This window comes from Prionailurus viverrinus, chromosome A1, assembly GCF_022837055.1.
Source record: "Prionailurus viverrinus isolate Anna chromosome A1, UM_Priviv_1.0, whole genome shotgun sequence".
NCBI classification, from domain to species: Eukaryota; Metazoa; Chordata; class Mammalia; order Carnivora; family Felidae; genus Prionailurus; species Prionailurus viverrinus.
Genome location: NC_062561.1, coordinates 7,046,696 through 7,107,643, shown reverse-complemented (window position 1 = coordinate 7,107,643; position 60,948 = coordinate 7,046,696). Strand labels below are relative to the sequence as shown.

Genomic DNA, 60,948 nt, shown 5'->3' with positions numbered 1-60,948 from the left:
TCAGGGACCACCACACGTGGCTGCGCCCCCCTCCCGGCCCCAGCCACTGCCACCTCGGCTGCCGTCCTGCTTCAGGCTCCCTTCTCGGGCGGACATCTAATACTTATGCAACGTTGCAGCTACGCGTTAAACTTCTTTATGTCCACCGGGCAGAGGAGCGAGCAGAGACAGACGAGTTCAACACGCTGGCCAACGTGACAGCTGACAGCTGGCCAGGCTTGAAGCCCAGGCTCTTTTCCGCTTTGGTGGGGACACACCGAGCCAGGAGAACTGCTCGGGGCTCCCCCTTCTAAGAAAGCGGGAATCGGAGCCTCTCATCTGAGCTTGTCCGTGTCCCGGGGTGGGCAGGCAGTAGCAAGCACTGCAAAGTAGGTGGGCCACTTCGGCTCAGGTCATGATCTCACAGTCCGTGGGTTCGAGCCCCACGTCGGGCTCTGTGCTGACAGCTCAGAGCCTGGAGCCTGCTTCGGATTCTGTGTCTCCCTCTCTCTCTGACCCTCCCCCGTTCATGCTCTGTCTCTCCCTGTCTCAAAAATAAATAAAACGTTAAAAAAAAAAGAAAAAAGAAAAATAATCTCTCTTTAAGGATGGTGATTGTGGCTTATCCTCCCAAGATGGCGACTGATCCTTTCTCGAGATATTCCCTACGTATTTGAATGAACAAATGAATGAATGAATGAGTGAAGGAAGGAAAAACTGTCCACATTGGTGCTTCTCAAACTTCCGCGCATGCCAAAATCACCCGGAGAACTTGTTTCGTCAAGTCAAGGCTGTTGGTCCCCAGGCCCACAGTTTCTGAATCCGTAGATTAAGAAGGGGCCCTGAAATCCCATTCCTAACATTCCAGAGGCTGCTGGTCCACAGGCCGTACTTTGAGTAGGACTGGTTTACACAGTGGCTCTCCTCTTGCTGTCACACCCAGAAGCGAGAAAAGACTCAGAGAGAAGCATTTCCAGGGAACAAACACCTGGATCAGGAGATTAATAATATCTCACCTTTGTGGATTGCTTTCTCGTTTCAAACATATCTTGGTAGGTCTTGTTGGATCCTTGCGAGTCTGTGACATCATGAGCCCATTTGACAGATGAAGAAGCAAGGGTCCAAAGGATCACAATCAACTGCTCCAGGAAGCACAGCAGATAAAATACGGAGTTAGGAAACACATCCAGGCCCCCTGACCCTCGCTGGAAGTCCTCCACACTGAACACGGGGAATTTTCAGCATCAAGTAAGTAGTGATATAAAGATCACCTCGTGCTGACTGCTTTGCGGTATGGCCTTCCCAGCAGTGTTTGTGAGAGGGGAAGGAAGTCCTGAGATTATAATTCACTTTAAGCAAAAGATTTAGTCGTAAAATCAGTTCAATACTAGTAATAAATTGCCATTAAAGCATTATTAATAAATAGCATCCCACAATTTGATTTTAGCTGCAGATGTGAGTACATATGTGTGCGTTTTGGTACATATTATGCCATTATTGCTGACACGTGACCTGAAGGCATTCAGCCCTCAGGCGGGGGCCAAGTGGGAGCTGTGGGGAGCCTTCATTCAAGCTAGGACTCCTGGGTGTTGAGGCTCAGTTTTCTGACCCAGAATTGTCCTTCTCAAAACCAAGGTAGAATCCCTCCGTCCGTAAGACCAGAGAGGAGTCATTCTTGAAAAGGATGATTAAGGGAGAATTTGCAAAGCATCTCTGACCCAGCCCTTGTCGTGGAGGCAGGTCAAGAGCCCAAGGGTCCCTGGGGAGAGCGCGGCTGGGACAGCCAGAGGAGCAGGACGGGAGACGACAGCCACTTCTTGCTGGCTGAGCACCTCACTGTCTCTCCCCACCCCCCACCCCCAGCCCCCTACCGTGATACCAGCCCTTGGCCGGTCAGCCAGGTTACTGACTGTTACAGCATCACTCCCAAGAAGGCACCGAGGCTGAAAATTAGGCAGCCCGAGAACTCCACACAGCGCCAGGCTGCCTCCGAGGGCGTGCCCCTGGTCTCAGCCGTCTGTACACCAGCTCCAGGTACCCGGCTCTGGGAAGCCACTTCCCGGGCTCGATTCCAACCTGTCCTGTCCTCACTTGGCCCCGGGACCTTTTTCTCACTGCTAGTGCTTGACTGGCAAATCCTTTCCGCCGCCTTCGGTGCCACAAACTCCGCACAGATTTCTGCTCTGCAGCTTTCCTAATGGTTGTGTGTGCTGCCCCCCTCAGGAAACCCAGGGGTCCCCTGTCACAGAATGAAGGACAGAATGCACCACCCCGTTGGGGTCCTTTCCGCAGGAGCCCGACTCCTGTTGGGTATCGTATCTTCAGGGCGTATAAAAATAATTCGATAGTAACACTATTTTGTGACTGAAACCCTTAAACCGGCAAGACAAGACTTTCCTTAAAGAGTTGAACGACAGAATTGAAATCCTGGACTCTAGAAGCCTATTCTCCACCTCCGGCTTCTACAGGACATCTCAGACACTCAAGCACTTTGGACATGAAGGGTCAGCTCTGACCCGGCCTCCTCTCGTGAGACTATTTCAGACCATTGGTAAAAATAAGAAACCTCTATTCTTATTAGAATAATGGAATAATAAGCTTTCCTGTTTGGAGTAATGGACCGGTAAGCTTTATACCGGTTATATATATACCGGTAAGTTCATACCGGTTAATTTGTAAAAGAAATTCCATTTACACACGGGCTGAAATTACAACATATCAGACACCGAAATCGATTCATAGACAGCCTAACGCGAAATTTAGCTGTGTTTCGGTCTGCATTTAATCTAAGAGTCTATCAGCCGTGGCCAAAACGATACTTTACCGTTATGATTGTATTTTTTTTTTTAATTACTAAGGCCAAGTAAAAATCTGAGCGCCCTCAATCCCACGAGATACTGACACACTGGGGAAAATACATCTCTACCTACCAACCTACACAGAAATTGGAACAAATATAAGCAGTGCTTCTGCACAAGAGTGATTTTAGAAAATAGAAACGCCGTTCATATTGAATTCCGCAGGAAGTATTTCACAGTTGATCGAGACAAAGTAAATGCCATACTGAGAATAGAGATTTGGTAAAATGACAATCTTATTACATAAGATTTTCCTAGAAGTCTTTGTGTTACTTTATTACTAAATCAGTATTTTCTTTTGTTTTTTTTTAAAAAATACCTTTATTGATATATAGTACTGATACATACCATAATACTTACATACCATCCAACTGACCTATTTTAAGTGTACAATTCAATGAGCTTTAGCAAATGTACAGAGTTAGGCAACCGGCACCACAATCTAAGTTTAGACCATTTCCATCACCCTAGAAAAAATCAAAACCGTTTTCTAGCGATAATGATTCCCTATCCTCACTCCCTGCCCTAGGCAACCATTACTCGACTTTTGGTCTCTGAATATTTGCTGTTTGGGGGCAATTCATATAAATAGGAAAATGGTAAGTGTTTTTCTTTGTCTGGCTTCTTTCACTGACCATAACGTGTCTGAGGTTCATCCATGTGGTAGCACAGGCCAGTCCTTTGTTCCTTTTAACGGCTCAATACTATTCCATTGTATGGATATGCCACATTCTGTTTAACCATTCTTTAGTTGATGGGTATTCGGGTTATTTCCACATTTGGACTATCGTGGATAATGCTGCTACGAACACTCACATACAAGTCTTTGTGCGGACGTGTGTTTTAATTTTTCCTGGTTAGACACCTAACCAATGGAATTTTTGGATCCTGTTGTAAGTCTATGTTTAACTTCTAAAGGAACTTTTAAACTGTTTTTCCAAAGTAGTCGCACCCTTTTGCATTCCCAGCGGCAACTTAGAAGGGTACCAGTCTCTCCATATCCTTGCCAACACTTGATATCGTTTTCTTTTTGATTCTAGCCATTCCAGGGGGTAAGAAAAGGGAGCTCATTGTGGTTTTGATTTGTATTTCTCCCTGAATTTTTGAATCCTTAAATTCATCCAAGGTCAACATTTAAGGCTTTATGAATGCTTTTTTTTCGGGGGGGGGGGGGAGTTGGGAATCACACTTCCATTTTGAAGTCATCAACTCTGTTTCCTTGAAATGGTATGAAATACAAAAGGTATACAAATCCATAGACTACTTGTAATCAAGGTTCACTCAATCAGAGAAAGCCTAAAAAAATTACACAATGCTACAGGTATTAAGAAGAATGGATTAAAATGAAGGAAAATAAGGAAGATTGCTTTTATCATCCAGTGTTATATCACATTCTGAGTAAAAAAATAAGAGAGTAAAAATTTTTTTTTTTCATTTTAAAAAACTAAAAAAATTAAAAGGTGATAGAAAAAGATTGGTTTGGGATCGGGGAAAATTCAGCCAACACAATCTCACCGACTGCTGTTCCTAAAAGGCTTGTCTGTGTCTTTTCTGCGAATAACACACTTTTCATAGGTATGTTTTCTGTGTATGACTTTACTAGCTAACATTTGCCAAGCACTCCTAAGTGCCAGGAACCGAGCGTGTTTGCACGCGTGTCGTGGGTATTTTTTGAACGTTAGCAAGCCCACATGGAAAATACTTTTGCTATCCCTATGTGGCCGACGACGAAACACAACTTTACAGGGTACATAACTTGAGCAAAGGCACATGGTGGCCAAACTAGCAGAACGTTAAGTCACTGGTCCGGGTTTGCACTTGTGCTGCTCAGCTTTTTTGGCAACCGATGGGTGGCCGTGTGACTCTTCACACGTCCTTCCACACGTCAGATTCTTCGTTGCCCTGTGTTTCTTTCTCTGGCTTTGTTGCATTAACAACATGAACGTGTTACTTAGCCCGTTAGAGCCGTTCCTTCTGGCCATCACTCTTGCCTGAGGCTCGTGTGTAAGCCTTCTGGCCACACTCGGGGTGTCCAGGAAGCAAGGAGGGCCTGGCCTCCCCAGATTGGGGCTATGATGCAGCTGCTGTCACACCACCTGTAACTCAGCAGCTCTCCCCCATTCAAGAAAGCAAGTGACGGGGTGCCTGGGTGGTTCAGTCGGCTGGGCATCCAACTTCGGCGCAGGTCATGATTTCCCAGTCTGTGAGTTTGAGCCCCGCGTTGGGCTCTGTGCTGATGGCTCAGGGCCTGGAGCCTGCTTCAGAGTCTGTGTCTCCCTCTCTCTGCCCCTCCCCCTGCTGATGCTCTGTCTCAAAACGTAATAAACATTAAAAAAAAATTGAAAAAACTAAAAAAGAAAGCAAGTGAGCTAGAAGCCAATTATAAGAAGAGTAACTTCGAATCCGTGTTAATTTGTAAAAAATATTAAATAAGTGAATTCAGTGCCAACTTCTACGACTTACGCTATTATTAATATAAACTGACATGCACCCAGCAGGACATGATGGTTGAGTGTGAAAGGGATACTATGAATGCCAGAGGCTATCAATTATAGTCACTAAGTGACATATCAGAAATGTGAGGCACACATACCTTTATCTCCATTATCCCACATTATTCTGTTGCATGCCTCATATTTATGATGCATCACTTCTAGACTATAATAAAGTTGCAGTTATAATTACACATGGGTCCATTTTATGATGTCAGGTTTGGTTTTTTTCACCGTGAGCGTTACTACCAAAACCTTTGACCAAGTCAGTCATAAAAGGCATCAATTACGTACAGAAAATTAAAGAAATCGTTAGACTGGGTTTTCTACTGTGCTGTGAACTTTCTGCCTTAGAGGTAGCAAGGGGAACCCAACGTTACACATGTGTGATCATTTAATAATCCTTTTGAAAGTAATGATGATGATTATATGGGGTGTAGGCTATAATGATAGAACCCCTAATGTAGTAATTAATACAAGGAAACTCAAAGCCCCAGTTGTTACTCCTCTTTAGGACAGTGGTTACTATCCTTTTATGATATTTTTCACAGATTGTTTAGACTTTCTATGCTTCTTTTTTTAAGCTTGTTTGTTTGCTTGTTTATTTATTTAGAAAGAGACGGAACACAAGTTGGGGAGGGCAGAGAGAAAGAGGGAGAGAGAGAGAATCCCAAGCAGGCTCTGCCGTGCCAGCGCAGAGCCCGACGCGGGGCCCGAACCCACAAACCATGAGATCATGACCTGAGCCGTAATCAAGAGTCAGGCGCTTAACCTACTAAGCCACCCAGGCGCCCCCAGCCTTTCTCCGCTTCTAATTCAGGAACGGTAAATCACTACAGTAGCAAGCACGGAAGTTTGTTTCAACAAAAGATGCCTCCTTCTTTTGTGCTTCCCATAGTGGTTTAGAAAGGCTCCTCCTACAACCATAATAAAATACCTAGCAGTCTCTTATTAAGTACTCTCACTCGGAGCCAGAGAAAAAGGGAAGGGAAGCCGCTACGAGACACGAAGTCCTGCACCAAAGCTCACACACCTTATCCAAGAGAGTCTGCTTTCTCTGATTCCAGAGACTGTTTGAAAAGGCTCCGTTGTGTATTTGACAGCCCGCAACTATTCAGCAAATATTTAATGCACACTAAAGGGATGCGGGCCTTAGGCTGGCGCTAGAACAACCTCGGCAAGGGTGTGTCCCTGCCTCTTAGGGGCTGACAAGGTCAAGGGCAGGAAATGCCAAGTATTCAAGCAACTGTATGCGGAGGCAGAGAAAAATGAATGCTACAGAATAAACATACGTAAGACGACAGGGGTCACCCAGTTGGGCTAAGGGAAGGCTTCATGGAAGAGGGAGCATTTGGGCTAGGGCTGGAAACGTGGCTCTGTACTCCAGGCAGAAAGTAGGGCACGAACAGGCACAGAGGCAGGACAGCACAAAATGCGGTTCGGGACCAGCAAGTCGGCGGTGGTGGTGGAGGAGGGAGGGTCAAGCTACAAACATGTCTGGTTGCACTGAACGGAATGTTATTGTAAGAAAATCCACCTAAGAGGTATCTGCAGATGGGAAATGCAGACCAGTGGACTCCACGGGGACTGGAATTGGGAAGTTAGAAATGAAGGCTCCTACCCCATTTTCCACGGAGCCCCACTCTCTCCTGCTTTTCTGCGTGGTTCTTCCTGCATGTCTGTTTCACCCTCCTGCCTCTCTCTGCAGACCAGCCCATCTGCGTGAAGAACGCCAGCATGCGCGTGGCATGAGCCTGACTTGTGAAACAAACAACTTTGTAAGACTTTTTGTCCCAGTCATGTGTTGTCAGGAGCAATATAAAACCTTGTGTCTCTCGCACGGTCAGTAAATCCAGAGGCACGGCGTGCTGGGGTGTCGGGGCCCAGGCTCGTCCTATCTCATTGCTCTGCCAGGCGTGGTTTCCATTGCAACGAGCCCCCCCCCCCCCCCCCGCTCCAGATGCCATCCAAGCTCCAGCCATCATGTCCACCTTTCAGCCGACAGAAAGGAAGAAGGGGAGGAGAGCACACTCTCCTTCTGAGGACACTTTCTGGAAATGGCACGTACCACAGCTGCTTATTTAGGATGACCATGGGATGTGCCAGGTCAGAGTGAAAGAGGTTTATGCTGGGATGGCAGGCATAAACTAGGACCCCCCCCCCCCCCCCCGCAGCTATGGGGAAGAAGTTACATATGAGCAGGTATACACAGATTCCACTGGCCAGACCTTGGTCACGTGGCCACAGCTGTCAGGGAGGCTGCACATACCCTCCTTACCCCGTGCAGCCATGTGCCCGCTGGAACCCGGGAAAAGGCAGGATGAATATCTAATTAGTATCTGTCTCTGCCAGAAGTACCCTTTGACACCCAGCAAATTTCCTGGTTGGAAGGTGTAAGTTGTCACAGTCTGTGGACTAGATTCTTGTAGGTCAGTCTTCTCCCCTAGTGCAACCAGGTGTGGGCAGGAAGAGGGAATGAGGGCAGGAATTTGGGTCTGGATGGCTCCCCTTTCAGGGGCGGAGGAAGGGGCCTGGGCAAAGCAGGCAAACTGACTGACCTGTCAACTCCAGTAGGTAACAGATATATCGAAGAGGGTGGTAAATGCTAGAGCAGACGCTCACAATCCAATTGAGCAGGTGGATGAGGGAACCCGCCAGAAGGAAATGGGGGGGGGGAGGGCGCTGAAGCTTTACTCAAACAAGGTTAGCCCGGCTGCAGTGTGAGGGCTGATTTGGAACAAGGACATTTGGAGAGCAGCAGTCTCCTTAAACAACCCCTGCATTAGGCCAGGTGAGACGGAACTTGACTTTGAGCGGAATGTGAGAAGGTAGGGAGAACTATAAAGCTAGGTAGCAGGGTACCAACAATAAGGGGACACTGACAGTGTTATGGCAAGAGAGGAGTGAGAAAACCTATGACAAGCAAAAGTTTCAAGTTCAAAACGACTGCAGTTTGGTACAGTGGCACTTGATATAGGCACGACTATATTATACAGCACCATATAACAATGGATGGTCATAATGATGCCCTTGTTCTTTAAGAAACTCATCATACCATGTTTCAGGATACAAAATGCTGTAATACATTATATAAGACGCTTTTATTCAAAGTGGTTAGAAGTTCTGTGTGTTTCTGGAAGGTACGCTTAGGTACCTGGAAGATTCTCTCATGCAAAACATCGTATTTCCCGAATAATAATTAAATGAGTCCTCACTGTACCTAAGGCAAACATGTTGTCAAATGCATATTACAGTACAGCACTTAGATTATTTGATTACACTTACCCTTCCGACCATCAGAGCAAAACCGTGGCTCTGGCAACCCAGGTTCAGTATTCTAAAACCTCAGCCCCGTGAATGTATAAAACTCACCAAAAAGAAGTCGAGCCTCTTATCGTAGAAATGCAGTTAAATAATACCTGAAGCCTTCACGTGTCACAAGACCCTCAACATCAGTTCTAGGTAAATCATACCTATTGAAAGGTGTGTGTTTCCAATTGAAAGGCTAGAGTTGACAGGACTCTCTTCCCAAAGGCCGATTTCCAGAAGATTTCAGTCCGTGGAGAGAAAATACAGAGTACTAGAATGAAAACGGCATGAAGGACATATGCAGAAAACTATGGCTACCTCCTTTGCTTGCACGGAGAAATAACACACAACTAGTGGTGCCCGGTGTTATGCTCGAAATGGAAAGAAACACACATGTGGAAACTTAAGAGGGGGCCTCTTTGGTAACTTTGAAAAAAACAACTGGGAAAACTAGGCTGGGGTGGTTGAAAGTAAACACACACAAAGAAGCTTCTAGAAACTTGAGCCCCTGCATCTGACTGCTGAAGCATTCCTCCATTTCTAATGGGGATTTTTTTTTTCAACATCCCTCACAGATTATTTTTGACTTAGCCAAGCAGGGAGCCTATTCTAAAGCCTCCCAATTTGAAAATCACGGAAGCTTTATAAAGTCCCCCACCTGCACCTCTCTTTAGGAACACAGTCCTTTCTTCTCTATAAAGGATGAAAACCTCCAGCATATAAAAACTTTGTTAGGCTGTCACTATCAATAGGGCAAAAAAAAAATAATAACCGTTGACAAAGAAGAGACAAATTGCATCTTCGAATAAGTTTTCTTGAAGCTCTTGTTAAAAGCTATAACCTCCGATGTTAACTAAATTTAACCCATCCTGACCCTCACGGTGGCCCTTAACCTCTTCTTTCTTCTGCTTCCTGTGGCTGCTGGAGACAACGGGCCCAGTCCTTGGAAAAGCGTTCTCTGTAGCACACAAAAGGCCCAGCCTTCCCGCTACCCCGCCAGGAGGCCCCGGATCAACCGAGGGGTCAGCACCTGTGCGGAGAAGCAGGTGACAGTGGACCGCCAGCGTCCGTCCCGAGCGCGCTGTAAGAGTGTCTACCCTTCAGCCACTACGCTGCAGTTTCAGGCATTCAAGCCACTGCGGTCCAGGTTTTCTTTGTGAACGCAGACTTTAAACAAATTAACCTATTGCTGTTCAACTGACTGTAAAATTAATAGATTTACTGTTGCAAAAAAGAAAGAAAGAGAGAAAGAAAGAAGAAATACTGAGAGCTTTCACTTCCACTTTGGTAAGGTCACGGATGCGTCCTAAGCTGCCAACAAAACAGCCCCGAAAATCTTTGCAGCAGAACCTAGCAACTTTAAGGGAGGGGGTGGGGGGGCAGGCAAACAATGAAACGTACAGTGGAAATCTGCCCGACCCGGTGAGCATGTTAAAACTTCACATCTGACGAGCTTCTCAAAGTGAGAGGACAAATCTCGTTACTAACATTGTAGTTGCCTTCCTTAAAGAGCCTAGCTAGAAAATCTCACGTGTCGGCAAACATTGGTGGGTGTTATTTAAAATGTAAAATGCTAAGAACTTGGTCCTGTTGTGCTTGGATTTACCCAGTATGCATTGTACCTTCTGCAAAGTTTCCCATGCCAGCTGTTGGCACTTTAGCATCACGTCCTATGACGGTAATGGGAATTACGTTCATGAAGGGTCTCGTTTTTCCAGTGGGGACTCTCGAGGCTATTTTCTGCTTTGTTCAGTGGCACAAGACTTTTCACAGAAGATAGATGGATCTTCCCGATAGACCTCTCTTTTATTCGGCAGACCTGAAAGCTTTCCAAAACTTTATTACAACAGGTCATTCATTGTAGATGAATTTATCTCCCTTGCTCGCGACCGCCATCATGTTTTGATAATTGGTGCCATCATTTTCTGACAAGAGGAATGACTGGTCTGGAGTCTAATGTTACGGGAAACTTTGCACGTGGTCAACGTATTCTGAATCTAGCAACAGTTGGGGAGGACGGAAAGGGTTTTCACACAGATGCGGTCACCAGATGGTCTCCGGCTCTTCTGGGGAATCGGCACACGCAGCCCCGTGATGGATTTAGGTTGAAGGAAGATATTCATTCCCTCGGTCTTTCAAAACAGTGAAATGAGCTCCTACGGAAGGCTGAATCTCCCTGCCTCGGAGTTTTCTAAGTGTGTGAACGTTTACACGCCTGGAATAGATGAATCACAGTTCCCCCTGGGGGTCACCAGTAGAGCTCCGGTGAGAAGGTTTCCAGCCTTCGTGTGTTGTGATAATGGGCACATGGTACTGGGCCGAGGGTATCTTCAAGGTGTCTTTGACGCGTTAGCTCACACTCAGCCACACCCCCTTGTGCACCTTGCCTTCCGTGCCCCTCTTGACAAGCTTGTAAACACAGATTAAGCAAAGCGTGGACCCTCTTAGCGGTTAAGAAGGCACCGTAATGAGAAAGTTGCCGCCAATTAAGACAACTGCCATCAGCCAGATTTAGTAGGGACTACGTAGGATCTCACACACGATGGACTTCAATTCCCCTATTTGCTGTCTGATGAGACAGTCTGATGACTGTCCTGATGAGAGCTTACAATGTAATGTTGGAGGGGATACACAAGCTAGCCGTGATCCGTTAACAACTAGGTGTCGAAGCATACGCTGAATGTGTGAAGCCGCGCAGGCTCTGAGTCACCTGTGTGACCTCAGAGAAAACACAGGATTTCATTAGTGGAAGATCAGCCTCTTAAAGTTATTGTCTGTAGTGACTGCGGCATCACGACAGAGTCGAGTGTTAATCACTTTTTGAAGAAATCGCCCGCAGAATAATTACTTTGTGGGGCGGGTACATTGCGCCCCAGTGACCTCAGGCCGAGACTGTCTCCAGGGGCTTCTCTGTTCCAAAGATTCCCACCATGCCTGTGGAGAGAGGGGATTTTCAAGGCGAGGGGCGGAATTTCCCTCTAATCCTTTCTCAGAGCAAAACACCAACGTGCACATGGTGTGAGAAACCGTGTCATTTGGGGACCAACCGTGGGAATTAACCGGGAAATTACTCTGTGGAGGAAAATGCAAACGTTTTAGAGTCCCCTGGATTTGAGTTTTAGTACTTCTGTTTGGGTTTTTGGTTTTTGTTTTTGTTTTTGTAAATTATGGGTAGAAACAATAGCAACTGAGAATGTGTGTAAGTTCCTGAGAGCCCTAGAGGCCATAAATACAGGAAGGGGACCCACGCGAGCCAGTTACCTGCTTTACTATCTTTATTCCAGGGTCTCCAAAATCTGCCACCATGGAGCTGAATCCAAGACTCCCAATGACTTTTTAAAAGCTGCCGCATCTCATTTCACCTGGAGGTCAAGGCCCAGTTCAAGAGAAGAGATTTAGAACAAAACAAACAAAAAAGCTTCTCTCTGAGGGCATGTCTGCAATGTGTGTATTTTCCGGCTCATCTGCTTCCAGGAACACTAAAGCGCCTCCTCCTTGAGATATCTGATGACGACAGTCTAGGAAACTTCTCGAATCGTCTACACCGGACACACAGCCTTCAAAGAGGGGATACCAATGGGGTCCTGGCAGGTAGCTCCAGTTACCTAACGATTACTTCGTGTGAATTCATTCAAATTGCAACCTTACCAAATTTCAAGTCCTTAATTTGGGCACTAAAGCCCTTTAATCTTACGTATTTCACAAATACCTTCACAGACTTGTAACCCCCCTGCTTCCTTAGTTGAGTCTAGCAGTGGAAGGAATATTTAGTATTAAGACTACCAACTCTGGCTTCAGGCTGCCTGCATTCCTTTATTTAATTATTTATTTATTTTTAGTTTATTTACTTTGAGAGGGAGATAGAGCCCATGAGCAGGGGAGAGGCAGAGAAAGTGGGAGAGAATTTCAAGCAGATTCTGTGCGGCTGTGGGGCTCAGACTCACCAACCGTGAGATCATGACCTGAGCCAAGGTCAAGAGCCAGACGTTTGACTCTGCTACTGGTACATGACCTTGGCTGAACCTCTTTATGCTTCAGTTCGCTCATCCCTGGAACAGGGTGAGATGCTTGTATTGAGGATTAAGTGATTTGAGAGAAGTAAAATGCCTAGAACGGTGCCTGGCAGGTAAATTCTATAAATGGGCATATGCATAATTGTTGAGCACCTACCCACGGTATCCCATAGTCACTCTATCCCCGTATCTACACTAAACAAATTCATATCTTGGTATTATGGAATAATTTTGGTAGAGTAACATGAATCTCTAACTCTTCTGGTGTAACTTGGAAATGGCCAACATGCAAATCCTAACCGTGGACTTCGGGCCACCTACACGCTGTTTCTGGGTTTCCCACTTCACTATTTCAACAAAATAGCACGTAAGATGCCAGACACTGGGACAGAAACTTGGGCCTCTGCTCTCAAGGAGCTACTTAAAGCTGAACTCGTGTTTTGATCTGCAATAAAGCAGGTAAAATCGGATTCAAGAAGTCATTTAACGAGAATAGAGCAATGTGTTGGCGGGGCTATAACATCCTCTAAACGTGGTTTGCTTGCAATACGGTAAATTCCCTAATGATGGAGCTTCACTAAGTCACGACGGCAGATTTCCACTGGGCGCTGAGGAATTTCCGATCGAAGACGAGGTGAGAGGGCAGGAAATTGACACCCACAGAGCAGCCTCGCGGACAAGCAGGTGACACCCGGGAGCACCCGACTGCACCCGAGTTTTGGGACCACCCCACGAACTCCGGACAACCCACTTCACCACCACCGGCCCGTTTTCGCCTTCGTAAAACCGACGGCCTGCCGGAAGCTCTCCCAGTTACATCCATTGAATCTCACACGCCCGGCCCCATCTCCGGATCTGTCTCCTGGGACCCAGCGCTCGGGAACCTAAGACGGTCTTTTATTTCCCGGATCTGTTTGCTCACCTGCAAACCGGGGGCAGTGCTCCTTAAATCACGGTAACTACAAGAACACTGACGAAATATTTTAGTCAACGTTAAATTAAAAGAGAGGAGGCGCAGGAACCGCCCCTCGCCCTCCGCACTTTCTGTCGGAGGACCTCTGCCCGCCGGCTGGAAGGCGCTCCTCCCTACGTCACCTTTCCTTTAAAAGACGCGGGCCGAAGCCCCGCCCACTACGGAGGGCGAAGAGGGCCTCGCCGCGAGGGCCGTTCCCAGGCTTCTTCGCCAGACCTACCAATCGTCGGCCCGGCACAGGTACAGCTAAAGGCCAGGGGCGCCGAGGGGGTGAGGGGGCCTGTGGCAGGAGGGCTTGGGCTTAGGCACAGACCTGCGGAGGGAGCGGCCTCGCGCTCGGCCGTGTCCCTGGAAGGTCAGTGCCGCCCTAGCCGCCGAGCGGAGCGCGGAGGGGCGCCGCAGGCCCTGCCGCGGGGCTGGGGATCCGGCCGGCCTCTAGGGCCGTTTTTGGGACCGGGACGCCGCGGAACCGAGTCTGGACGCCGGCCTCCTCCCGCTCCCCTGGGCGGCCCGCCCCGCCATCGGGGCGCACGTACGGGCACGCACGCACGCCCCACGTCCCCACGCCCCTTCTCTGGCAGAGGCGCGCCGAGAGACCCCCATCCCCCGCCCCCCCCCCGCTTCCCGGCGTGGGCGTGGCCGCAGCCGAAACACTTGACCGCGGTCCGTTCTGCGGAGGCGCTCCGCGTCCTGTACTGTAGTCCCTGGCTTCGGCCACGTGCCTTTTCTAGAACCCGTAGCCTCCGGAGGAGGCCGTGGCGGGGAGGGTTACTGAGCGATTGCGGGATCTCGGTTTTTCCGATTTACTGTTTAATAGGCTCCATGGCTTAAGACTCTTGAAAGAAGTAAATAGCTTTCCGACTTGAAAAGCCTCAGTTCCACTTTCGTGGAAGGCCTCCGTCTAAGTACAGAGAGTGGAGGGGAGTCTGTAAAGTCAACGACTGTTTCTTGTGCCGCGGAAGATACCGTAAAAGAGAACTGAGATTCGTTCCCAGCCTCTGAGAACTTGCCGTCTAGTAAAGGAGAGAAACAGCAGTAAGAAAATCACAAAATTGTAATTGCGGTAAGGGTCATAAAGGACAGATAAACTATACTGTACAAGCACTTGATGTTGAGCTCCACAAACAGATGAGGGAGCAGGGAGAGTAGTGGCTGATGGGAGTAGTTTGGAAGGTAATCCGAAGAATGCCCAGAGAAAGGGAGCACTGAACAATGATCTGGCTTATCCTAAGCTTAAGGGAAGAGCATTTCAACCCTGCACCGCCAGTGTTGTTTAGACGAGGAAGAAGTTTGGTATAGAACGATGCTAGAGACGTGGCAAGAGCCTTTGGCCTCATGAACGATGTTGGCCTGTAATTTGGGGCGGTTTTGAGGTGAGGAGGGCATGGGGTGTGGTGAGAGCAACGCAGAGACGGGAAGGGATTGCAGGGTTCAAGTGTGTAGTTAGGAGACCTGTGGGAATCCAGACAAGAGAGGTCCAAGTTCAAGATGATTTGAACTAGATTGGTGGCAGTGGCTATGGAGAGAAGTGGATGGATTTTGAGTGGTGTTAGGAAGTAAAATTTGTGAGACTTGGTGTTGGGTTAGCTAGGAGAGTGAGGGAGAGCAAAAACGGAAGCGATGTGGCTCTGGGTGGACTGTGATGCTGGTCCCTGAGATGACGGTTGTGGAAGAGGAAATGACCGTGTAGAAGATTCATGTACAGGAATAAGTCCGACGTTAATGTTGAGTCTGTAGCTCTGGATTTAAAGCTTAAAAAAAAAAAAAAGTTTCCTGGATGGTTGGTTATTAAGCTATTTCAGTAAAATAACTAAAATAGAAAATAAATGAAAAATGTCGTAGCTAAAGAAATGTGGTTAAGAAATTGGCCAGAGACATGTGTTGGCTTCTTCCAGTGTTGCAAATCAACGTTCTAGCTCTTACAAAGCCAACCCGAGTATGGAGAGTACTTTGTTCTCCTTACGGAAGAGCAAAACCAGGGCCAAGGGACAGCAGCGGGCAAGGTCAGTGACCATGCTTCAGTCCTCTGGGATTAAAGCTGTACAGCTCAAACCCGTTGGAATGGGGCAGATGGCTAGTTGGCAGGTCGACAGGCAGAAGCAAGGACTTTGTGAAACTCCTGTGAGAGGTGTGAGAGGCTTCTTAAAGCCCTAGGGATTGGCGAAGTTAATTTCACAAATACTTAGTTCACTAGACTCTATGTAACTTTGATCCAACCTCTCTGGAAATAACATCAGTAAATACGAGCTTGTGAATATCAGCAAAATATCAGTGAGGGTGCAAGCAATTTAATCTCTTACAGGACAGGATCATAACCTGTATCGTATCCACATATCATAACCACATATGTAAATCATTTTCCGAGAAGGTTCGTGACAGTTCCTCCTGAAGAGATACCACCAAAAGTAATGCAAAATAATCTATCAAGGGGAATGCAGCTGTCCTTTGTAGCAGTAATGACTTGGCCACTTTTTTTTTTTCTTGTATATGACTAGCAACCTTCCTCATGATAGCCCCAAACCAGGAACGGTCTAAATGTTCCTCAACAGAAAACTGGGTTTAAAATCCGAAGTATGTTCATACACTGGGACAATCCTCTGAAATAAAAAGGAACAAACTGATGATACTTGCAACAACACAGCTGAGTCCCCAAAACATGCTGAGATGCCTTTCAACAAAGAGTACATACTGCGTGGTTCCATTTATATGAAATCTTAGGGCAGACTGGTGGAAAAATATGAGGATAGTCTTTGCCCCTGGCTGGGGACGGGGACTGACTTGGAAGAAGCATGAGAGAACTTTCTGGGGTGATGGTAATATTCTACACGTTGGCAGGAGTTTTGGTTCCAGAGATGTTGGTACTTGTCAAAACCGATTAAAAGATACAGTTAAGGTTTGTACATGTCATTGTATGTACATTTTGCCCCAAAGTGAAAGGAATCGTAAACAAATAGTGAACCCTAGTTCATGGTGTGCATGCAGAAGTATTTGAGGATGACGTGTACCAATGTCTGCAATCTACTTTGAAATGTATCCGAACACAAAGGGATGGAAGAAGGAATAGATAAATAAAACAAGGATAGCAACATGTAGCATCTAGATGAATGGGTATTGGGTGTTCACTGTATAGTCTTTCAACTTTTCTGTATGTTTAAACATTTTCATAATAAAAATGGGAAGAAACTAGTCCTCAAAGAATATTGTTCATTTTAAACAACTGCAGACCAATGTGAAAAGATAACGCAGCCCTAAGCTCACCAGAAATACACAGCGTATGGAAGTAGCCACATGTTTATTTCATGGTAGCCACATGTTTATTTCATAATGTCCCGCTTTATGGCTTAATATTTAGAATCGTTTCAATTTCTTATGGAATATGTGGGTCAAACACTAAAGCTATTCCGCGTTGTGTGCACTTGGAATAATGCAGCTGTCATTTTTCTCCCATGGTCCCAGGCAGGTTAGTGATGGTGTTGAAGAGATCCAAGCAGTGGAGAGAGGACCGAAATTAGTAGGGGTGAAGGGGTTTGAGGGCACTTGTCAGTTTATCCTCCAGGGCTTGCGGGATACATTTGGGGCCATCCAGTCTCAAGTAAATAAGGAATAAAAAAAAAAAAAAAAGAAATTATATGGTTGTTTTTTCCCCCCCTAGAGGTAGAGTTAGCTACCGAATTAAAAACTACAACTAGATGCAGATCCCCCCAGTTTAGGATGATCTTAGTAAGGTCTGAGTTACCATGAGACCAGAAATGGATACCCATACTATAAAATTGTGTGATGTAAGTAAACGACTTTAAGATAATTGGCTTTTAAAATAGTTTTGGATGTCTCAGAAGGGATAGCTGTGGCAGAAAGTAACCAAGTGCACCGATATTGTCATGAGAATGTAAGCATTTCTATTTCGATTCAGACCACTGGCTCATTCAGCCTACTGTTTGTTTGACAGAGTATCGGAGACATTTAATCAGAGAAATCTTATGAGAGAGCAAGGCTTCCTATTTTACGTCCACCTTGAAAGGGTTCTTAACCTTTGTTCTCATAACCCCAGACATCCTATAGCTTAAACTATTTGAACCCACTTAACATTATCGTGTTTTATTCTTGGGGCGCCTGGATGGCTCAGTGTGTTCACTGTCCAACTCCTGAATTCAGCTCGGGTTGTGATCTCAAGGTTCATGAGTTGGAGCCCCCGCATGGGGCTCTGTGCTAACCGTACGGAGCCTGGTTTCGGATTCTCTGGCTCTCCCCCTCTCTCTGCCCCTCCCCTGCTTACACTCTCTGTCTCTCTCAAAATAAATAAATAAACTTCAAAAAATAATAATAATAATGTTTTATTATTTCCTTATGTCTTCTTGTTTTGAGGGGGTCCTGACCCAGCGGGTGTTTGTTTGTTTTTTTGCGGAGGAAGGGCAGAGAAAGGGAGACAGAATCTGAAGCAGGCTCCAGGCTCCGAGCTGTCAGCACAGAGCCCGACGTGGGGCTCGAACTCACGAGCCGTGAGATCACGACCTGAGCTGAAGTTGGCTGCTTAACTGACTGAGCCACCCAGGCGCCCCTGACCCAGGGGTTCTTAACAAGAGAGGAAAAAGGAAACACCTCGTGTGTTGAAAAAGCATCCCCAGATGATGCTGGTAGGCCTCTGGCTTCTGAGAAACACTGCTCCAAAACATGTTAACTTTTAATCAGCATCGTACAAGTTCTACCTCAGGCTGAAACCATCTCCATTTACGACGGTGGGACACTTTCAGGCTGCTTTGATGAAAACTAGATGGGGAAATAAAGGCGATCTGCATTATTAAAAACTTCAGACTTTTAAATCTGTTAAGTCCCCAGACATAGGCTTCATTTAGATACAGCACTGAAACTAATGAAGAGAACATTTTTTAAAGGTGCGTAAAGCCAGAGTGCCAGCTTATTAAATTATAGTGAAATCTGTAGCCTGTTTAGACTGGAACAATCATAATTGCATGACTGGTGGACTTTTTCCTTCCCGTGGACAGTTGCTTCTCTTCTAAAAACTTTCTTCAAAATTTTTTAATGTTTATTTATTTGAGAGAGAAAGAGAGAATTAGCAGGGGAGGGGCAGAGAGAGAGAGGGAGACACAGAATCCGAAGCAGGCTCCGGGCTCCGAGCTGTCAGCACAGAGCCCGACGCGGGGCTCGAACTCACAAGCTGTGAGATCATGACCTGAGCTGAAGTCGGACACTTAACCGACTGAGCCACCCAGGTGCCCCTAAAAACTTTTTAATTATGAACAAAATTATACAGAGAGGTTGCAAGACTGGTAACAGAACACCCGTGTAACCATAACGTCGATTCAGCAAGTGTTGCCATACTGCACGTATATTTTCCGCCGCATCCTGTCAGAGTAAGTGGCAGATGTCACAGTCCTCTACCCCACAAACAACCAAGTCCCCTCCCAAGAAGGGCATTGTCCCTGAGACCATGCACAGGACTTCTCTGGTAGCATCTGGTCCATCAGGAATCTCGTCCATATCCAGCTTGTCCCCTGTATCTCTCTTTTTTTCTTTTACAATTTATTGTCAGACTGGTTTCCATACAACACCCAGGGCTCATCCCAACAGGTGCCCTCCTCCATGCCCATCACCCACTTTCCCCTCTCCCCACCCCCCATCAACCCTCAGTTTGTTCTCCGTGTTTAAGAGTCTGTTATGGTTTGCCTCCTTCCCTCTCTATAACTTTTTCCCCCCTTCCCCTCCCCCCTAGTCTTCTGTTGAGTTTCTCAGGATCCACATATGAGTGAAAACATATGGTATCTGTCTTTCTCTGCCTGACTTATTTCACTTAGCATAACACTCTCCAGTTCTATCCACATTGGTGCAAATGGCCAGATTTCATTCTTTCTCATTGCCAAGTAGTATTCCATTGTATATATAAACCACAATTTCTTTATCCATTCGTCAGTTGATGGACATTTAGGCTCTTTCCATAATTTGGCTATTGTTGAAAGTGCTGCTATAAATATTGGGGTACACGTGCCCCTATGCGTCAGCACTCCTATATCCCTTGGGTGAATTCCTAGCAGTGCTCTTGCTGGGTCATAAGGTAGATCTATTTTTAATTTTTTGAGGAACCTCCACGCTGTTTTCCAGAGCGGCTGCACCAGTTTGCATTCCCACCAACAGTGCAAGAGGGTTCCCGTTTCTCCACATCCTTGCCAGCATCTATAGTCTCCTGATTTGTTCATATTAGCCACTCTGACTGGCGTGAGGTGGTATCTCAGTATGGTTTTGATTTGTATTTCCCTGATAATGGGTGACGTTGAGCATCTTTTCATGTGCCATCTGGATGTCTTCTTTGGAGAAGTGTCTATTCATGTCTTCTGCCCATTTCTTCACTGGATTATTTGTTTTTCGGGTGTGGAGTTTGGGGAGTTCTTTGTAGAGTTTGGATACTAGCCCTTTGTCCGATATGTCATCTGCAAATATCTTTTCCCATTCCGTCGGTTGCCTTTTAGTTTTGTTGATTGTTTCCTTTGCAGTGCAGAAGCTTTTTATCTTCACAAAGTCCCAGTAGTTCATTTTTGCTTTTAATTCCCTTGCCTTTGGAGATGTGTCGAGTAAGAAATTGCTGAGGCTGAGGTCAGAGAGGTTTTTTCCTGCTTTCTCCTCTAGGGTTTTGATGGTTTCCTCACATTCAGGTCCTTTATCCATTTTGAGTTTATTTTTGTGAATGGTGTAAGAAAGGGTCTAGTTTCAATCTTCTGCATGTTGCTGTCCAGTTCTCCCAGCACCATTTGTTAAAGAGACTGTCTTTTTTCTGTTGGGGATATTCTTTTCCTGCTTTGTCAAAGATTAGTTGGCCATAGATTTGTGGGTCCAATTCTGGAGTCTCTATTCTATTCCATTGGTCTATGTCTGTTTTTGTGCCAACACCATACTGTCTTGATGATTACACCTTTGTAGTAGAGGCTAAAGTCTGGGATTGTGATGCCTCCTGCTTTGGTTTTCTCCTTCAATATTACTTTGGCTATTCGGGGCCTTTTGTGGTTCCACATGAATTTTAGGATTGCTTGTTCTAGCTTCGAGAAGAATGCTGGTGCAATTTTGATTGGGATTGCATTGAGTGTGTAGATTGCTTTGGGTAGTATTGACATTTTAACAATAGTTATTTCAATCCATGAGCACAGAATGTTTTTCCATTTCTTTGTATCTTCCTCAATTTCCTTCATAAGCTTTCTATGGTTTTCAGCATACAGATCTTTTACATCTTTGGTTAGGTTTATTCCTAGGTATTTTATGATTCTTGGTGCAATTGTGAATGGGATCAGTCTCTTTATTTGTCTTTCTTTCGCTTCATTATTGGTGTATAAAAATGCAACTGATTTCTGTACATTAATTTTGTATCCTGCGACTTTGCTCAATTCATGTATCAGTTCTAGCAGACTTTTGGTGGAGTCTATCGGGTTTTCCATGTATAATATCATGTCATCTGCAAAAAGTGAAAGCTTGACTTCGTCTTTGCCAATTTTGATGCCTCTGATTTCCTTTTGTTGTCTGATTGCTGATGCTAGAACTTCCAACACTATGTTAAACAACAGCGGTGAGAGTTTGTCCCCTATATCTCAACATACCTTTTCAGTTGCTTTTTTCAAACACACTGTATTTTATCATTATGTCTCCTCTGTCTTTTTAAATCAAGATTAGGCCCCCCCCCTCCCTTTTCATTCCCCATAACACTGACTTTTTTTTTAAAGACACCGAGCCAGTTGTCTTGTCCTACAGTCTGGATCTGTCCGATTGTTTCCTTGTGCTGTCATCTGATTTGTTCCTCTCTGAGTCTGGCCCTTGTATTCCTTGGAAACTGGAAGCTAAGTGTAGAGGCTAGACCAGGTTCCTGTTAGACCTTTTCCAGCCAGGACTGCTTTGCAGAAGGCACCGAACAGGTGCCACACTGCACAAGGAGGCATGCCCTAGGATGTTGGCTTCTTCCCACCGGCGGGATGCTGAGTCTGACCTTAGGTCAGGCAGGGTGACGGCCAAAGTGTGTTTTCCCCATTTCGATTTGCAGGTAATCTTTGCGCTGCCCTTCGGCACCATATGAATACCTCGTTTCCTCATTAGCTTTTTACCTCATGATTTTGCCTCCATCCGTGCCTGAATCCGTGATTTGATTGAAGGTGGCAAAATGGTGATTTGTAAATTACTTCTCTTCTCCATTTATTAGCTGGCATTCTCCTCTAACGAAGAGCTTTTCCTTCACCAACTGGGGATGATTACTGATTGTAGTTCTTCCTAAAGAGGTAGGATGACGCTTCGTTCTTTTTCTTGACCAATTTTCACAGTGAGGAGTCAGGGTAATAGTCACACAGGGCTCTGGCAAACGATCTTTCTTTTTGATAGATTTTTGCGTATTCGGTGTGTTGAAATAACTTTCAGCCATTATTCTTTAATGGTGAAATTACCGCACATTTGGCCAGTGGGAGTCTGTCCATGCTACCGAGCCGTGAATGAAATGTCTACAAACGATATTAAAGTATTATCGGGGCAATCAGAAAACTGGATATTTAAAGGAATGATCATTAGTTGGGGTAGCGTTATCATGGTTATTAAAAAGATAAAAGAGGGGCGCCTGGGTGGCTCGGTCAGTTAAGCATCCCACTCTTGACTTCGGCTCAAGTCATGATCCCAGGGTCATAGGATCGAGCCCCACATCGGGCTCTGCCCTGAGCATGGAGTCTGCTTAAGATATTCTCTCCCCTCCCCACCCCCACCCCTGCTGCTCAAGAGCTCTCTGTCTCTAAAATAATGTTTTTTTATGTTTAATTTTGAGAGAGAGCCACTCATAGAGCATGAGCAGGGGAGAGACAGAGAGAGGGAGACACAGAATCCGAAGCAGGCCCCAGGCTCCGCACTGTCAGCACAAACCCCGACTCAGGGCTCGAACCCACGAACCGTGAGATCATGACCTAAGCTGAGGTCGGGCGTTCAACCAACTGAGCCACCCGGGCGCCCCCTCTCTAAAATAAATTTTAAAAACAGATAAAAGAGTCCTAACCTCCTAGAGACGACATATTGAATGACATATTGAAGTATTTGTTGGCAAGATAGGATTTACCTTGAAGTAGTTCATGGGTGGCTGGCAAGGGGGGTGGGGGGAGGGGAATAGCCCAGGCCGAGAGGAGGCGGGTTTGGCCACATTCTATTAATTATGAGGCTGCGTGAGGGATGCTTAGGGTTTGATTATACTATTCTTCCGGGACATGTTTGAAACTTTTCCTAATGACAAGTTTTTTAATTATTTGAACCTAAGGTGGGATTTGCGGTTCAGATTGAGTAATCTCGCAGCTCTTTTTTCTTAACTGCGTATTTATGTTTTTAATCTATGAAAAGCTTATTTTGAAGGAATGTGTACCTGTTCAGCTTTGCTGACGTAAAGCCAAAATGGAGCTCGTATTGGAGCTTAATTGCTGTGTAAATCCAGGAAATTTGAAACTCTCTAAAATGTAAGTAATGGTAAAGAACTTAAAGAAAAACGTGGTTACGGTATTTCTCTACCTTTTCTCTTCTTGGAAAGTGTTTTTAAAGCTTTCAAAACAATTCCCCATCATTATTCTGAAATAGTCTTTATTTTGTAAATAAATGTACTAGTATAAAAAATACTTCTTCCAGGGGCTCCTGGCTGGCTCAGTGGGTAGAGCATGTGACTCTTGATCTCAGGGTCGTGAGTTCAAGCCCCCATTGGGCGTGGAGCCTACTTAAAATAAAATTAAAACTAAATACATAAATAGAAATACTTCTTCCCTGTAAAAGATTGAGGAAAAAAATGGCAAGAAGGATAGGGGGACAAAATCACTTGGGTCTTCGACCACAGACAGCCAGGGTCTTCATAAATTTCTTTTCATCTTTTTCCTATGCCTTGTCTGTTATTTGCTTACTTGTTGTCAAAAATCCTACATTTGGAATTAATATTATCTGTTTTAATGTATTGAGGATTCATTACACACGATGCGTCAGCTTTCATCTGTTACTGCCGGGGCCGTCCTAACTCACTGTGAAATTTGGTGCTGCGGCTGTTTTCCTGATGATAAGTGGAAAAAAGGTCATCTCTGGTCTCTTCAGACTGTCCTGCTTTTTGGGTTTGGGGGCTTCCTCCAGCAACAAATACCTGGCTTTTTGGTGAAACAGTGCTATGGCAGCTATTTAAAATCCAATTTGCTCCTGTCCTAGAGCCTTTAGCACAAGGACCGGGGGTGGGGGGAGTCCCCAACCAGGTAAGGACCGAAAGGGAATTCATCCCATTCACCGGGGGTGGAGCGTTGGCCATAGATCTCACTAAGGTCAGCGGACACGTGAAGTGCCAGCCAGAATGCGAAGCCGGGGGACCCCAGCACAGTGCTAGGGAGTGACGCGCAGAGGTCCCTCCCGGCTGTTCCCCTTGTCTCAGACATTCACTGAGCACGTCCAGGCTGCACTGGGCTCTGGGCTCTAGCGTTCGGAAGGCAGCCACGAACAGAATGGGACTGGTTGTGAACATGTGTGCAAATAACCAGATAGTATGTCCGGCAGGGGACGTCTGTAAAGGCAAGGCAATGGCTTTGAAAGCGATGGAGGGTGCGGTATTCTACAGAGCGGGCAGGGAGGCCTCGCTGAGCAGTAACCCTGGGGCCGAGCCCCCGGGTTCGCGAAGCACGCAGCCGGCTGCGCGGCGGATCTACCCGCGTTACATGCGTCCGGAGGAAGACTGTTCACAGGCCATCGAGGCTGGAACCGCGCCGCGGAGGCGGGGCAGGTGCTGCGGGCAGAGGTGGCTGGGGGCCGCTGGCGGCCCCTTCAGGGGCTTGGCTTTGTCCCCCGGAGTGAGATGGAAACCGGTGGAGGGTGACGAGCAGAGGAGGGGCGTCATCTGCCGTGTACCTTGTAAAAGGACCGCTGGGCGTCACGTGGGTGATCAGTTACAGGGGGGAAGGGCAGAAGCCGAGTGCCGGCGGGGGGCCAGGACCCGTACACCAGGTGAGAGAGGATGCTGTCTTCGGAGGGGGGTGATAGCAATAGGGAAGGGGGGGGGGGGGTTGGATCGCGGAGGTTTGTAGAGGGTGAACAGAGCCGGACCGACGAATCGCTGAGAGAAAAGGCGAGGGAAGGATGCCTTTGCTGTCTGGGGCCTTGAGCAGCCGGAAGGGCATGCGGCCTTTCCATGAGCTAGGGAAGACCGAGGGAGGAGCGAGAGCACGGGGGCGGTGGTGTTCCCTGTGGGTGACGTCCGATGTCTTAGCGGACAGGTCGGGGCGGCAGGCAACTCTACAAGTTGGGGAGTCAGGGGAGAGGCCGGAGCCAGGGCAGCCCGTGGCGGGTGTTATCCAGCTAGGACGGTGAGATTGCGTGCATCCCTTCACTTTCACTCTATTTACCGTGTCTTTTTTTTTTTTGGTCGCATCACTTGCCACCAGAGGCGTGAGGCGGGGGTGATGAGGGCAGGATCGGTGGTCGTACAGCCCAGTGAGATCCAAGCTAGCGACCAGAGGGGGTTTCCGGTTCTAGGGAACACTCCAGGTGACTCTCATTGCAGGTGACCTGGGGACCATTCTTTGAGAAGCACTGCTGAAGGCACCTCGTCCTTTCCTCTTTTGTCGTGGACAGGGCCCCCTCCCTGAGTTCTTGTGTTACTCAGCAAACCCCAGAGGATGCGAGTGGGTCCTCTCATCCCTCCAGCCCGCACCTCGGGGCTTGGCCTAACGTGCAAATGGAAGGAGAGAGACACTTAGTGGGCGAGAGAAGCAAGTGAAAAGCCAAAATGCCGTTAATAAGAGCAGCGATTATTCCCATGCAGTAAACCAGCTTCACCCCGTGTGCCTAACGCTTAGTTAACGCTTGGTCGTCGTCACCCCTTATTACCTCGTGAGTCATCCGTTCGGTTTATGAGGGCGGCACTTTGATTCCTGTCGGGATATTTCCTCTCTGAGAGTCCTCCCAGAGTGCTCCCAGCTTTCCCAGAATAGCGCTTTTGTGTTCTGGATACCTCCAGATACACTGATAAGTTCTCAACAGCTGACTGTATTCACAGTTTATGACTTGGTATTTATGAATCGCCGAGGATGTTATGTACTGCCTTCTAAGTAAACCTGTAGGATGATACTTGCTCTCAGAGTCAGCACTGTAGTGCTTGGGAAATAGATCAAATGAGGCAGCTCGGGAAATAGATCAAATGCGCTAGCACTGGGGGAGGAAACAATGGAAAACGAAAGCACTGTGCAAATACGGCTTGTTCTGACAGTAACTTGCACTGGAGCCAGGACCACCGTGACCTAGTGTGACTACAGTCACCTGACAGTCCATGTCATTGGTGGAAATTTCCTGTGCACGGGTCCACAATGTTTGCAGATGACACAGGCCTGCAGCCCCACACACGCCCTCCGTGCACCGTTATCAGACCACGGGGATGAAATGATGGCACGGTAACAAACCTTTCTCCCTACTTTTTAGGATGGCCACTCTTCTTCTAAAGAGGCTAACGTTGCATACCGTAAAGACTGGAAATAATTGCATTAGATGTCCTGGTACATACACCCTGCGCCAGACCGCACCAGCACGGCCGTCCCTCCGAGCTTCTGGCCCGAGACTGTCCTGCCCGATTCACGCAAAAGCTTCCGGTACTGTTGCAGACACCCAGGACGAGAGGAAGAAGAAAAAGAAGAATGAACCAGCTCTTAGCAACATCGGAAGAAAAATTCACGAGCGGGTTATTCACGTGCTGGATGAGGCGGGCAACGACTTGGGCAACATGCACCGAGCAGACGTGATCAGGCTCATGAACGAGCGGGACCTGAGGCTCGTGACAAGGGACAGCGGCGCGGAGCCCCCGCAGTACCAGCTCCTGACGGGGGCACAGATCCACGAGGAGCGCCTGCGACTCCGGGAGCTGGGAAAGGCCCACCCGAAACCCGGTAGGTGACCTGCTGCCCACGCCCTGAGCCCCGGGGACCGCAGAGGGCGTCTGCCGAGGTGCCTGGTGACAGCGGGGGTGTGAGCAGCGGCGTAGTTCACGGCCTCCCCACATCTCCCGCATCTTTCTCCAGCTCTCGCTTCATTTCCATCCATTCCTCCTCCCGTCTTTTTTCCTCGATGCCCTGTGGTCGGCGTCGCTTCCTCGTGTAAAATGGGGGGGAAATAGGGAGGCACCCCAGAACGACGGGACCCCTTTTCCTCTTGGCCTGGCCCGGGGGCGGCAGCACCTCTGGTGGCCGGAATGAAACGAGCCTCGGAAGCAGTGGGGTGGGGGCCCTGTTCCCGTCTTTCCCCCTCATCTCTAACGTGGAGGCGCCTGGCCAGTTGGCCGGAAGCCCTTTCTGATCTCCGAAGGGATTCATAGAGCATCTTCCACACCCCGTTGGTAGTAAGGCTCATTTACACATTTACCGATCACCTTGCCACGGCCTTGTCTTTTATGCCTTATGGAGCCAGGAACTAGACATCAAGTGAAAATTTTTCATGAGTCCTAATAAGTGCTGACCGTTACGAAAGCTTGTTTTATGGAAAACACTCTGGGGCAGGGGGCAGGAGACGGGTCCCAGAGCTGCCACAGCGAGGTTGTGTGTCTTAGGAAAATCACACGGTTCTCTGTGGCTCGGTTCTGTGGCACCACATTCAACAAGGATGTTGGCTGGGAAACAAAAAGTCTTCAGAAGAGGCCAACCGGGATGGTAAGGGCATCACATTGCATCACAGAAAAAACGCAGAACCGCACCGAGAAGCTTGGAGAGCTTTGGCGGGGGTGCTCTTTGCAGAGATAGTTGAAGCGCTAAGGTGTTAAAGGCATTCATTTTGTTCCGGTGGCGACGTAGGACCAGCTGCGGGAGCTTGAAGGAAGCCAGGAGGTGTTCCTAAAAGGAGGTCTTTTAGGAAAATTACTTTTGGGAATTAGAAAGCATACCGAAAACTATACACACCTGTTACCCACCATCCAAAATGAACAAGCGTTAACGTTGTTGTACTAAAGGTTGTTAAACGCAACAAAACATTACAGGAAAGTCGAAGTCCTCGTGCTCCCTTTTCCTGTGCCGTCCTCCCTCCCTGCCGCCGTGGACATGAATGTGGGTCTGTACTGTTAAACTTCAGTGACGTACAAATCCGTGGTATGTGGCATGATTCTGTACACATGACAATTATGTCATGCTGTCTTCAAGAGCTAGGTTTATGTAACAGCTGTAGCTAATTTTTTATAATTACTCAATGGAATCCTCAGAATGTACCAGATACCGTGGATTGGTCAGGGCCTTTCCATGGGCATTGGGCTCGTTTCCAGCCTTTCATTTCCAGACCAGAGCTGGCTCGTTTCCAGACCAAAGGCACGTCTGTCAGTGGCTCCAGAGTCTGTGGGGCAAATTGTCAGCAATATGTGAAATCTCTTTCTCTACATCCTCACCCATACTTGGTACTCTCATCTAATTTTTGTCCTGCCAATGGGTGAGAAACCCGATCTTATTATTTCTTTGGGTTTCATTTCACCATTTGAGTTGCCTCTTCTGTGAACTGCCTGTTCACATGCCCTCTTCCTCTACTTGCGTGGTCCCCCCCTCCCACCCCCGCCAATTTATAAGATTCTCCGTGTGATGCAAAAAAACCTTATCCTAGTTAGATTTCTTTTTTTTTTTTTTTTTGCCCTTTTCAAAATTACACCATAGTGTCTTTGATATAGGAAATTATCAATTATTTTCCTTAACAAAATCCTTCTTTTTTTTAATGTTTATTTTTTAGGGAGTTTAACAGAGCATGAGCAGGAGAGAGGCAGAGAGAGAGGGAGACACAGAATCTGAAGCAGGGTCCAGGCTCCAGGCTGGAGCACAGGGCCCGATGCGGGGCTCGAACTCCCACACCGTGAGGTCATGACCTGAGCCGAAGTCAGATGCTCAACCAACTGAGTCACCCAGCCGTCCCTTAACAAAATCCTTTTAGCCTGAGGTCACAAACATACCCGGTCTTTTCTTCTATTTTAAAGTTGTATTTTTTCACATGCGGTTAGTGCTTCCAGGGAGATTGTTGTGTGGATTAAAACCTAACTTTTCCCCCGTATGAAAACTCTGAATCTTCCAAAGCTTTTACTAAGGAATCTGTTCCTTCCCTGCAATTTTCTAAGTCAGGATTTCCATTGCTGGATACAGGACAGAGAGAGCTCGCTCTCGTCTGATGCAGTCTGGGTGACCCCATTGTCACTAGAAGGGCACCACTAAAGGAGTCAGATGAGAAGAGTACTTCCCAGGGGCGCCTGAGTGGCTCAGTCGGATAAGCGTCTGACTTCAGCTCAGGTCATGATGTCATGGTTTGGGGTTTCAAGCCCCACGTCGGGCTCTGTGCTGACAGCTCAAAGCCTGGAGCCTGCTTCAGATTCTGTGTCTTCCTCTCTCTCTGCCCCTCCCCGGCTCATGCTCTCTCCCTCTCTCAAAAATAAACATTTAAAAAAAATTTTTGAAAAGAGAGTACTTCCTAAACGCTGCTCCAGTCAGAAAGAAAAATAAGGCCAATTAAGTTTATCATAAAGCTAAACTTGTTCCTTTTAAAGGACCATTCTTTTGTACTGCCATCAAATGAGGGTACTAATAAATGGAAGCATTTCATATCTAGATACTTGACAGGTAAAAACTGGTACCTTTATGTCTATTTTCCTTGTTTAAAAAGCGTTCACCGGTCTGTCAGACTAAGTCAGGAAGAGGAGCGTCCGGGCCCCTGTGGCAACCGCAGATCTCACGAAGTGTGCATGACCCAGCTCAGGTCCCCCAAAGGGACCAGTCAACAGTCCTAAAAAAGTCTCTGTTTTAAACTAGGCCCTACCCTGACAAAGGAGCTAACTTTTTCTTCAAATATTGGACGACATGATTTGGACACAAAGAGTAAACAGATTCAGCAATGGATTGAGAAAAAATACAGAGTTCAAATTACTATAAAGAAAGGGAAGAATGTAGAGCCAGAAAATAAAATGGTAAGTGAAAGCAGGTCTGAGAAACTGCTCATTCTGTTTGCTGATCTAAAAGAACAATCGTAGAAAGTCTGGGTAACATAAAGGCAGAGTAGCTGGCGAATTCTACCGTGACGGCAGTAGCTTCCCAATTTGCTTTTCAAAATGCAAACATCCGCCTTATATATTTTTTCCACTGAAGCATAAGTATCGTCATGTGAAAACACTGCGCTTCGTAATCTAGTGAAAGAGTAATGTATACTCTTCTCTTTGACAAATTGTACAGTATCTAACATTTAAGTAGAAAAACATATTCATTTTTTTAAAGTCTATTTACGATTTATGAACGCCTCTGAGAATTCTTCCATATAAAGTTAAATGGTCTTTGTGAAAAGTATCAGTTTACACTCCCAGGGTCAGTCTACAGAGTATCTACTTCACTTTTAGAGTCCCGAGAACTCAGCAGCTAAAAGGCAGCATGAGTCCAGTGGTTTCCACCCTTGTTCGTGTTAGAATCACCGAGACCTAGGACCCAGCCCAGCTGATCCTGGATCTCTGGAACTGGGGGTGTTTCCCAAATGACTCTGAGCGAGTGTTAGGAACCGCACAGGACTGACAGTTGTGGGGATAAGGAGGTCCTCTGCCCATGCCCAAACCCACCGCTCTGTACTTCTCTTTTCCGAGAGGGTGGTTGGAGCCAAACACAGCCCCTCAGGGCCATTGACAGCGGGGGATTTTAAACTATCAACTTTTAGTGCAGGAGTATAGTTACATGGAGTTTGTAAAACTGCCTGGTTATGGTACAGGTTTCAATGACTGCTTAACCAGAAAGGCACAGTTTGATTGAGCTAATCACTTAAATAACAGCAACTCAATCAAGAATGCAGATTCGTATGGGTATTAGAGCATTAGCACTAGAAAGAGTCGAAGACATTGGTTTTAAATTAATCTTTGGCCGTTCTCCCCTTCTAGGAGGAGATATGTAACCAAATACTCCAAACTATGCCCGGGATAGCTACCTTCTCAACCCGCCCACAACCTGTCAGGGGAGGGAAAGCTGTAATGTGTGTTCTTCGTCATTTAAGCAAAAAGGAAGAGAATGCATATAGAGAAACTCAAGGAGCCCAGAAAGAGGACCCTTTGAACAAAGAAAATGGAAACAACAGAGAATCAGATGTTGTGCATCCATGATTTTAATAAAGAAAAATGTGCTTCTGGGAGAAAGAACTGAGCTGGCTGGTCTGTGGTCCTTTAAGCAAAGCAATCTGGTGTTCAGTTGAGGGTAAGTATCGCGACCGTCGAGAGCACCCTGCCTTCAGTACAGTTCAGTGACTCTCCGTTTGTAGGCAGAGATGAGCTTTGTCCTTGTTTCTTTTTAGGAGGAATGTATCCACTGAGACGAGAGGCCAAACTCCGTTTTTCACGAGACGGTTTTACCTTTGGAAATAAGAAAGCGAGACAATGAGAACGCAAAATCAAACTATACAACTAACCTAATAGCTGTACCCCCCAACAGGCACCTGCAGCACCCCCTTAGAAGAAAGTGAAGCCCAGCGATCGCGTTCCCAGTAGAGCAGCTCACACAGCAGTGACGAGCCGAAAGTACCCGAGACTGCATCGGCTGGGGCACTTTGGGTTTAAAACCCACAGCGGGCCCCAGTTAACTTACTTTGAGGTTCATTTTCTTCTTGTCAGGGTCATGCACAACGGCATGCCTAGTGAGACTTTGCTACGATGAAGGGAAAAGAAAAAGTTATGTTTTTGAAACGCTGCCATTTGGGTGCCTATTAATATGAGAACTTCACGAGTTCTTTAAATAAACTGTCGACCTTCTTTCTGTTACATACCGTTGAGGGACTCGACCTCTACTTAAAGATTCTCCCACCAGAGCAGAATTCGTCCTCACATCCTACACCTCATCACTACCTTTCCTGAGGACTCAGGTTCGGAATTTAGACAGTCTCGCCGCCGCCCCTCCCCCCCCGCCCCCCCAGTGGCTTCTGAGTTGCTTCCTGAGGGGGAGGAGGGGGAGCCAGTTCTGGATGAGCTACTCCAGGCTGAAGAAGCTTCCTGTAACTGAATCTAGGCAGCAGCATTTCCAAACACCAACGGAACACCTGACCGGCCTCCCTGCCCTTGATAATGATGCTGACCGCGATCAGCTCCGAGCTCCTGTCGGTTTGCACCCACGCTGGGCCTGCCTCACTTGTGTGTTCCGTCTTAACCATGGCGCACGGCACACGCTTGGAAGAGTGCCGGCCAGAGAGCCTGCCGAACCGCACGGGCCCTCCAGTGAGTGTCACGTGCTCACCTGTTCACATCTCGCCCAGATCTAGACTACAGTCCTAAGGTCCCTCATGTCCTGATGCCCACTTCTCAATCCCTAGATGGTGAGTCTAAAAGGACACCTAATAGGCATGTGGTACCACAGGCCACTGGTTCTCAAATGTAGGTACGTAAGAATCACCTGGAAGGTTTGTTAAAACACAAATTACCAGGTCCCATCCCCAGTTTCTGATTCGGGGGGGGGGGAGGATATGCATTTCTAGCAAGTTCTCCGGTGATGCAGAAGCTCCCGGTCAAGGGCCACACTTTTGAGAACCACTGGCACGGGCGAATCCGGTTGTTGTGCGGACTTCAGAACCACCCCCGCTGAGGCGAGAGGGGAAGGTCCGGGTCACCCAGCTTTCCCCATCGGCAGGCCCCGGGACACCGTCTTGGGACCCAGGGCTCCCAGGAACCCCGCCGGGAGGCCGCCCGTCTAGAGGACCGCGTCTGTGAGGGCGAGTACTTACTTTCATTGCGAACGTTTTGCCGCAGCCGGCGTGCTCACAGGTGAATGGGCGCCTTTCCTCGTGGAAAGAGAGAATGTGGCTCTGGAGATTAAAGACCGTCGTGTAGGTCCTACCACAGCCTTCCCTGGGACACCGGCACACCTCCCTCTCCGGGGCGTGAGTCTTCATATGTTGCTTCAGGTAATCCTTGCGTTTAAAGGTTTTCTGGCAGACTTCACATCTTATGGCCTCTGGTGGAGCAGACACACACTTAACCCATTTCCCCGGGTATCGCCACGCGGGAAAATTAACGCTGAGCTCGTAAGGCAGGTATTTGGGGCCAAAAAGGTCACGATGATCATAAATGCGAACACCGGCTGCAGTGTCTGTTGCTTGGAAGCCGGTCTCGATGCTCCCATGTGCTGGTATTACGTGGAGTCACTCCGTCCCCTCACCAGGGAGCAGGGAGCAGGGGCCTGGTGGCCGTGGGCAGGGGACAAGATGAAGTAGACCCGTGTCCTTCCTCGGCCTCCAGCACAGAAGGCACCGCCTCCCAGGCCGCCCCCCCTGCCGGAGCCTTTCCGGCCGCTAACTGCACGGCGGCTCCTCCCCGACCCGGGACCCCGGCTCCCGCGCGTCTGCCGGGCCACCGAGGTACCAGCTTCACAAACGTCACGGGAACGCCTTTGTCTTAAGGCACACGCCTAGCACTTCATTCTCCAAAACCGTAGGGGCAAATGTCACACTGCGCCACGCACATCTGCCTCACCTTTATGGGCTTCCCTCATGTGTTTCAGAAGCTCTGTCCACGTTTTTGCCACGAAGGAACATTCTTTTTTGCACACGTAGCCTGTGTAGGAAAAAGCAGATTGGTGCATCGCCTTCTGTGAATATTCAGCGTAAACACCGCTCGTCATTGGAAAGGAAACTTACAAGCCTATACAGTTGCCCTCCTCCCTCCCAATACCATTCTGTTCCGTCAGCCGCTGGAGGTGGGAATAAAAACTAAGGTTTGTTTTACAGTAAAACCCAATGATCGCACAGCAAGGCGTTCACTGCACGTAGGGTTTCACCTCAGCAGACTCCACGGAAGGATGCCGTGCCCTCTCCCGCTGTGGTCAGGGAGCTGGGTAGACCGCGCGTGGGCTCCCGGCTGCCGTCACTCCCCGGCCACTGGCTCACGGTCCCTTCCCTCCCTGCTCTGTGCCTGCCTCTTGTTTTCCTCAGAGCTCTGGGGTCCTCTGCGTTCGCCAGACCACCAACACCGAGTCTCAGTGGTTGTGTGCCCATCCCTGGCCGCCTCAAGTCTTACCATCTGGTAGCTTCTGCACTGCAGAAAAGACTCGGGCTGCGACTAAGGGAGAAAATAAGACCCTAAAGGAAACGCTGCGGACGACAGTGGACACTGTGCAAAGCACCGCAGCTGGAAGAATCAGTCCGGGTAACGGCCAGCCCGTGTTTCACCCACGAGATACCAGAGTGAAACCAAAAGGAGCGAGGCCACCTCTCAGGCTTCACCTACTACTCTCTCGTTTAAAAAAAAACAAACCACCCAAAAACATATTCTATACTCAGAAAATCGGAATACAGATATAAAAGCATCCCTCGTGGAAACAGAGGACAGATTCAGGTAATTTAACCCAGTCTTTCTGAAAGAAGTTACGACCTGATTCCTCCGGAACCTCAAACTGTTCCCCAAGCCCTGCGAGTGCCAGTAAGGAAAAGAATGACACAGGTCGTGAAGACGTTTAAATGGCGGTGGCGAAGCCAACCTCGGCTGGAGCGCCGCACTCAGAAGTGTAACGCACCGCCAGGCACTCGCGCAGGGCACGAAGCGTTCGCTGCCAACGGCGACAAGAGCGGTGCGTGAACAGGCGACAGGCGGGCCTCCGGTCGAGAGCCTAACACCTCGAGCTGCGGCGTGCCGCCCCCGCCTGGACAGTGCCGAGTTTCTCAGCGTGGCCATGGAACAGAAGAGAAGGCGCTTTCCGCTCAAAGCGTTAGGCCAGCCGGCACGCGGCGCGGTTAGTGTCTACTCAAAGCTGGTGCCACAGGGGCCCCCGTACGCACCCTCGTGGACCTTCCCGTGTCTCTTCAGCCTGCTGCGGGAGGCGAAGTGTTTCCCACATCCCTCATGGGCACACCTGGGTGAACGACACAGGAGGCGTGAGCCAATCCGTTTCCGGGGGGCAGCCCCTCAGGGTCGACGTGAACTTCGTCCTTTTCCGCTCCAGAGTCTCTCCCCACAACCAAACCAATCGTAAAAAGGAGATTTAAAACCGAGACCGAATCACAGGTGAAATTCAGGTGACTGGCCAGCCTGGAGACAAAATAAACTTAGAGAAAAGTGCCAGCACCTTTTTTTTTTTTTTTTTTTTAAGGATGTGATCAAATTAAATAGTTTTCATCTTTATGCTGCTGAAAAGATACACTGTTTTCCTGGCTACAAAAACACGGCTTGGGTGAACCCCTAAGGCACTGGGCATGGTCTCTGCGAGTTTTAACGCCGCGGCCGAGGGCCGGCGTGGCGAGCAGGCAGCGTCAGGTGCACCCGTCTGGCGACCGGTGCAGAGGCACGTCCCAGCTCCGTGCGACAGCCCTCGGTGGCCACCCACCAGCCCCGCGTGGGCCAGGAGCACCGCCAGCCCGTGCTCCTCAAGACCTCACCGGGTGCTCCTTCGCACCCTTCCCGAGTCCACCCCCGTGTGTCCCGTCGCCGTTCCTGTCCCTCCTGAAGGCCCCTCGCATGCAAGGCCGACAGGCCCGATCGCTGTGGCTCTGTCGGAAGGGACCGCTTCGTGCTGCACCGTGACATTTCATACGACTGAATAAAGCCACTTCTCAGCGCTCCCTTCAAGCTTAACCACAACTGTACCAATCTCACAAATTATTCTGGAACACGTTAGCTATTTCTTTTAGCAAATAAAAGCCAAATTAAACTTCTGACGTGCCCCCGATATAGACGTGGGCGTTCGCTGCACAGAAAAATGTTAAGACGTGGCTTCAGAACACTTGTATCCCACCTCTGCATTTCAATCTTTTTTTTTTTTTTTTTTACTTTTTATCTATTTTGAGAAAGAGCGAGAGCACATGCATGAGCTGAGGAGGGGCGGGAAGAGAGGGAGAGAGAGAGAGGGAGAGAGAGGGGGAGGGGGGGAGGGAGACAGAGGGGGAGGGGGGTAGGGAGAGGGAGAGGGAGGGAGAGGGAGAGGGAGGGAGAGGGAGGGAGAGGGAGGGAGAGAGAGGGAGAGAGAGAATCCCCAGCAGGCTCTGCGCTCTCAGCACGGAGCCCGTCCCAGGGCTCAGACTCCTGAACCGTGAGATCATGATCTGAGCTGAAACCGAGAGTCGGACTGAGCCCCCAGGCGCCCCTGCGTGTCAATCGCCCTGCCACCTGAAATGCAAGAGACCTCACCCATGTGGAGAACCTACTTGAACAGTGGCTCACTGGTGTGCTGGCACTGATGGGTTCTCAGCTGCTGGTGTTTCTTAAAGGCCTTCTCACACCCTTCAAAAGTGCACTGTTTGATAAAGGTTCGTTAGACTTTGGAAAAAATCAAAGAGTGGTTCACAAGAGAATTCCCTCAGGAGAAACACACCGTGAAGATTTTATACTTGCTGCCTGCTCCCCCCGAGTTACCGTCAAATCCCATGCCAGGAAGCTTTAAAGATTTAACACATTGGAAACAGCAAACAGCAAACGGTTTCATTTGGGGCAGTCTACCATAATAAACTTCATTAGCAAAAAAAAAAAAAAAAAAAAAAAAGGATGCTTTCAAAATAAGCCATTATTATGATAGCTAGCAGTTGGGCTAAATTCAGGGATCTGCCAGACAAAATCTGGTTGATGAGCCCTTTAGGAACATTAGACAATAAGCCTAAAAATATGCAGAGAGTTTAAGCACAGAAAATCATTCATACTTACTACATATTGTTTTTGCTGATTTTCATGTTTGCGTTCAAAATGTTTCTTCAAGTTTGATTTTGTGTTGAATTTCTGATCACAGCCACTAGCTGTACAACTGTAAGAAATTGCATAAATCAAAATATTAACAAACCGAGGGAAGAGAAGTTTTAAGATGTACACATCCTCCTCCTTTATAGAAGTACTGTCCAGGGGGCCTGGGTGGCTGTCGGTTGAGCGTCTGACTTCGGCTCAGGTCACAATCTCACGGTTCGTGGGTTCGGGCCCCACGTCGGGCTCTGCACCAACAGCTCGGAGCCTGGAGCCTCCCTTGGATTCTGTGTCTCCCTCTCCCCGCCCCCCACTTGTGCTCGGTCTCTCTCTCTCTCAAAAATAAACAAACATTAAAAAAATTTAAAGAAACTACTGTCCAAAGTACAGTATAAAACAGACTTTAACCAACTCCAAAGTGTTAAAGCTGAGGCGTCAGCCTCACTCTCACGGGATTACCAGGGAACGAGATGCGTCTTCACCCAGGCTTCTGAAACCAAGCACGTTCATCACACGTCCTTTATGAGCCGGCACACAAAAGGTGCAAGACATTACTTCCAAAACCCAAACCCTGCTCAGGCTTAACTCCATGTTTAAGCGAAATTGTTTTTTAATTTAGAATCTGAAAACCTTCATTTTGCTTGAAATGTCAAAGTAAATTGCATTTCCAAAGGAAAAAAAAACCTTCAAAAACACTACTTTTAGCTTCTGTTCAGAGGTAGAAATGGGTATTTCTACCACCAACCATAACGCTCTCTGGCATATCACCAAGCCATTCTAGTTCCCCTTAATGAGTGTTTCTATATCTTGCCCTTGAATTATCCAAATTCTTTGTGAAGTTGTGTTTTAAACGTGTGCTCTTCTTGTGAGAGTCCTCAGCCTGAGGGACGAAGCAGGACTTCTATGACGGCCCTAATCTCAGCCATCACGGACCAGGAAACACGGGGTGACACTGTCGGGCGCTGTGCCATCTACAGGGGGCTGACCGTGAGCGGGGGCAGCGGGAGATCCCACTGGAAGCGTGCGGGAGGCTGCGGCAGAGAACACGATGGACGCCAACGGGTGGTGGTTTTGATCCCAGGGACGGAAGGCTGACTTTTAGCTGGGTACACGGTCAACAGAAATAGAACTTTTCCCAGCCTCCCCTGCAATCAGGGGTGGCCACACGGCTGTTTCTGGCCCATCCGGCTCAACGACCACAAAGTGTCTAAAAGGGGGCACGCCTCTTTTGCGCCTTCGCCCATCCTGGTGGCTGGAACGCCTATGATGGCTGGAACCCCAAAGGTCATCTTGGACCGTGACATCGAAGCCCCAAGATGAGGACGGCAGTGACAAGTTCCAAGGAGCCCAGGTCCTACTGACTGTGGAACACCCCCAACTGTCCATGTCTGCGTTTCTGTTACACAAGAGAAACAGAGACGGTGTTGTTTGAGCCTCTGTTGTGCTGGGTTTTCTGTCACTCTTGACTTCAATCCTGACACAGGCATTTAACCCAACACCAGTGTGGGGCAAGAGGACAGGGCCCAGAAATGTCCCGACCGGGAGCAAAGAGCAGGCGCAGGGGCACAGGAGACGCGGACAAAGTTGCAGGGTGGTGCACGGACCAGGTTTTATGTCTGAGAGTCAAGCAGATGGGGCAAGATCACAAAAAGGCCAGATCGCAAAGGTCATTTGCACAATATGCTAAGACCCTGGACTTCGTTATGAAAGCAACTTAAACCCTGCACAGCTTTAAGAAGGGAAACCGTCTAGAGCAGAGACAACACCATTCAGGTCGGAGTCAGAGCCTGAAATACGACCGCGGCCACGGGGGGAGGGGCAGGGGTCCGACCAGAAGGGACAGAACCTGACGACCCACCGGCTGCAGAGGACAGCCTCGAGGACAGGCGTCCAGGGAAGCTGCCTCGCCTTCGCTGAGCTGAGGGCCATCGGGTGGACAGGGATGCCACCAACAAGAACGAGGGACAGGAAGGCCGAAGGAAGCAGAGCTCAGGCTGCACTTCAAGAGACTTGGGCCACGTGGAATTAAGAGGCCAGAGAGAGAGCCGGAAGGGAGTAACACCGAGCTGCCCTGTTCCAGAGGGAACCCTCCCTTTCTAATTCACCCTGGGAATCTGTCCAGCCCCAGTTCTTCTTGAAGATCCAGTTTTTTAAGGAGCATACAGTAGCTTAATTCAGAAACCAGGAAGCATAAAAAGGGACACAGCTGCAGGTTTCCTTCCACCCCTCACCCCTGCCTCCTCCCCCCCCCCCCCCCCCCCGGGACTCCCCACTACTCCCAGCCAGGACAGGCGACCTGTTCGGCTCTATACAGATAGAAGCAGATATAAATGCAGATTCTTCCCGCGTTCTTCTCCCTCCTTTTTATGCACAAAAAGGCAGCCCTCTGTCCACTCTTCTGAACTGTGGTCTTTTGATGAATATGCCGTTGGACGCTCACTCACGGCTTCACAGACGGTACCTGCATTTGTTTTTCCGGCTGTCTAGGATTCTACCGTGTTGATACACTTTTCAGTCCCTCCTGATGAGCACACGGGTTGATTCCAATGCTGTGCACAGAACCTCGTAGAGGCATTTAATTCAGCCACAAGTGTATCTGTAGAATAAATTCCCCGAAGGGAAACTTCTAGGCCAAAGACTCTCTCCCGGCCCCATTTTCCAGACCACGCTTCGTTACTCTTTGCTGGGCTGGTCGAACCACATTCTGAAATACGTTAAGCTTCACTTAGGGTCATCTGTTTCAGTGATACGCCGTGTGCTTGAACTGAACACGTCTGCCCCCTCAGGACTTTGTCCCGTTCCCGCTGGCCAGCACGCTGGTCAGATGGAGGTGGCTCTCCACATGGACAAGGGCAGTGAAGACGATCCCGTGCCAACAAATGACAGCTCCCCTTCCTCAGACTGTTTGGACCTTAGTGAGACATGAGACACTTCACATTCGTCATCCTGGATGAAGGGAACTCAGATCATTAGAAAACCTCACTGCTCAAGGAGCTGTCTCATAGAACACACTTGTGATACCAAATTCTAACATCTGCAGGACGTGCCATACAGCTATTTTTCGACGTGGTCTCCTGGATGTAGCTCTGGGCATCTATAAAGTCGTTACTCTTTCTCCAATGAAAACTCCGTGTTTTCACGGAACATTTTGTCCGGTGGTTCTCAAAGTGTGGGTGCCAGGCCAACGGCATCAACATCACCTGAGCCTTTGCTAGAAATGCAAATTCTCAGGCCCCACCCCATGTCTACTGAATCAGAAATTCCGGGGTGGGATCCAATACTCTGTGTTTTTTCTTAACAAGCTCTCCAGGTGGTTCTCACACTCCCTACATTTGAGACCCACTACTTTAAAGAAGCTGATTTAAAAGACAAGCAACACCTCCACCCTTTTCAGAGATAATCAGCAACTCCAAGGACAATACAATTAAGCCTGGTATGGGAGAGGTGAAGCGGCTCGATCTGAAGAAATACAAGATCAGCTATTAAAAGCTCTACTCCTTTATGCTTCTGTCTCCTCTCCCAGCAGCGTATTGGTTCATAAAGACCCTGTTCAATGCAGGGCCAAGAATCTGCCAGGGAACCATGACCCCATCTAGTCTGAGCGGAGTGTTTCTCGAGGAGGGCGTCCCACTTAGTACACAGGTTAAAGGGAGGAGAGAGGATGCCAACTTAAGAGGACTTCAGACAGACTCACTCCTGAAGTTCTCACGAGTGACCCACACACCCCTCCTCTCTTCCACGCGTTCGAAACCCAGGCTCCTCTTGTACCAGGAAGTGCAAATGAAGGACACTGCACATCCCTGGCCTCACAAGTTAACAATCTACTTTCTTACCAGGTCTGTATGCCAAAAGCAACCTCTTTAAAGGCCGTAAGACTGTTCTCTACTTACACAAATGGCTTTTCCCCCGTGTGAATCAGGACGTGGCGGGTCAGATGGTAGTCCCTGACGAAGGCTTTGCCACACCCTTCACGGTCACAAACAAACGGTCTCTAGCAGGAAGGAAAGAAAAAAACGTGTCACTCCTGCCCCCGTTAGTATCTCTGGTACCATTTAAAGACCTAAAACGTGTAGGGGACATTTTAGCCAGGCAGGGACTCTGCCTCCAGGGATGGTTTCCACTGAGTTACACAAAGGCCACAACTGCCTCCCGAAGTCGGTGCAGCAGATCCTGCCCTGTCAGTCACACGCGAACTTAGCGGGTGGCCTTCACGGTAACAGCACCGTTCACGTGCTCCCAACCGGACAGCAAGCGTCCACAACAAGCCCCTTACAGATGACTTGTGTGCTGTTAGCGTTGGCCGATGTGCACAGATCGCCACCACTGCGTGCTTTTATCCGCTGAAAGCCTACGGCAGAGGAAGGCGCGGGTTCCCTCTCATCCCGGACAATCCCAGGGTCTGTGCTAAGAGGCCTGACACACCCATAGGAAAACGCTCACGGCCTCACTGCGACCACCGCTTGGGACCCAGGAGGTGGGAGGAGGGGGTCTCCATTCTGAACCTACAGGAAAAGTCGAAACACATCCCCCAAATAACCAGTGTGGTTTATTTACCTATGAAAAACATAGCCCCATGGCAGTTCCAGGGGGAGGTACCGAGGCCTCAAATGTCAGTGCTAGTAACAAAGCAACTAGACGGGAAGACAGAAGAACTGAATTACCAGGGGAAGATCCACAGAATTTTGCACAATATTTGCCATTCTTTTTGTTGTCGTCGTTTTTGTTTTAAAGAAAGTGCAATTCATTGAGAGAGGCGCAGCTGAGGGAGGGGGGTGCGGGGCTACCGCTCCCATGCCCCGAGGACACAATCTGTCCGTCCCCTGGGCCATGGCTCTGGGGGCAATCCACAGAGGGGACGGGAGGCTCACGCTGCCCCAGGGTTTCTCAGAGAGGGACATAAAAGTGACCACGTGCTTCTCTCCCTGGACATACTGGTTTCAGAACCCAGAAGCTGAGGGGCAGAATGGGCAAGAGAAAGGACAGGAAGGAGAACACAGTGGCTGCTCCGAGGGGAGCCAGTCACTGGGCAAGACTGCCACGACAGCTGGTGGCACGGGTAAAGTCCGGGACAGAAAGAAGCAGTGTAAACGGTCCTTGAAGAAAAGAGCTGGAGGAAATGGTCGACCTTCCAATGGCAGAGAGGGTAGGGAGCCATGAGGTCACACGAAGGAACGGCCCAGAAGTTAGGTAGGTTTGGGAGCAAAGGCGGGGGCTGCAGGTCCCTGGATTAAGAAGTAAAGGGCTTTAGCTGAGGCAGTGTCAGCTGGGAACTAACACTGGGAAACTGGGCAGGTTCCCTGGCCTCCATGAGCTTCCCTTTCCCCAACTGCCATCTTCCAAAGGCTTCCTACTGCCCTCAAAAGAAAACCCAAACTCCAAACCCTATTTGCACCCTGGCCTACAAATGATCCCACCACACCTGCTTCTCCGACCTCCTCTTATACGGTCCCCAACTCGATCACAATCACGGGTCCTTTTGCAGTTTCTTTCCACCGGGACTGTTTTCCCTTGTGTCTTCCCGGTTGGATCCCTTCCTTCTCATTCAGGTCAAAAGAAACCTTTCCTGACCATCCTCCAGGAGCCCTCAATTTACTGCGTCTCATTCCTACTTACTCCTTTGTCCCCGTTCAAGGACAAGGTCGGTGACAGCAGGAGCCTTTTGTTTTGTCGACTACTCTCGTCAGAGCTAAAAAGGTCCTGATTTGTGAAGGAATGAACGCATGCTGCTTGCAGAACCTCCAGTACTAAGACGTTACCCGCCCCCCCCCCCACGCCCCGTTCCAGTTCCAGGAGGCCAGGGATTAAGGCAGGTGTCTGCTGGGGGTCGAGGGCGTAGAAAGCATGCGAGTAAATGAATCCTTCCTCTGCACCTATTTACAGATTATCAGGAGACGGTGACAGACCAAGCCTCAAGATCAAACGAGAAGCAGCGGCCCAGGGTGCTTGGAGCCCATGGCAAGGCTGTCTTTGGGTCTCAGAACTTGTCTACCTCTCCTCGGCTCCTCCCTAACCTAAGGCAGAGCTGGTTCGCCTCTGTGATCCAGGCTGCCAAGACTGCATAGGTCTCGCACAGGCTTGTGCAGCCACACGCTGCCCCGGGGCCTCTGGGACAGAGCCCAGCTGGCAGGCCACCCCATCCCGAGTCCCCGGGCCCGGACGCCACACCCCTCCGTGGCCGGGCCGGCGGCCCCGTTACCTCCCCCGTGTGCTTGCACAGGTGCGCGTCTAGCTTCCACGCCTTGTTGTAATTGGCGCTGCAGTCGGGGAAGGAGCAGATGAACCTCCTACTGAGCGCGGAGGGCGGCGGGGCGGGGCTCTCGCCCGCCGCGGTGAAGGCGTCGGCGATGGTCAGGGATGACACCGCCTCGGCGACCGAGGCCTGCGGCTCCAGGACGCCTCGGCGGGCGCTCAGCCACGTGCCGAGCCGCGGGCGACGAACGGCTGCGCGCGGCCGCCGCCGGACCCCGCTCCTTCCACTCCCGGAGGCTCCCACGCGCGACCCCGCCGGACTTCCGGGAGCACGACCCCGGAGGGGCGGGACTGGAGCGCCGGCGCGCGCGCGCACAACAGGCCCCGCCCCGCGCCGGCGCCGCATTTGCGCATGCTCCGGGGAGCCGGTCGCCGGCCGCGCCCACCCACTTTGGGTGGAGCTTGCTCGCGGTGCCTGCGGCCGCGGCTTCCTCTTCCCCAGCGAGAGGCGCTTTTCCCTGATGGGCTGTAAGGGGCCCGCTTCCCCAGCGCCCCTGATTTGTGACCTGTTTTCCGCCCGCCACCACTCTCTATAAAGCATAACTTAAATTACATTATTAGTTTGTCTTTTTTGTGGATAGATTTCCTTGCATGCTTTCTACTTGGTTCCAAAAGTTGTCGGCACGTTTAGAATCTCTTACAAATTGTGAGCCCAGAACATACCCCGGACCAACTAAGCCACAATTTTTGGAAACTCCCTAGGGATTCCGGTGTGCAGGAAATTTGGGGAACCAGTGCCCTGAGACCTTGCTCCTCCGAGTGTGGTTTGCGGACGGGCAGCATCATGAGAAATCAGAACCACAGACCTACTTGAATCAGCGCAATCTCCAGGGGGTGTGGTGCACATTCAAATTTGAGAAGCGCCGTTTCAGAGGCTTGAGTGAATGGAGGTGTCTTGGTTTTACCAGGATCACTTGTTTAAGGATGTCCTTGGATGAGGGTAACAATGACAGGATGGATTGTCTGATGATCCACCGGGTGTGGCTTGTTCACATCTTGCATCATTCCAAATCGTTAAGCGGGTCCTTATCAGAAGGTGATGAACAGGTCTCTGCAGAGAAGCGCAGTTTTGAAAACAAGCCCGGGGCTTGCCGCCCAGCCCTGATCTGGGATCCTCACATCGTACTCGCTCCTGAGCTCAGTCACGTCATCTGTACAGTGAAGATGATGATCATAACGCCTGTCTCAGAATGTCATTGAGGACTGTACCAGGGCGTCCGGGAAGTGGGTGCACCTGTTGCTTTTCTTGATTGCCGCTCTAGCCCCGCTCCATGGGACAAGGTCACACACATCCCTCGGTCTGACAACTCCCAGAGTCTCAAATGGTTTCCTTTGTGTTGGATCTGGCTTTCTGCTCCTACTGTGCATGGGCGTGGCAGGGTACCTCCCTGAGCTCTTTGAATCTTTCTCGCCTTTCAAGTGGACTGTTAATTACCGCCGTTTGGGGAATGAATGACATTATATGAACCGACAGTTGCATTTGTTACATGCCCCTGTGCTAGCCCCGTTTACCACCAACTTTCAGTTCTCCCAACAGCACTGCATGTTAAGCAGCTACAGGGTCCAGGCCATGCCTTTGTTTCTTCTGTCTCTTTCTTTCCTGTGAACAGATCCTTTGCTCCACCTCGTGCTCTCTGCAGTTTGCTCCCCAGTGCGTTTTTTCCAATGTCCCACATTTCTAAGTGACAAATGCACTTTTTTTTTTATTTTAACACCAAGCAAACAATCTTACCATTTCCCTCTGTTTACACCTCCTTCCCTCTCTCCCTCCCAGGCAACAGTAGTAGAATTCTGTCTCCCACTCATGAAATCTTAGAACAGTGGTTCTCGGGGTGCCTGAGTGGCTTAGTCAGTTACGTGTCTGACTTCGGCTCCAGTCATGATCTCACGGTTCATGCGTTCGAGCCCCGTGTCGGGCTCTGGGCTGACAGCTCAGAGCCTGGAGCTGCTTCGGATTCTGTCTCTTCCTCTCTCTCTCTGCCCCCCACCCCTTTCTCTCTCTCTCTTTCAAAAATAAATAAACATAAAAAAATATATTTTTTAGAACAGTGGTTCTCAACCCTGGCTGCACGTTAGAGTCACCCAGGAGCTTTTGGAAATGATGACAGCTGGGGTCTCCGCCCACGCTTGTGAAATCAGAGTCCCAGGTCGTCCTCCTTTGTCCGCCCGTCACTGGCCTGGCTGACTTATACACCTGTCCTGTCCATTCCCCTTCTCATGCTCTGTCTAGCTTTTCTGTGCTCTGGACCTAGGCACCTTAAACCCCTTCTCATGAGGCTGCCAGCATCACCTCCCTAAAACATCTAAGATTTTATGGGTTTCAGTGTGCAAGACTGGTAATTGCAAAGCATTTTGAGTCCTCTTAGCTATTATGCCTGTAGTTCAAGTAACAGCACTCAGGTGGGAAATGGGGGCCCTGAGTTCAGCCCCCCGCTCCCCCCGGCAGGCTCCTTCCTCCCTTGGACACAATTCTCAGCCCAGATAAGATCCTACTTCCTCTAGATAAGCCTTATTTAATAACTCAAGCCCCCACCCATATTTTCTGCCTTTGAACTTCTACAACCCTTTCCTTCTGTAGCACTGAGTAGACGGTTCTCGAATGTGCTGGGTTATCTTTAACTATTCAGGCATATAATTTCCTGTTACCCCATCTTGATTTAATCTCCATAAGGGCAGAGTCCGAATCATATTTTGAATATCCAGTAGCAAGGTGACTTGTGTGCCCTGGGTGCTAACATTATCTGTTAGTTAAATGAGCACAGCCATGAGCCATTGTATGAAATCATTTTTTTTTAATTTTTTTAATGCTTATTTATTTTTGAAATAGACAGAGCATGGGTAGGGGAGAGGCAGAGAGAGAAGGAGACACAGAATCCGAAGCAGGCTCCAGGCTCTGAGCTGTCAGCCCAGAGCCCGACGCGGGGCTCGAACCCACAAACCGCAAGATCATGACCTAAGCTGAAGCCGGACGCTCAACCGACGGAGCCCCTCAGGCGCCCCAAAGTGAAATCTTAAAGGTTCGGCATGAACGTCTTCACCAAGGAATCTTTCTGCACAAGGAACATAATCCCACTCAAACTAATCGACGTGAAAAGAGATTTAGGGAAAGCGTTCAAGGGAATCTCTCCGCACTGACTGCAGAAAAAGGCCTAAGAATCACAGTCATCTGCAGTCTGTTTCTCAGTCTGTCGCTCCTTGGGTCTGCTGTCCTCCTTAGCCTCTCTCCGGGCATCTGTTAGACTAGTCCGGGAAACTACTGGTTTCCCGTGGACGTGGGTGCCTGCGTGTGCACCTATGTATAAGTGTGCCCGTGTGTGCATGTTTTTTCCTGCCCCCTTTCTCTCCGAGGCTTCATGCCCTCACAGCCCCACGTCTCTGGGCTGCCTGCCTCTTCACTCGTCTCTGCAGATCAGCTCTTCGATGAGACTCTGAGTTTCTGCCCCTGTAACTGGGGTTTTCCAAAGGCTTTGGCGCAACCCAAGCAGCCCCGACCTTACGTGGTCTGGCCCCTTCTCTCCCCACGGCTACTCATTCCTGAAAGAGAAGCTCAGGCCCACCTGACGTTCAGGCTCTCTTCCCCAAGCCCAAACGACATCAGCCTGGAAGGGATGAGACTATGCCTCTTGTAGGTCAAGCCAAAAGGGTAACAGAGACAGAATTCTGATATACCTGTTTTAGCTAGATGATTGCATTCACTGGCCCCAGCTTTTTGGCCACTCTTTGCCACGTGGCTTTGCTCCTCCCATGAAGGGGGCTGGAGACATTTTCTCTCTCCTCGACGCTAAGCTCAGCTGGGAGACTTGCTTTGGCCTTCTGAGAGTGACAGCGTGCGGGTTCCAAGCTTGGGCCACAAGAGAACTTGTGTGTGGCTGTCTTAGGCTTCTGCCATTGCCACAAAGGACGTTTCTGCTTGAGCCTGGCAAGGGAGAAGGGAGACGTGAGGAACAAAGCTGAGTCATCCCAGCTGAACCCAGCGTGGGTCAGCCTACCATCAGCTGACCCTCCGCCGGTCTATGCAACTTGACCGTAAATGATTGCGAGCCATTGGGTCATGGGAGGAGTTATTAGGTAGCAATTTTGCGGCAATGGCTGAGTTGTACATTCTCTTCACGAGTGCTTTCCCTCCACCAATCAACATGCTCCAGTATCTCATCTTTGAAACCAAAACCAGGGCTCCTGGGTGGCTCAGTCGGTTAGGTGTCCGACTTCAGCTCAGGTCATGGTCTTGTGGTTTGTGGGTTCGAGCCCCGCAGCGGGCTCTGGGCTGACAGCTCAGAGCCTGGAGCCTGCGTCCAATTCTGTGTCTCTGGCTCTCTCTGCCCCTCCCCTGCTCACACTCTGTCTCTCTCTCCCTTAAAATTAAATAAAACACTAAAAAAAATTTTTTTTTAAAACAACAAAACCAACCAACCGAACAAAATTCCTTTGTGTCCTTATGCCTCTCCTAACCATTGCATGATTTCACTTCTTCCCTTCACAGCCAAGTTAAAGGAGGAGTCTGTGCCTTTCCTCCTCTTTCCCTGACCATCACCACCATCATCATTTTCTTCATCATCATCAAAATTACAAGCCTACATAAAAATAGAGTGAAGGGTACAGACAACCCCAATGGACCTCATTTGTTGCCATGCTAACTGCCCCCAGCCCCAACCAACCCCCTGCTTTTTTTTTTTTTTTTTTTTGGCTAGAGTATTTTTTTGACTTTCTCTTTATTTTTTTATTTTCATGTGTGTGTTTATTTTTTAAGTTACATCCAAGTTAGTTAGCATACAGTGCTATAATGATCTCAGGAGTAGATTCCAGTGATTCTGGCCCTATGTATAACACCCAGTGCTCATCCCCAAAAGCATCCTCCCTAATGCCCCTTACCCATTTAGCCCATCCCCCCCACCCACAACCCCTCCAGCAACCCTCAGTTTGTTCTCTGTATTTAAGAGTCTGCTGGAGTATTTTTTTAAGTGTATTCATTTATTTTGAGAGAGAGAGAGAGAGAGAGAGAGAGAGAGCAGGGGAGGGGCAGAGAGAGAGGGTAAGAGAGAGAATCCCAAGCAGGCTCCACAGGGTTAGCACAGAACCCCACGTGGGGCTCAGTCTCACAACCGTGAGATCACGACCTGAGCCGAAATCAAGAGTCAGTCCCTTAACGACTGAGCCACCCAGGCACCCTACTTATTATAATTTTGTAATTATATCTTCATTCTATTATCATACCCAGCAAAATGAACAGTAGACCCTTAAAACTGTCTAACACCCACAGACCCTCAAACTCAGCGTATTCACAACTTCTCTCCTCTTCCCCCGCCCCTCCTCCAGGGTCTTCTGGTCCCAATGAATGGGACCGCCATGCCCCCAGCTGACTGAACCCATGGCTTCTTCCCTTCTCTCACCCCCTGCACTTACTAAATGGCCCATCAACGTTGATTTTGCCTTCCCATCTTCAGTTACGGCCAAGGAAGGCCCTGATCCTTCTAGTTGCCATGGTCAGCGACGATCCCGTCAGAAGAAGAGTATTTGGGGATCAAACGGGGCCACGCCCCAACCACGGGGAGAGGATTCTGCTCAGAGCTTTCTTCCCCCAAACTCCTCCAGATCTCCCCGGTTCTCCTTCAGTTACTGCAACAATACTCAGACCTTCTACCACTAACAAATATGGTACTGAAGCAAAAGAGAGTAGGGTTAGAAGGGAGAGTCCTGGAGTCAGAAAGGCGCACCCTATGGTGTATTATTGTCAACAGAGCGGGAGGTCCGGGCTCAAGGGGGTGGCCATGAGACCGGAGACAAGGAGACAAGTAGGAGACATCTGAATGCACAGGCAAAAAGGAAACTCCGTGATGGATGGGCTTTGTAGTTTGGCAGATCCAACTTTGAATCCTGGCTCTACCATTTCCTCTTTGACCTTAAGATAGTTGTTGAATCCCTCTGAACTTTGTGTGATCTGTACAATGGGAATAATAATATACAGATGCCACAGGGTTGTTGTGAGAATTATATGAGGCAGTTAATTCTTGTGTGGTGCTCAGCACAGGGCTCAGCAACCCCAAAAATAGCAGTCTTTAATTTTTTCCCCCATTTGCTGCTGACTTCTGCCTTTCACCCTCAAGATACACCTGTGGTTGGCAGGCCTCTGTGACAGCCCCCAATAATCACTGCTTCCTGGTACTCATGTCCTTGGGTAATTACGCCTCTCCTCGAGTGCGGACTGGACCTTGTGGGTTGCTTCTAACTCAAAGAATCTAACTCAAAGAATAAAACAAAGGTGATGGGATAGGATGAGGTTACAAGAGATTGGGACTCCCGTCTTCCCAGCAGGCTCTCCTCCTTTTCTTGGCCTGTACACTTTGACGAAACACGCTGCCATGTTGGAGAAGCCTACGGCAAACAGTTGAGGGTGACCTCTGGCCAACAGCCGAGTAGGAGCTGAAGCCCGCAGTCCAACAGGACTGAAGAGGAACTGAATCTTGGCAACAACCATATGGGCATAGAAGCAGATCCTTCTCTGGTCAAACCTTCAGATGAGACCCTAACCCTGGCTGACTCCTTCACTGCAGCCTGGGAGAGGCCCCCTACTAGGTTGCAGCAGGCAACCTAGTAAAGCTATGCCTAGATTCCCGACCCACAGAAATTGTAAGGTAATCACTATGTGTTGGTTTAATCCATCGAGTCTGGGGGTAATTTGTGATGCAGTATAACCGACACATAGAGTCGGAATCTTGCACTGCACGAGATTACTCTAGGCTCGGTGGTCCCGAACTGACACAAGGAGAGAGCATCGGAACAAAGAGGGTCCTGACCGGAGAGGGGACCTTGACACGGCATCCAGCCATCGTACAAGTCTCTTCCTAACCAAGCCAGTTGCGCGGTGTGACAAGAATCCATGTAGTTGTGGTGATAGCTGGACAAAATAGCCCAAATGTGTCCCGCTCTGGAAGACCTTCAACGCGTGGTTCTTTTTATCCCAGTTTTACCCTTATCTCCAGGGTTGAGTTCTCTTGGACCGGTCCAGCACGGCCAAGGTGGTTAGCTAGAGCCATTGCCCTTTGGCTCAGGCAAGGAACCAGAACATCCTGCCTGAAACATACCTTTACCTTAAAGAAGTAGAACCACATTCTCTTTCTTCTTTTTCTAGGCTTGTGGTGAGAAAGACCTTTGGGTGGGGCCCCAATCACCACTAACCACTCAAGTCCGACTTTGGAAAACTCTTCCCAAAGAAGAGTTTGCCTCATCTATAACATAGAGGAGACCCTGCCCTACCTCCCTCACGGGGCCATTGTAAGGAGAACTCGGCAGGTTGATTAACCTCTCCGTACCTCAGTTTCTTCACCAGTCAATTAAGGACCACAGTACCTACCTCACAGGTTGTGAGGATTAAACAAGAAAACGCATATAAAGCATGTGGCCAAACGCATGGCTCGGAGCGAATGTTAGCTCTTGTCGCCATCGTTCCTGCGATCCGTGTGAACACCACAAAGCGCTACACATCCGTAACCTGACACTGGGTTCTCAACTGTTGGCTCAAACAAAAAATGAATGGCTGGCTGGCCACCATTACATTGGCCAAGGTCAACCCAAAGTGAGCTGGAAGTCAACGGTTAGGTAAAGGTCCCTCCGCTTTGCCTTCGGGTTGAGCAAGAGAGATTCCACCCCTCGGCCACATTCTCGCCCTACTGGCCATCTCCCAAGGAGCCTTGAGGAGTCACTGATTGTCTAATTGGCCAGTTCAAAGAGGTCCCCCCGGGCTGTCACCTGTAGCTTCGTCCTTGCTCCCAGCTGTGCTGTGCCAACAGATTCCTTGCCCTCTCTCGGCACCCGTTCTTTGCATGTCCCCCCGGAGCGATCCAGTGTTCAGGGCTTAAACCCAGTACCTTCTCCTCCCTGGTTGTGTGCTCACCATGCCGTTCCAAGCTGGCTTCTCTAATTCGCCCTCCTCCAGCTTCCGTCTGGCCATCAGTGTTCCCGCAGCTGTGACTGGCCCACCGGGGTACCGCCACAGGCCAGGCTTAATCACTGCCTCTCACTTCAAATCCTTTTTAGTCTGGAGTGGCCAGATTCCATCTGACAAGCGACGCCTAATTGCCCTCTGATTACTCACGGGGACAGGTGCTTGAGCAGTGCGGTTTCCACCCACAGCCCAATGCAAGGTTTTTGTGTTTGCTAAGTCCTTCCACCAGCTCTGTGCACTGCCCCACCAGACACGCCTGTGGCAGAGGTGAGGAGGCACACATTCAGGGGTTTGGGGTTTACATTAGGGGCAGAATTCCTCACGCTCCCTTCACCGCCGCTGCCAGCCTCGCGGTCCAGCCCACCATCGTCTCACCCGATCTCCAGGTGCGCCCTGCACCCAGGCTCACTCTTTCCAATCCTTCCTCCGCATGACTGCCAACGGGTCCTTCCCGCGTGCCAGGGATTGCCACGGTGTCCCTTAGCTTCAGGACAGAGTCCCAACGCCTCAAGCCTTGCAAGAGAAGCCTCCCAGCCTTATTTCTTGCCATCCGGCACGCGGCCTGGCACGTCGTAGATGCCAACAGGTCCTTCCGAGCTAAGTCAGTGTGTTTCCCACTAATGCCAAGAAGCAGCAGAAACAACAGCGGGACGTGTTGTGACATTTCGCTCGGTGGAACGTCTCTTGGTCCCGAAAGCAGTTCATAGGAAACATTAATTTTTGCCTTGAACTTTTAAAAGATGAAACTATCGCTTTTCTAGCATGCTGGTGACGTTTTCATCTTCTAACTTTCCCTCACATGCTTCGTGGGCTCCCTGTGTCCTATCGGTTGACTTTGAAATACCATTCCCCCCTCTTCTTCTCAATCACTGAGGTCAATTTTTGGCCCATTTCTATAGCACTCTACATGCACGATCTCACTTATCTGTCCCCTGCGTTCGGGAGGCATAGGGATTTGAGCACAGGTAGGGACAGCTGTCGCCTCTCCTGCCTAGGTCCCTGCTCCTATATAAAGAGAAATGCCTTCATCCGTTTGCAGCTAGAATGGATGAAATGATGGTTCTGCTTGGCTTTTCCAGCCTTTTGTCATTCTTTTCCCCCACTGGAGATGAGGTTAAGGGAGCTGATTTATATGGGTATTTCCTCCACCAAATGTACAAAAAACATATTCCACTGCTCACCAAAAACTCTCCCTTTGTCGCCTTCCTGCCCACCACTACCACCGGGAGGTCGTCCCCCGGGTCCTCTCCCACGTAAATACACATCTGAGCAGAAAAAAATTGTCCAACAATCTCATGGAGTCATGGAGTTGGAGCCCACAATAAGAATTCCTGTTCTGGGGGCGCCTGGGTGGCTCAGACACTTAAGCGTCCAACGCTTGGTTTCGGCTCGGGTCATGAACTCACGGTTCATGAGTTTGAGCCCCACATCGGGCTCTTGGCTGACAGCACGGAGACTGCTTGAGATTCTCTCTCTCTGCTCCCACGCCCCCCCACCCCCGCCGCTTCGTGCTCTCTCTTTCTCTCTCTCTCTCAAAATAACTAAATAAACTTAAAAAAAAAAAAAGAATTTCTTGCTCCAGAGGGTGAATAGAAAAAGATTTTTCGCAAGTGATGTTCAGGGCAGCTGACACTAAACAGAGCCAGCAACTTGGTTTAGAATTTTCGATCTTTCCCTTGTTTTTTGTTGTCGTTGTCGCCGTCGTTTTAAGTCCTGGAGTCAGCGACTATTTCGAATGGCTTGCCTCCAGCTCAGTGGCGTCCTCCAACATCCCAAAGGGCGGGCAGCCCAGGAGAGGAAGCACCGTCGTCTCAGAAGGGAGCACGTTCTCCTGTGCGATCGCGTGTGACGATAAATCTTGACCATAGATGCGTGGCTTGCTTACTCCCCCCTACCCAGATTTACCATTTGGCACCGAACAATCGCCACAGAGCCTCACGTGTTTATAGTATCTGTGATCATGGGAGTGAGCCTGCTCGTAATGGCTTCAGGTTGGTTCTTTCAGATATTTATTGGGGATCTCTGTGTGAGATGCCGTGGCAGCCACAGTCGGGCCACCTGGGCCAGTGCCATTTTAGTGGTAAAAGGCACAAAAACATCGGCGTGAGATTTCCCCTTGCTTACAGCCGGGTTGCGGAAAAAACTCTCTGTGAGTTTCAATCCCATCATCATCACACACACACTTTTTATTAAGCTTCTATTTAGCAAGCAACGAAAGTATGTAAATCCGGAAGAAAGGGCCTCAGTGTCCTCTGGAGAAAGTGGAAGGACTTTTTTTTTTTTTTTCTTTCAAATCACCTTGAGCCATTAAGAACCTTTGGTGGCTGGTTGTCTTTGCCAAAAAGTGCTGTTTGAATATTATAATTGGACGACGAGTTACGTAAGCACTGTTGTTTCTATTTAAACTGCTTCAGGGAGATGACAATAAATAGTAAGGATAAACTGGGGCGCCTGGGTGGCTCAGGCGGTTGCACCTCCGGCTGCACCTCAGGTCATGATCTCGCGGTTCGCGAGTTCGAGCCCCGCTGCTGTTAGCCTGTCAGTGGAGAGCCTACTTCGGATCCCCTGTCCCCCTCTCTCCGCCCCTCCCCCACCTGCGCTCTCCCCCAAATAAATACATCTTTTAAAAATGAAAATAAAGAAAAGAAAGAATAAAAATAAAAATAAGGATAAATTTCTTGAGCGGCGGCCCGCTCATGGCGCTGAGACCAGCTGGGAAGGCATAGCTGTCTCCGTGGAGTGATTTCAGGGGTTCGAGGAAGAACCCCACCCCGTGCTTAAAAGTACACACTGAGGTATCGGGGTACCCGAAAAAACAACGGCAAATATTCCCTGGAAGGCTGTCTCAGCACCCTCCAGAGCCCCTGTAATTGAACAAGTGGGTTTATTGCCCATCCCAGCGAAGTCTGGAAAAGACTGGCTGGAGATACAACTTGGAGAGTTTTGAACTCTATTTTTAGGACCTCTAGCTATCTAAAGGCCACCACCCAGGTCCTTTCACATTTCTGAGGCCTGACACCATCCTTCTGGGTGCTGGCGGCCAGGACTCCCCAGAGGCGCGCCCTGGGGCCGCGGGAGCCTCCCCCACCGTGGGCCCGTGGGAGACCCTGGCCCCCAGCCAGCGGTTCGGGACAGACCAGCCCAGGGATCTTGCCTGCCGCAGGGTCAGGCTGAGTCTGGCCCTGACTTCCCCCTGCCCTGCTGGTTCCCCTGGGAGTGTCTCCTTGTTAAATCCTGCGCACAAGTCCGAGTCTCGGGGTCTGTTTCTGGGGAACCGAGAGCTAATCGTTTAACAAGGCTTCTTGCATTTAACAAAGCAACATGCCTCTGAATGGCATGGAGAACCCTACCCCACCCCCAGGCTCCCTTCAATTTCTGGTATTCCAGAAGCAACTATGTTACATTCAAATTAGCTTTTTTTTTTTTGCTTTTTTTTTTTTTTTTGGTGTGTTCATTTACATGACATCTCTAAATCATGGTCTTACAGCGCTGTTTCCTTTTCTCTTGATTTTCCCAAACCGAATATGAAGATTAACACCTACACGCACACGTGCACACACGCTTCTCCTTCCGTTCTCCTAAACGGTTATAAACTGACAATACTAGGTTACTCTTCTATAGAACTTATTAATGGGTGGTTCGGTTGGTTAAGGCTCGACTCTTGCTTTCGGCTCAGTTCGTGATCTCACGGTTCATGAGTTCAAATCCCGCATCAGGCAATAAACATATACATATATATATATCCTTTAGGCATGGATTTTGTAATCCCCAAGGGCTCCAAAACTTTTAGGATCTTCTTCTTCTCCCTAGTGTTCTGGAATTTTCTAGGGATATGTAGCACTGTGTCTTGCTGTGGCCTGTTTTACCACTGGACCAGGCGGAGTGGGCTCACGTATTCTGGAAACCCATGATCTGCAGTCAGAAGACTTCGTCTCTAATTGTTTCTTAAATGATGCCCTTGAGTGCCTTCGTGTTCTCACCTTTTCTTTCCTATTTTTCATTTCTTTTTCTTTTTGCTCTCTTTCCTGGAAGATTTCCCCACCTCTATCTTCTAAACTATCTACCGGGTTTTTTAATTTTTCTACACTATTTTTATGTGTTTGTACTTTCTGCTACTATGTTTTTAAATTTTTCATAATGTTTATTTATTTTTGAGAGTGGGGGAGGGGCGGAGAGGGGGGAGACACAGAATCCGAGGCAGGCTCCAGGCTCCGAGCTGTCGGCACAGAGCCCCACGCGGGGCTCGAACCCACGAGCTGTGAGATCATGACCTGAGCCGGAGTCGAACGCCCAACCGACCGAGCCACCCAGGCGCCCTTAAGATTTTTTTAATGTGTCCTCCGGGTTTATTAAAAAATAGCATCCTGTTCTTATTTCAGGCATAAGATGTCTTCTCTTACCTGTTTGAGGATATTCATCTCCCTGTCTAGACCCTGTCTTCTCCACTCTACTTTTTTCTGCTTGTGTCGGTCTTTGTCTTACATTACAGAGTTTCTTCAGCTGCCTGGCGATCCTTGGCTGCCCTCTCCGATTCAACTCAAAGCCAGTTGAATCCCTGTGCGCCTGGATGATGACGGAGAACTGGGGAAGCCCGGTGTTTGGAAGGCTCTGCGCTCAGGCTGGTCACGTGCCCCAGCTGTCTGCAGACAGGGTGCTTCCGGCTGCTAGAATCCCAGAAGCTTTGTGGAGGACAAGACTGGGAATCTCCCTGTTCATTAGACAGATTTTCTCTGTCTCCCTTACCCTCCACTGTGCTAGATCCCCATTAATCCAGAGACCTTATGTTTCCTCCTTCATTGGCTGTAACTCCACACTTCTGATGGAGCAGGGGGCAAGGGGAAATTGCCTAAAGCGACGACTCTGTGTGTGTGTGTGTGTGTGTGTGTGTGCACGTGTGTGTTGTAAGACCCAAAATTTCATACGCTGCCTTGACATCTTAGAGCCTCACGGGGCCCCAAAGCTCTAACCGCAAGTTTCACTACTCTGACCAGGCATGTTCCCCCCACCAACCAAGAAGGGCACCCCCCCCCACCTCGACGAGATCCCCTGCCAGCCAGACCAGCCACATTCTACCCATTTCTCAACCTGACTTCACCTCCTTGCCAGCCCGTGACTTAAACAAACCAACCATACCCTCCCGTGGGAAGCGGGGGGCACCCCGCCCCTTGTTACCGCACAGGCTGTCTCTACTGGTTCACTCTGCCCCTGACGCGAGCTTTGTATGGCCCTGCATGGCAGACTGTGTCCGCCTCTCCTGAGCAGTGAGCATATGTGACTAACGGACTACTGTCACCCCCCCCCGTCCGGGGTCAAGTGTCACGTGCTCACCCATCACACGCTGTTCGGATCCCTCCCTCACCAATGGGGTGCAGAATCTGAAACAGGCTCCAGGCTCTGAGCTGTCAGCCCAGAGCCTGACGCGGGGCTCGAACTCACGGACCACGAGATCATGACCATAGCCGAAGTTCGATGCTCAACCGACTGAGCCACCCAGGCGCCCCCTGACTACTTCTTAAATAGACCGTCAGTCAGTTCTTCCATTTCTTCCAGAGGTAGACAGAAATGCTGTAAAGTCAGCCTGGAATTGATTCGGGCTCCATTTCCACTTCTAGCTGTGTGGCCTTGAGGAAGTTATTCAACTTTTCTGTGCCTCAGTTTCCTCATCTGAGAAGTGGGAGCATTAACAGTACAGGGTTATGGTGATGAGTACATGAGTACATGAGCCCCTACATGCAGAGGGGGCTCACTTTGGGCTTCTTAAGAAGAGGGTAGACGAAGTGTGAGCATTTTCCGCTCGCTTCTGAAACCCTAATAAACAGACTGAACGGACATCTTCCCCAAAAAGCACATTATCCCAGAAGGACAAGAGAGCAAGAGACAAGATTGCGGCCACAAAATTTGGGACGCTGCGAGGCAAGAAATTTGGCTGGTGACTGATTCGGCAGAGTCAAGAAGCCAAAGGGAAAATTAGGTGGGTTAATGCAGGGTAAGTACTCAGAACGGTCACATGCAGTGAAACCATTTTGGAGGCTCTTAGGCTGAGAGAGAAAGAAAATACTTGGGCGATCATGAGATAAATCCAGACCTCCTTAAAAAAAGGACAAGTACCAGTGGGCACCGTCTAGGAACTGGGGGGTGGAGGGGTGAGGGGGTGGCTAACATTCCTAACGGAAAGCACGTTGTGATCACGTTAAGTTGGGGGGGGGGTTGGGAAAAGGACCATCTTCATACAAACAGCCAAAGGGAGTAAGTTGTATATTCAAAATTATATATAAAGTTTCACCACCGTTGTACATGGGGGGAGGATTTCAGGCAGTGCACCTCCCGTCTGGAGGCTGACGCCACATGGAATCAACACGGATCCAGCACGCGGAGGGAAGCCCAGGGCATCGGGGACTGGAGTGAGGGATTTCTGATGGGGCTTCACTCGCCCAGGAAGGGGGCTGAGGTCGCTGGCTCGAGTTGCCGGTCCAGCTTTGATAATGGTACCCACCCACCCCCACCCCGCCCCCACCGCCCAGGGCTCGCCCTCTTTGCCCCCCCTGACTTTGCCCTGGAGCCCGCGTTGCTCCGAAGGAGAAATGGTACAGAGCCACCTGGTGGTGGAGAAAAGACACACAGGCTCCGGGTGAAAAACCACTGTATTTTATGACATCAGCTGGTGGGAATACACCTGCATAGTCGCGTACCCTTGATCCCTCCCAGGCGGGCAGGCAGCGTTTTAACGCGGTCAGCAGATGTTTACAGCAATCTGTACTTGTCCCGCTAGCACAGTGACCACAGGTAATTATCTTAACTACCTGATAAAAACGTAATTGGCATGTTGTAATGTCAGCTATTGTCCGAAAAGCCTTTGACTGACCGTCACTTGTGACGGCTCCTTCGTTATCTTTACAGGCACATCATCGAATCCAAAGTTGATCACTAGTTTGTGCCTTGGTTAGAGTCAACAGCCAAATCGCGTCATCGCGGTCCTGAAAGGTTGGCTATCTGCCTCAGCCATGCGGTTTTGATTTTGATATTGTTAGGAAATAAGAGGTTAGTCCGATTCCTGCCAAACGCCCTGCAGCCACCCCTCTGTGCCAAGGATAAGCCTAATCTGTCAGAGGCTGCACGGCACGGGTGTCCGTTTGCAGGCTGCCTGGATTCCTGTTGCCTCTTCCGGACGCCCCGGTCATCCCATGCGGGCCTTTTGTCACGTTGCAAACAGCAGCGACGCACGGCTGCCTTCTGAGAGCGCGTGGAGCGCGACATCCGGCAGCCGGGACGGGCTTTCGGAGTGTGGGCGGCCAAGCAGGTGCTTCCTGAGCCCGGCCACCCGCGGCTGCAAGTCTCACCTGCGTCTCCAGGGCTGTTGCGAACAGGCCAGGACGGCGACAAAGGGCTTCCTCGCCCGGTCATCAGCTGTGACTGCGGACGCACGTGCGCTTTTCCGCCTTCAAACCTCAGGCCCCGTGGAAGCAACCAGCCTCCTGCCCAAGCTCCGGGGGATGCTCCCATCTTGGATGCTCAATGAGACAGAGACAGAGAGACAGAGAGACTTTTTTTTTTTTTTTTTTAATGCGATGACCGATGAGGGTCTGCCTCAACTTGCTTACGTGCTTCCGCCGATTTGGGCGATGTCTCGGCAGCCTGCCCAGCGTTGGGAAAAGGTCAGCTTCTGGGCTGTGTTTAGGAAAGCCAAGACTCAGGACCACACACAGCAGCACCGTAAGAGCCTCAGCATGGTGAGAGACATTTCCAGGCGCTACGGAACAGCCCCCGACCAGACGGGGGATGATCTTCTAGAAATGGCTTCGGCCGCGCTCTTGAAGTCAGCGAAGACAGAATTCGGCACGATCCTTAAAACCGGCACTTTTCCCCATGTCCTCAGGGCAATCTGGGATGGATTATCTGCTCATCTGAGCTCATCCAGCCGCCACCCCGCACCGACCTGATCTTTGCCCAGCAGACACGCAGGCGCCTTCCTGACCTCAGCCCTTGGCCCTCGAGGGCCTCTGAGCCCGAGGACTTCCTGCCAAGGCGTGCCAGCCCAGCCCATGTGTTAGCTCCCGGCTCTGCTGGTCTCATCCTGCCGTCTCATTGTTTCACGAGTGCCCCGGAACACCCGTGGCTGCCTGGGAAGGCGGGGGGGGGGGGGGGGGGGGTGGTGAGTGCCGCAAAGACAGGGGGGCAACAAGTGTGAAACGGGTGAGAGGATTCATCTGGTCGTTTGCCAAGTCCTCACCGAGCGCCCGCTCTGTGCCAGGCGCGCTCTAAGCGCTGGGATGGCCGTGATGAACAAAACAGGCCAACGTCCCGCTCTCACGGAGTTTCCGTTCCAGTGGGAAGACGACGAACCGCGATGTAGAACCCGAGGCGCGGTCCAAGGGCACCCGAGAGTCCAGGGGCCAGACAACGGGAACAACGCCAGAGCCTCCAAATGATGAAAGCGAGTCGGCCTCCAACCTCAGCGGGCACCACTGTGCATGATGTACACGCATCAGCCCGTTGGCAGCGAGGGATGGGCTCTGGGAAGTGAGTGCCTTGCTGACGTGTTGGGTCCTCTGGTCTCAAATCATCCTACCGCAGGGACGTGATGAGAGTGGTCCTGGGCATGACAGGGCTGTTTCCGGCCGCCCGATAACACTTTGCGGCGCTCACCTCGACCCAGCAGCCCGGCAGCAGGAGGAAATCAAGGTCATTTCTGCTTCGGAGTTCACATCACCCTTGGCAAATACGGTTCACTTTATAGAGCAAACAGGATCACCCAGTTAACTTACGGGGCGAAAGAGAAAGAACTTTACTCACCATTAATGTTTTACTACCTTTCTCAAAAAGTATAACCTTTAACCCCCAAATCAACCCGGGACCGAGGCTGAGGAGATCGGGCCGCTGGGTCAGTTCCGGGTGCCGTCTGTCACTGTTCCATCAGGAGAACAAATAAACAGAAAGATAAGCTCTTTAAAGCGCACCATGAATGAAGCAGACCCAGAATTTCCCAAGAGGAGATAACCGTCCGCTGGGCCCTCATCTGATAGGGGCCTGTCTGCCCAAGCGCCTGGCACGGACCCGGGCGTTTGTGGTGACCGGAGGGAGGGTTCCCTTCCGCCCGCCTGGGGAAGAGGGTGGCCTCTCGGACTTGGCCCCAGCACCAGCTGACTCTCTGAGGGCCTGACGGAGTTGATGTTTCCACAGAGATCCCCGCGCCCTGCCAGTAACTACCAGCAAGGATCCTAACAGAGCACGAGGACTCCAAAGTCTGAGTCGCCCTTGGTGGACAGAGCACGATCTCGGAGGCCACAGGGCTCCCTAGGATGCGGGACGTCTGGGCTCACCTTGTCACGTGGCCCTTGTGCTGAGCCAGGAACTGAGGTGACCAGTCAGTTCCTTTCTCCCTTGTAAATGACAGGCACTTACAGTTTGGGTTTCTTTTTTAACATTTATTCATTTTTGAGAGAGACAGAGCATGAGTGGGAGAGGGACAGAGAGAGAGGGAGACACAGAATCGGAAGCAGGCTCCAGGCCCCGAGCTGTCCGCCCAGAGCCCGACGCGGGGCTCGAACTCACGGACCGCGAGATCATGACCTGAGTCGAAGTCGGGTGGCTAATCGACTGAGCCACCCAGGCGCCCCAAGACACTTACGTTTTTATAGGTGACTAACGCCTAATTATTTGTGATCTAAGCCACGGGTCACGAAGAGCGAGCATCGTTTGTCATTCACAACCAAAATTAGCACAGGACTGAAATATATTGACAGGTCCCCTCGGCTCCTCCCCAGGGCTCTGGCTGCCCAGCAGGGATTAGCATGTGCCGCATAGCTGGGATTCCTGCAGTTTGGGGGACGCACGCTTTGTTATCAGCACCGTCTTGAGTTGGTCAGGCTTTACAAGCGCGGCCCTTTTCTTGGTCTTAAATTATAACCCACTGTTGGTTTCGCCTCCTTACCGTCAACTTGGCTTGTTGTCGGTTGTTTGATGAGCCGGGCTGTGTGGGGTGGGCGTATTTCAGCATCCTTGTCTACTTTCCCAGTAGTTACACGCACACACGTCAATGCACTGAGGTTCAAATGTAAACCACCCATGTCCCGATTGCTAAATCAAAAATGCGCATAATTCTGCCGACCGCACTCGAGGAGATCTTTTTCTATACCGTGCGGAAACTGTTTGAAGTGGGCAGGCCACGTTCTTTCGCTTGTCAAAGTGGGCTGCTGTCCAAAAATTTCTCAAGCCACTGTCCTGGGAGTCTGGAGTCACAATGCACCAGTGTGCATGTGTGTGTGTGTGTGTGTGTGCGTGCGTGCATGGGTGTGCGTCCTATGTTCAACATATGGCTTTATCACAAACGGTACCGATGTAGAAGACGTGTGGTACACGACCCCAACGTACAAATAAGGAAACACACACCACTCCCCATCGGAAATTCCACAGAGCCGGTGGGTTCTCACAGAAAGCTTTCAGTGGATGTTTCTTGAACTCTTGTACCCGGGACCAAACTGTAGTCGCAACCGAACAAAT

At 49.5% G+C, this 60,948-nt stretch overlaps 2 protein-coding genes and 1 long non-coding RNA gene across 10 annotated transcripts; 1 reads left to right on the top strand and 2 right to left on the bottom strand.

Annotated features, from left to right (window-relative positions):
• Nucleotides 1-8,411: 8,411 nt before the first annotated feature.
• Nucleotides 8,412-13,709, bottom strand: LOC125167307 (uncharacterized). 2 transcript variants are annotated; one of them, XR_007152764.1, is made up of 3 exons: nt 13,574-13,709; nt 11,900-12,000; nt 8,412-11,572 (listed from the first exon to the last, which is right to left on the bottom strand). It is a non-coding gene; the product is annotated as an uncharacterized LOC125167307 (long non-coding RNA). The 2 variants fall into 2 exon arrangements; XR_007152757.1 differs by lacking the exon at nt 13,574-13,709 and adding an exon at nt 12,952-13,165.
• A 59-nt stretch (nt 13,710-13,768) lies between these two features.
• Nucleotides 13,769-30,761, top strand: MTIF3 (mitochondrial translational initiation factor 3). Of its 7 annotated transcripts, none has more exons than XM_047859895.1 (4): nt 13,769-13,864; nt 26,069-26,529; nt 29,404-29,558; nt 30,507-30,761. In XM_047859895.1, the coding sequence occupies exons 2-4, from the start codon at nt 26,070-26,072 to the stop codon at nt 30,723-30,725; spliced, it is 834 nt and encodes a 277-aa protein (XP_047715851.1). In that variant the 5' UTR covers nt 13,769-13,864; nt 26,069; the 3' UTR covers nt 30,726-30,761. The 7 variants fall into 7 exon arrangements, with proteins under 7 accessions (XP_047715851.1, XP_047715858.1, XP_047715873.1 ...); XM_047859902.1 differs by lacking the exon at nt 13,769-13,864 and adding an exon at nt 14,396-14,687; XM_047859917.1 differs by lacking the exon at nt 13,769-13,864 and adding an exon at nt 21,813-21,888.
• GTF3A (general transcription factor IIIA) lies at nt 30,710-42,858 on the bottom strand. Its single transcript, XM_047838751.1, has 9 exons — nt 42,460-42,858; nt 40,154-40,254; nt 36,234-36,330; nt 35,741-35,829; nt 34,379-34,452; nt 33,078-33,158; nt 32,330-32,559; nt 31,204-31,263; nt 30,710-30,971 (listed from the first exon to the last, which is right to left on the bottom strand). Exons 1-9 carry the CDS (start codon nt 42,856-42,858, stop codon nt 30,807-30,809), a joined length of 1,296 nt encoding a protein of 431 aa, XP_047694707.1. The 3' UTR covers nt 30,710-30,806.
• Between the last annotated feature and the right edge of the window lie 18,090 nt (nt 42,859-60,948).

Coding starts and splice junctions, on each gene's coding strand:
- MTIF3 (XM_047859888.1), top strand. CDS start 24,731: ATGCCTTTGCTGTCTGGGGCCTTGAGCAGCCGGAAGGGCATGCGGCCT. Junction 24,958..26,068: donor GGTGTTATCCAGCTAGGACG/GTGAGATTGCGT, acceptor CCTACTTTTTAG/GATGGCCACTCTTCTTCTAA. Junction 26,530..29,403: donor AAAGGCCCACCCGAAACCCG/GTAGGTGACCTG, acceptor GTTTTAAACTAG/GCCCTACCCTGACAAAGGAG.
- GTF3A (XM_047838751.1), bottom strand. CDS start 42,858: ATGCGGCGCCGGCGCGGGGCGGGGCCTGTTGTGCGCGCGCGCGCCGGC. Junction 32,560..33,077: donor CATGAGGGAAGCCCATAAAG/GTGAGGCAGATG, acceptor CTGCTCCACCAG/AGGCCATAAGATGTGAAGTC. Junction 31,264..32,329: donor GCAAAACGTTCGCAATGAAA/GTAAGTACTCGC, acceptor CCTTCATCGTAG/CAAAGTCTCACTAGGCATGC.